The following is a 72,089-nucleotide window of genomic DNA, read 5'->3' on the forward strand; positions in this document are numbered from 1 at the left end:
GCTTTGACCTCTCTCTGACAAACTTCACAACGTGACCCACCTCCATCTTTCAATGGATAACCAGCTTCCTGACAGACAGGCAGCATCTAGTGAGCATGGGCCAACCACATCCAGGATCACCATCAGCACTGGCACCCCCCAGGGATGTGTCTCTCCCCACTGCTCTTCTCTCTCTACACGAATTGACTGCAATTCAAACAGGACCCCTCTGTTCAAGCTCCTGAAAGTTCCAGATGACAATACATTCATCATCAGCCTCATTTGGATGGAGACGAGAGTCTGGCTTACAGACCAAGAGGTTGAGCAGCTGGACTGTCTGGTGCACGGTCTTAACAAACCTGGGAGCCTGAACAACTCACTCAAAACAGTGGAAGATGATAGGGACTTCAGGATAACACCCCCCCTGCACTTGCCCCCCACTCACCATCATGAACAGCACTGTGACTGCAGTGGAGTCATTCAGGTTTCTGGGCACCACCATCTCTGCAGAACCTGAAGTGGGACCTCACATAGACTCCATTGCAAAAATGATGCCATTCTTCTAACGATGTAGCAAGTACATCGGGTGTTATGGAAAGTGTGCCCATTCTGGGTTTACCTACTAATGAATGCAGCCTAAAATCCTTTAATAGATTTTGATATTAGAATCATATAGTGTGTTATGTGTAAGCCAGGTTAAAGAGATAGGTCTTTAATCTAGATTTAAACTGCAGTGTGTGTCTCCGTCCCGAACAATGTAGGTAGTTATCCAGAGTTTAGGCGTAAAGAGAAAAGGATCTGCCGCCCGCAGTGACTTTGTTATTCTTTTGTATTATCAAATTGCCATAGTGTTTACAAAATCAGCAGAATGTAGAGGACTATAATGTACAAGACTGTTCAATACGAGGTGCTAAACCATTCAGGCTTTATAACTAATGAAGGAGGATTTTAAAATCTTACTTTTTAATAGGTACCAGTGCCAATGTTGACAGAACAGGCTCCTATGGTCAACTTCCTGGTTTTAAGTAAGAATCTAGCTGCTGCAATTTTGGACCAGCTGGAGTTGGTTTATTAAGCATGCAGACAACCACCATAAACATTACACTAATCTAACCTTGAGGTCATAGAACGCATGTATTACCATTTCTGCATTGACATTGAGAGGCCATGGTCGTAATTTAGATATATTTTTGAGATGGAAAAAAATGGCAGTGTACAAATGCTACAACTGGCTTTCTAAGGAAAGATTGCTATGATATGTACCAAGGGTAACATGTAAAGCATGAAGAGTAACAGCCCTGGTACTGAGCCTTGAGGTACTCCATACTGCAACTTGTGATCAATATGATACCTCCCATTCACTGCTCCAAATTTTAGTGTATCCTTTTGGACTCGGAATGCTGGAGCCACTTTCCACTTTGAAAAAGGGTTTTTGGGGAGCTTGATCAGCGTTTTTTAGGCTTGTGGGTTGGTACCACAATTTATTGATCATTTTTGCTGATTGGCTTGGCTGCCCCCATTGGAATCGTCTGACGAGGGAAGATGGTGGCGTGGGACTGGTCAGAGGAATGTCAGCAGAGCTTTTGATCAGATGAAGAGAGCTCTGGTGAACGCACCTATCCTCATGCAGCCCTGACCCCACCCTACCCTTTGAAATCCACACAGACGCTAGTGATGTGGGTTGGGGGCTGTATTGGTGCAGAAAACAGCCGAAGGCGAGAAAGTGATCGCGTATTGCCTCCAGAGGGGTGCGTGGGGCAGAGGGCAATTACTCTACTTCTGAAAAGGAGTGTCTTGCCGTCGGTTTGGGTCGGTTGAAAAGTGGAAGCACTATCTTGAGGGGGCTGATTTCACCATATACACTGATCATGCTGCCCTGACCTGGGCCTTCAATTGTCCGAAGACATCCTCTCGCCTGACTCGCTGGATCCTGCGGCTTCAACAGTTTCAGTTTAGAGTCCAGTATAGGAAAGGACTCCGTAACATCGTGCCTGATGTCCTGTCTCGAGCAGTCACCCCTCCTTTTTAGCTGCCGTTTATGCTGATGTTTCTTCTGATCTGCTTCCTCTCTGTCTGAAATAAGGGAAGTTCAGGAGAAGATTCAGAGGTCAGCGATCTGGCCCAAGGGGCGGACCGCTCGGAGTTATGCCTGACCGAATAGGATTCACAAAGCTGCAAGGCCTTCTGTATCGACGGTCACCTGTGAAAGAAGGAGGGGACAAATATCAGCTGGTCGTTCCAAAGTCTCTTTGTGCCGGTCTTTCTGACCTACTTTCACGATCATCCTCTGAGCGGGCATCTGGGTAGGCTGAAAACACTCTTGAGGATCCTTGAGGTCGCCTGGTGGCCATCCATTCGAAAGGATGTTTGGAATCACGTTAAGGTTTGTGCCATCTGCCAGGTATACAAGGCTGGAAATCAAAAGCCAGTTGGCGTCATGCAGGCTACTCCTGTGAAAGAGCCCTGGGAAAAGCTAGGGATTGATCTCATGGGGCCTATTCCCCGGAGTAAAAAAGGCAAACACCGTCCTTTTCTTGTCCTTGTGGATTACTTCACAAAGTGGGTGGAGATGTTTCCGTTAAAAGATGGCAAGTCACAACCGCATTGGGTCAATTCTGAAGGATGAAATCTTCACCCGCTTTGGTGTTCCACGGGAGTTGGTGTCTGACCGGGGGCCGCAGTTTACATGGCCATGAAATGACTAACCTCTGTAAGACCTGGGGATTAACGCAGAAATTTACCACCAGTTATCACCCCCAAGCCAACCTCACTGAGCGGTCCAATCGCTCCATCAAGACAATGGATTGCATCGTACGTGGGGACCATCATAAGAATTGGGACCAGTGGATCAGGGAATTCGGTTTGCCAATCAATGCTGCCTATCATGAAAACCACGGGCCAAACGCCTGCAGGAACTAGCACTCGGAAGGTCCCTGAAAGGCCCACTGGAAAGCTCATTAGTTCCCCTCCTACTCCACAACGTCACCATACACTCCTACTGGAAAGACAGAAAAACAAACTGAATGATCAGGTCAAGAAGAGAGTGCAGATGTGTCAGTCCAGACAAGCCAGGTATTACAATACCCCACAGGAGAGGTGTACAACTCCTGCCGGGAGACCTGGTCTGGGTCCGCACTCACCCACTCTCTAAAGCCTCTGAAAATTTCTCATCGAAGCTTGCGCCCAAGGGTCGGGTCCAAGCCACTGTGATGAGAAAACTAGGCCCCATTAATTACCAGGTACAGTGGAATGACCAAAACAAAAAGATGGACACGATTAATGTGGTCAATCTGAAGCCCTACTTCAGGGTTCAGCCTCCGGTACCTCCTCCAGCGGGGGGGGGGGGGGATCTGTGACACAGTCACATTAAAATTAAGTGTTCTTTTGACACAGTAATGCTTATGATTGCTCAGGAGGTAATATATTTGTTCATATAATGTTGATGTATTATGCAATGATACTCCTGTGTGGATTTCTGTGTGATGTACTATAGGGTCCACTGTGTATTTTGGTAAGAGGGGAATGTCTCTTTAAGGCTCGGCCGCCCGCATTCACTATGAGGGCGTGCCTAAGCTTATATAAGAAAAAAACAAAAGTGAACCAAGGGGGGGAGAAGGGGTTGGTTTGAATTCATGGCGCCAGCAATGTTTGCTGCAGCTATAAGAGATTTAAAGCTTGTTTCCTTATGGTTTGATAGTATTTTCAAACGATACTTTAAGAGACTGCTTTAATGGTGGAGAGAGGAGAGAAAATTATTTAACCCACGTCTGGATTGTTCACTTGTGTACACATCTCTTGTAAAAGGGATTATTCTCACGGACTAACTTTTCCCTTTTTTGGTGTGTGGATTAAATATTTTTGCCCTCGGTCCGATCGAGGATCATTCGCCTGGACTAATGGGACTAAATGTTTTCCCGGTTGGAAGGGACTGTAGCGAGCTCATGGAGGCAGCCTGGACATTTTTTGTTTACTTATGTTCCTGTAAGGGGTGTTTGAAGGTGGTGAGTGCACTGGATAATTGTCTCATTATAATATACTGCGCTCTGCGCGTCATTCAATTGAGTTGTTTTGAGTGTTTTATGTTTATGGTGTTCTACTTCCGCGCCGTCGGAATATTATTGTTATTTTTTTTATATACTGTGTGACTTATTCACTATCATACATCTGCTTAAGAAAGCATTGATGTATGTGATAATAATGAAGCTTTAGTGATATTCGCCATTTTTGCATTCATTCCAAAGAATTTCATTGTGCGTTTATAGTAACACTGCTGTTTAAAAAGAATATTTGAGGGCGGATTGTTACACTATTATCGATCCAGTTTAAGTACCCTTTAGTTATAAGTTGCCATTTTTTTAAAACATAAATGTTCATAAACCTGCAGGAGCTCTGAAATATCCGTCTTCACTCTATCTTGGGCTCACTAGTGCCCCCCAATAAATTAGATTTTAACATATATTAAAATAGAAAAACATTATTTTACATCATAATAAATATTTCACAATATTAAACTTTTTCCTGTACAGTATTTTTGATCAAATAAATGCAACCTTGATGAACATAAAAAACTCCTGTAAAAAAACATAAAAAATCACTCTGATCACAAAATTTTGACCGGTAGTGTATATACTGTATATATATATATATATTTTCTTTTTATGTAAAGAACTTTATCAAAGGAGACATACAGTCATGGGCAAAAATATGGGCACCCTTGGTAAATATGATCAAAGGAGGCTGTGAAAATTAATCTGCATTGTTAATCCTTTTGATCTCTTTATTTGAAAAATCACAAAAAAACTAACCTTTCATTGGATAATAAGAATTTAAAATGGGGGAAAACATCATTATGAAATAAATGTTTTTCTAAAAAATACACGTTAGACACAATTTATTGGCACCCCTACAAAGTTCTTATGAATAAAATATCTCTGAAGTATATTCCCATTCATATTCACAATTTTGAGCACTCCAGGGTGATTATGAACATGAAATTATACATCCAAGGCTTCCTGTTTTCACAGAAATATAAATGGGAGGGAAAACAAAGCCCAAATGCCCTTAATCATCCATCACAATGACAAAAAACCAAAGAATATATTTCTGATGTGCAGCAAAAGATAATTGAGCTTCACAAATTAGTGAACTGACTTTAAGAAAAGAGCTGTGATAATTCCCATTTTCACCATCAGGGTAATAATTAAGAATTTCCAATCAACAGAAAATGTTACAAAACTGCCTGGAAGAGGATGTGTGTCTATGTTGTCCTAATGCATGGTGAGGAGGTCAGTTTGAGTGTAGACTCTCCAAGGACCACAGCTGGAGAATCGCAGAAAATAGTTGAGTCTCGGGGTCAGAAAAACCTTTAAAAAAACAATTGTCAAACAGCACCTACATCACCACATGTTGTTTAGGAGGGTTTCAAGAAAAATTACCCTAGCTCATCCAAAAACAAAACTCCAGCATATTCATTTATCAGACACGACTGGAACTTCAAATGGGACTGGCTTCTATGGTCAGATGAAACTAAAAAAATAGCTTTTTAGCAGCAAATACTCAAGATGGGTTTGGTGAAAACAGGAATAAAAAGTACCCCATGTGTACAATGAAATATACTGCTGTATTTTTGATGTTCTGGGCCTATATTTTCTGCTGGAGGTCCTGGACATCTTGTTTAGATACATGGCATATTTGATTCTATCAAATACCAACAGATAAAAAAATCAAAAAGTGACTGACTCTGTTAGAAATCTTATAATGGACCATGTTTGGATCATCCAACCGTACAATAATCCAAACACAAACCTCAAAAACAACACATAAATGGGTCACTGGGCACAAAACCAAGCTTCTGCTATGGCCATTCCAGTCCTCTGACCTGCACCCTATAGAAAATGAGTGTGGTGAACTGAAGAGCAGCACCACCAACATGGAGCTGGGAATCTAAATGGTCTGAAGTGATTCTGGATGAAGGAATGGTCTCTGATCTCTTGTTAGGTGTTCTCTATCCTCATCAGGCATTATAGGAGAAAATTTAGAGCTGTTAAACTGGCAAATGGAGGTTTAAAAAATAATTAAATAAAAGGGTGCCGTTAATTGTGGTCAATGTGTATTAGAGGAAACCATTTATTGCATAATGATATTTGTTATACATAAAATATAGTGCAATCAGTTCGGAGGACTGGTGTGTGATATGCTCAGATTTTCTGGTTCTAGTCAGAATTCTGGCAGCGGTGTTTCTGGATGAGCTGCAGCTGTCTAATGGTCTTCTTGGGAAGGCCAGGGAGAAGACCATTACAATAGTACCAAGGCATGAACAAATCTTGACTAGAAACAAAACATCTAATTCTCTGTACTCTCCTGTTGATTTTCTCAGAGCTGATTTCTTCCTGCCAGTCTTCTTGCTGGCTTTCACAGGAGCAATGTCACCAATAAAATTTGTAACTTTTGAAGGAATCAAGGAGAAGATCACCAGAGTCTGCAGAAATGCTTGGTGTTAGCGATATAGCCTCCATAAATAGCACACTAGTGTTTTTCGTTAATGCATCTCTTTCTGACAGAGACAGATCTAGATTCGGTGGTAGCAGAGATCAGTATATCAAAGAAAACAAAAGTGATCAGATAGTGCTACGTCCTTAATAACAACGGATAAAATGATTAGACCTCTACTGATGATTAAATCTACAGTATGTCCACGATTGTGTGTGGGTCCATGCACATGCTGAATCAGGTCAAAAGTGTTTAAAAAAGGTTATAATTAGTTTTGTAGTTTTGTTTTCTGCATTATCTATGTGAATATCAAAACCCCTTGCAATAGCAAAACAGGTCAAACTCTGAGGAAATCATTGATAGTATTTCTGTGAAATCTTCAACAAAGAGTGGAGAGTAATTTGGAGACCTGTAAATAATGATGAACAGAATGCATGGAGCACCTTTCAACACAATTCCTAGATATTTAAAAGACAAGTACTGACCAATTGACACTTGCTTGCATTGATAAACATCTTTAAATAAAGCAGCTAAACCTCCACCTCCTAACGTTCCTGCAGACACTCATGAAAGTAAAGTTAGGAGGGGCTGTTTCATTGAGGACCGTTGCACTGCAGCTGTCTTCTAGCCATGTTTCGTTTAGAAACACAACATCCAGGTTGTTTGTGGTTATTAAGTCATTGATTAGAAATTATTTATTTTTTAGTGAGCGAATGTTTAAAAATGCTAACTTGATGGCATTGTATTTTGTCTCAACAGCATTATTAGTTTGATGCATAACAGGCCGCAGATTAGATGTGCACATTGTGGGGAAGAACATGAGTATGGAAAATGTGGAAGGAATGTGGAAGCAAAACGTTGTAATTGTGGTGGGGGCCCATAATGTGGCATATGGAGGATGTGAATTTAGAAAGAGGGCAGTAGAAATTCAAAAGGAAAGAGATGGAAATTAGCTGTCATATGTGGAAGCAGTTAAAAAAGTGCACTCAAGGAAAAAGAAAGAGAGTGAGGAGAAGGAGAAGGAGGAATGGAGAGATCAAACCAGAAATTAGGAAAAAAGAAGCAATATATCGAATGACACAATGATAGTAAGTAAAAAGAGTTTTGGGTTATTCATGGCAGAGGTCATAAATTGTTCAGCGCAAACTGAAAGAAGAACAGAAAAGATACAGATAATGTTTAATTGGATTAGTGACTTCCTTTAAAGAGTAATAAGAGTGAGAACCTCCTTTTCTTTCCAAGATACTAGAAAAGGTAGTATCCTCACAATTATATTCCTTCACTGTAAAACCCGACAAGTAACTTAACTCAAACCGTTTGAGTAAACAGATATCCTTAAAAACCTGACAAGTTAGGTTTACTCAAACCGTTTGAGGAAACCGATTGCCTTAAACCATTTAAGTTTTAAAACTAACACACTGTAAAACCCGACAAGTAACGTAACTCAAACCTTTTGTGTAAACAAATATCCTTAAAACATGACAAGTTGGGTTTACTCAAACCGTTTGAGGAAACCGATTGCCTTAAACCATTTAAGTTTTAAAACTTAACAGTTATGAGTACTCTGAACTTAATTCAGTTGAGTTCACTGAAAGAAGATATACATTGCAATTAAATAATTAAGTGATTAATTGAGTGATAATTGTGAATTAGTGATGAACAGCTGCTGTTAACAAACAGAATTACTGAAGAAAAGAGAAACACAAGAACTACAACTGACTTCAGACACAGCCTTAGATGACATCAACTGAAATAAAATACATTAAATCTCTCAAGATCTGATTAAACAACCCCACAAACAGCATCACCAGCTCCACTTATTAATAACCAGACTGACTTTATTTCTGTCAGACGTCTACAGAAGATCTGATTAAGAATTAACTAAGGTTTAGATGTTGATTTATGTGTTTCATTTGAAGTAACCATGTTAGAGATCAGTGTTTGCTTTAGTTGGGCTCTTGACCCTTGATTTCTGTCTTAGTTTTTTCTTTGGCTGTTGTAACCATTTGTTGTAACTCAAAAGCCCAGAGAAAATATCATCAGGTGTTATACACACACTCACACTCTTAGAAGCTGCTTTTATTCAAAGCAACTTACAGTGCATTCAGGTTAGCATTATTGTTTTTTATCTAACCTGTACCTAAATGTTGGTTGTTATACTGTATATTGGAGATGATAATCATTGATTATTGAGCTGTTTGGAATCTAATCTCTGATGAAATAGATGTTGTGTAATTAGTTGGATTGATTACAGTAAAAGTGATTCTAAAAGCCAGTGGTTCTGTGATAATCAGTTAATATAAATAACTTTCCAAACAGTTTGGTTTTCTGTGGTGTCACTTAGTCACACACAGACATCAATAATCAGCATATGAACCTCAACAATGGTGATCATCAAAAAAAAACACAATGCAGCAGAGCATGCTGGGAGCCATGGATGAGTTTTGTACTACAATAGTACCCAGCATGCATTGCAGCATGTTTTTTTTTTTTTTTTTTTTTTTTTTGTAACCATTGTTGAGGTTCATATTCTGATTATTGATGTCTGTGTGTGACTAATTGACACCATAGAAGACCAAACTGTTTGGAAAGTCCTTTATATTAACTGATTACGAAAGAACCACTGACTTTTTGAATGGCTTTCATTGTAATCAACTGAACTAACTATAGAACACCTATTTAGAAAGATTTTGAACTCTGAACAGCTCCATAATTGATGATTATCATCACCAATATGCTGTATAACAACCAATACTGGATCATATTTTCTCTGGGTTTTTTGAGTTATAACAAAAAAAAAAAATAATCTAAGACAGAAATCAAGGGTCAAGAGCCCAACTAAAGCAAACACTTATCTCTAACATGGTTACTTCAAATGAAACAATAAATCAACATCTAAACCTTAGTTAATTCTCAATAAGATCTTCTGTAGACGTCTGACAGAAATAAAGTCAGTCTGGTTACTAATAAGTGGAGCTGGTGATGCTGTTTGTTAACAGCAGCTGTTCATCACTAAAGCTCAATCAGCACTTAATTAATCACTTGATTACATAATTGCAAAGTTTTAAAACTTACATGGTTTAAGTAAAGGCAATCTGTTTACTCAAATGGTTTGAGTTACTGTGACTTGTCAGGTTTTACAGTGTTCTTAGAGAAAAATGGCATCCGTGAGGATTTCCAGTCAGGATTTAGACCGTATCATAGTACTGAGACTGCTCTCCTTAGAGTTACAAATGAACCTGCTCTTATCATCTGATCGTGGTTGTATCTCTCTATTAGTGCTATTGGATCTTAGTGCTGCGTTCGACACTATTGACCACACTATTCTTTTGCATAGACTACAACACTTTGTTGGCATTAATGGAAGTGCATTAGCATGGTTTAAATCGTACTTATATGACCGCCATTAGTTCGTAGCAGTGAATGAAGAGGTATCATATCGATCACAAGTGCAGTATGGAGTACCGCAAGGCTCAGTACTAGGGCCGTTACTCTGCACGCTTTACATGTTACCCTTGGGAGATATCATCAGGAAACACGGTGTTAGTTTTCACTGTTATGCTGATGATACTCAGCTCTATATTTCTTCGTGGCCCGGCGAAACTTACCAATTTGAAAAAATAACGGAATGCATAGTCGATATAAAAAAACTGGATGACAAGTAATTCCTTACTGCTAAATTCTGAAAAAACAGAGGTGTTAATTATAGGACCTAAAAGCTCTGCATGTAATGACCTAGAAAGCTGGTCTAAGCCTTGATGGCTGCTCTGTCAATTCTTCGTCATCAGTTAGGAACCTAGGTGTGCTATTTGATAGCAACCTTTCCTTAGAAAGCCACGTTTCTAGTATTTGTAAAACTGCATTTTTCCATCTCAAAAATATATCTAAATTACGGCCTATGCTCTCAATGTCAAATGCAGAAATGTTAATCCATGCGTTTATGACCTCAAGGTTAGACTATTGTAATGCTCTATTGGGTGGTTGTTCTGCACGCTTCGTAAACAAACTCCAGTTAGTCCAAAATGCAGCAGCTAGAGTTCTTACTAGAACCAGGAATTATGATCATATTAGCCCGGTCCTGTCAACACTGCACTGGCTCCCTATCAAACATCGTATAGATTTTAAAATCTTGCTTATTACTTATAAAGCCCTGAATGGTTTAGCACCTCAGTATTTGAATGAGCTCTTGTTACATTATAGTCCTCTACGTCCCGCTCCGTTCTCAAAACTCTGGCGATTTGATAATACCTAGAATATCAAAATCAACTGCGGGCGGCAGATCCTTCTCCTATTTAGCGCCCAAACTCTGGAATAACCTACCTAACATTGTTCAGGAGGCAGACACACTCTTGCAGTTTAAATCTTGATTAAAGACCCATCTCTTTAACCTGGCTTACACATAACATACTAATACATTTCTAATATCCAAATCCTTTAAAGGATTTTTAGGCTGCATTAATTAGGTAAACCGGAACTGGGAACACTTCCCATAACACCCGATGTACTTGCTACATTGTTAGAAGAATGGCATCTACGCTCATATTAGTCTGTTTCTCTCTTATTCCGAGGTCACCGTAGCCACCAGATCCAGTCTGTATCCAAGTCAGAGGGTCACTGCAGTCACCCGGATCCAGTATGTATCCAGCCCAGATGGTGGATCAGCACCTAGAAAGGACCTCTACAGCCCTGAAAGACAGCGGAGACCAGGACTAGAGCCCCAGATACAGATCCCCTGTAAAGACCTTGTCTCAGACAACTACCGGGACAAGACCACAGGAAACAGATGATTCTTCTGCACAATCTGACTTTGCTGCAGCCTGGAATTGAACTGCTGGTTTCGTCTGGTCAGAGGAGAACTGGCCCCCCAACTGAGCCTGGTTTCTCCCAAGGTTTTTTTCTCCATTATGTCACAGATGGAGTTTTGGTTCCTTGCCGCTGTCACCTCTGGCCTGCTTAGCTGGGGACACTTCATTTACAGCGATATTGTCTACTTGATTGCAAAGATACTATTTAAACTGAACTGAGCTGCATGATGACATCACTGAATTCAATGAGGAACTGCCTTTAACTGTCATTTTGCATTATTGACACTGTTTTCCTAATTAATGTGGTTCAGTTGCTTTGACGCAATCTTTTGTTTAAAGCGCTATTAAATGTGACTTGACTTCTTTGGGATGGCAGTTCAAGCTTCACTGACACAATCTCGGTTTTGGTTTAAGGAGCGGAGACGCCATCGGTGAACGAAAATGATGACTTGACTTCTTGACCGACTGGGGATGGTTACAATCAACGCGCCACGTCGGTGACCGACTGAAGGGACGCAAGCTTCTAGAGGGCACATAAGTCTGAAGTAATGAATTTAGGTAAAGGGGTGCAGAGCCAGTTGTGGTTTTGTATGCAAACATCAATGCCTTGAATTTTATGCGAGCAGCTATTTGTAGCCAGTGCAAATTTATAAACAGAGGTGTGATGTGCATTCTTTCCAGCTCATTAAACATTAATCTTGCTGCCGCATTCTGGATTAATTGTAAAGGTTTGATAGAACTGGCTGGAAGACCTGCCAAGAGAACGTTGCAATAGTCTAGCCTGGACAGAACAAGAGCTTGAACAAGGAGTTGTGCAGCATGTTCCGAAAGAAAGGGCCTGATCTTCTCAATGTTGAATAAAGCAAATCTGCAGGACCGGGCAGTTATAGCAATGTGGTCTGAGAAAGTTAGCTGATCATCAATCATAACTCCAAGGTTTCTGGCTGTTTTTGAATGAGTTATGGTTGATGTGCCTAACTTGATAGTGAAATTGTGATGAAACGATGGGTTTGCTGGAACCACAAGCAGTTCTGTCTTGGTTCCTCAGGGATCAGTCTTAGGAGCAATGCTTTTTAAATCTATATATGTAACCTCTCGGTCACATCATCAGGACACATGCTATCTCTTTTCAAAGCTATGCTGATGACACACAGTTGTATGTAGCCGTGTCTCCTGATGACCCTGTGCAAATTGATACGCTTGCAAATTGCATCCAAGACATAAATGTTTGGATGTCACAAAACTTCTTACAACCCAACCCAACCAAGATAAAACTGAAGTACTGATTATTGGATCAAAAGTGCAGAGAGAGAAATTGACCCCTAAACCAAATATACTCGGATCACACCCAAGCCATGTGACAAAAAACTTAGGAGATGTCTTTGATTCTGATTTTAACTTTAAAGCTTATGTACGTATGTTATCAAAACAGCATTTTATCATTTGAAGAACATTGCAAAAGTAAGACCATTTCTTTCTCCGAGCAGCACAGAAAAATTAATGCATGCATTTATAACTAGCAGGCTTGACTACTGTAATACCCTTCTTTCTGGTCTACCAAAGAATACGATTAACCAGTTGCAATTAATCCAAAATACTGCTGCTCGAATGAACAAAATCTAAAAATAGAGATCATATTACACCAGTATTAAAGTCATTACACTGGTTACCTGTTAGTTTTTTGTATTGATTTTACAAATATTTTATTAGTTTATAAGGCATTGCACGGACTTGCTCCAGACTATCTTTCAAAAATACTTATATGAACCTTATATGAACCTGTATATGAACCTAGACAGACTCTTAGGTCCTCTGATTATTTTCTTTTAACTGCACCTCATAGCAGAAACTAAATAAAAATGGCGATGCTGCTTTTAGCTGTTATGCTCCTCGCCTCTGGAACAACCTTCCAGAGAGCATAAGATGTGCTGAATACATTAATAGGTTTTAATTTAAATTAAAAACATATCTTTTTAGTCTGGCCTTTCTGTAAAGACTAATAAAACCTCTGTATATTTCATGTGGTTTGTTTTGCCTCATTTTTAAATTATTTATTTAATATTTTATATTTTAATCTTTTTATAAACTTTATTCTTATTTCATGTATTTCAATGGTTCTATTTTATTTTGATTTAATTCTGTTTAGTAAAATTTTTATTAATTGCTATATCATTTTGGTTCTCTCATGTTTGTAAAGCACTTTGAATCGCATTCACTTGTTTAGAAAAGCACTATATAAATTTGTTTGCGTGCTTGCTTGCTTACGCTCAGTAGAGCCTAATGAAAAAGGTTTATGTTACCCTACCCAGAATCCATGCCATTCCACAGCTAAAATCATTAAGTTCAAAATCAGCTGACATCTCAAAAAAAATATGTTTTGGCCAAAAGTGGGGTGTGAAAGGGTGTGAAAAAGTATGAATGATGATGTTGTATGGAGTGAAAAGAGGGTGTCTGACAAGATGCTGAGGAAAATCAATCATTTTGCAAAAACAGCTGTATGCAAATTTTAATATGTGGGCCCACAGGGCAAATTATGCCCAGTAAAATAATGACAATGGATGAATTTGGTTAAGTTTCCTGGTCAGTACCTAGGTTATTGTTGTGGTAGAAAGAAAAGCAGTGCAAAGCAAAGCAAGCTTGCTCTGTCTACCCCACATCTAACTTTCTTTTCAGCATATCATAATGAAGCTGATTCTGTGTCAAAAGGATAAAATATTGTCTTTCTGACTGTTAACATAAAGTGGGTTGAGTGTTTTCCAGGTCAAAAGGCCTATTTCACTGAGCAAGATAGGCCTAGGAAATTATCCAGTGATATACAGTAGTGCAACTCATTATATAAAACAAAGAGATGGGTATAATCCTTTTGCTCATTGTAATAACAGCACTGGATTTGTGAGAGCTCAAAAAGGGGCCAGGACAGCCCTCAACCCACATGAAATTTCCACAGGTCACACCAAGAATGATGACAAGCAAGATGAGCAAATGAGCATGCTTGATATCACTAAAAGAAAACTCTGAAGGTTTCCATTTACAGGTGACAGCAGTGCTCTCAAGCCCAAGGAACGCTTTGCTCCATCAAAGAGAACCAGTGAGTGTGCAGTTGTGATCTCAAGGGAAAGCCTTGCATTAATCAGCAAAACAGTTACAGAGTGACACCTGAGTTCACATCTCTCACCTTAAAATACGCCAACCAGCTTCAACAACTCCACACAGCATAAGGTCAGGGATGAAGAGCGTGCTAGTAACGACCCTGCCTTGCCAACGAGGGAAAGACCATTGCAACAACTTGCAAAGAGTCACCCTGGTGAAGATTAAATAAGTGATGGGACTGCTAACGAGATCATCAAAATACTTAGGGGCAGATGTGGGCCAACAAATGGAAAAGAGGAAGTGGAAAGAAAAGAAAACAGACAAACAGACAACTCAAGAGCAAGTGATGAGGAGAGACAGTGACACAAGATGAAGTGCAAACTGATGACAACTCAAAAAAGAAATGCACAAGAAGCTCACATTCTTCTGTCAGAGAAGCAGAAAAGTGAAAAGAATGAGTCTGACAACATATCTGATGATCATCACATGCCTAATGCATCTAATTCTACAAGCTCAAGCTGTAACCAATAGCAACCAGACTTCCCTAGAATTGACTTTTCAACCCTCATCTGAATCTGGCAGTGTCTTTTACTTAATCCAAGTTGAATAAGAATTGGACGAGAAGCAAAAAATATCTAGATAAAACAGACAAAGTGTAAATGATAACCATAATATCAGTTATAAGGCAATTAGCAATTGAAATGTTTTATGGGAAAAGGTAGAAGAAAATAATTGTGAAAAAATGGGAAAACTGCAGGTAACACTTTATTTCGATAGTCCACTTTAAACAGAACTTTTACTGTTCTACTAACAGTAAGTAACTTTGCAACTACATGTGAACTAGCAGATAGTAGAGTATTAGTAGACTGTCTGCTTGATATCTTCTAACACTTTCTTTGTCAACTTATTGTCAACTTATACTAACCCTAATCCTACCCTTAACACTAACCCTAAACCTACCCTAACAGTCTACACTGAGAGTTAGTAGACATGCACAAAACCGATTCCAAAAAAGTTGGGACACTGTACAAATTGTGAGTAAAAAAGGAATGTAATAATTTACAAATCTCAGAAACTTAGATTTTATTCACAGTAGAATATAGATAACATTTCAAATGTTGAAAGTGAGACACTTTGAAATGTCATGCCAAATATTGGCTCATTTTGGATTTCATGAGAGCTACACATTCCAAAAAAGTTGGGACAGGTAGCAATAAGAGGCCCGAAAAGTTAAATGTACATATAAGGAACAGCTGGAGGACCAATTTGCAACTTATTAGGTCAATTGGCAACATGATTGGGTATAAAAAGAGCCTCTCAGAGTGGCAGTGTCTCTCAGAAGTCAAGATGGGCAGAGGATCACCAATTCCCCCAATGCTGTGGTGAAAAATAGTGGAGCAATATCAGAAAGGAGTTTCTCAGAGAAAAATTGCAAAGAGTTTGAAGTTATCACCATCTACAGTGCATAATATCATCCAAAGATTCAGAGAATCTGGAACAATCTCTGTGTGTAAGGGTACGGTGGCTGAGAGAGCTCAATGCGCTGCAACGTAAGAAAACACATGCATATTGAAAAAAACACCAGCAAATGAAGAAAACATCTTCATCAGTTTGACAACACAAGTGTGGCAAATCCTTACAACACTTGCAAATTAAGAAACGCACTGCAAATCCTCACAAAGCATGCAAATTAAGAAACGCTGCAAATCCTCACAACACATGCAAATTAAGAAACGCGCTGCAAATCCTCACAACACATGCAAATTAAGAAACGCTGCAAATCCTCACAACACATGCAAATTAACAAACGCTGCAAATCCTCACAACACATGCAAATTAAGAAACAAGCTGCAAATCCTCACAACACATGCAAATTAAGAAACGTTGCAAATCCTTACAACACATGCAAATTAAGAATCGTGCTGCAAATCCTCACAACACATGCAAATTAAGAAACGAGCTGCAAATAGCACTGACCACAATGTAAATGTTTCAAGGGGACCCAAAAAAGTGTTGGACACGGCTGGGATTTGCTTATTGTGCAGTGGCTACTGGCCAGTGGAGCTGTTGGTGAACTGAAAGGTGAGTTTTTTTTTAAACACCCTTTTTTTAAACCACCCTGATGGCATGATTCCTTTGTCTTTTGGATATTATTAGCCTAAATAAGCTGAATAACACGATTAACTGTGAAAAAATACTATATAAGATGGCTAACTTTAATATCCTCAACTAAATATAATTTCAAGGTTAATGAAAATAAATTTGCAATGCTTTATTAATTGTTTCTTAATTTGCATGTGTTGTGAGGATTTGCAGCACGTTTCTTAATTTGCATGTGTTGTGAGGATTTGCAGCACGTTTCTTAATTTGCATGTGTTGTGAGGATTTGCAGCACGTTTCTTAATTTGCATGTGTTGTGAGGATTTGCAGGGCGTTTCTTAATTTGCATGTGTTATGAGGATTTGCAGCATTTCTTAATTTGCATGCTTTGTGAGGATTTGCAGCGCGTTTGTTAATTTGCATGTGTTGTGAGGATTTGCAGTGCGTTTCTTAATTTGCATGTGTTGTGAGTATTTGCAACACTTGTGTTGTCAAACTGATGAAGATGTTTTCTTCGTTTGCTGGTGTTTTTTCAATTTGCATGTGTTTTCTTAAGTTGCAGCGCGTTGAGCTCTCGGCCACCGTATAAGGGTCAAGGCCGGAAAACCATACTGGATGCCCGTGATCTTCGGGCCCTTAGACAGCACTGCATCACATACAGGAATGCTACTGTAATGGAAACACAATCCACCGTGCCATTCGCCATCGCCGGCTAAAACTCTATAGGTCAAAAAAGAAGCCATATCTAAACATGATCCAGAAGCTCAGGCGTTTTCTCTGGGCCAATGCTCATTTAAAATGGACTGTTGCAAAGTGGAAAACTGTTCTGTGGTCAGACGAATCAATATTTGAATTTCTTTTTGGAAAACTGGGACGCCATGTCATCCGGACTAAAGGGGACAAGGACAACCCAAGTTGTTATCAGTGCTCAGTTCAGAAGCCTGCATCTCTGATGATATGGGGTTGCATGAGTGTGTGTGGCATGGGCAGCTTACACATCTGGAGAGGCACCATCAATGCTGAAAGGTATATCCAAGTTCTAGAACAACATATGCTCCCATCCAGACATCGTCTCTTTCAGGGAAGACCTTGCATTTTCCAACATTACAATGCCAGACCACATACTGCATCAATTACAACATCATGGCTGCGTAGAAGAAGGATCCAGGTACTGAAATGGCCAGCCTGCAGTCCAGATCTTTCACCCATAGAAAACATTTGGCGCATCATAAAGAGTAAGGTGTGACAAAGAAGACCTAAGACAGTTGAGCAACTAGAAGCCTGTATTTGACAGGAATGGGACAACATTCCTATTCCTAAACTTGAGCAACTTGTCTCCTCAGTCCCCAGACATTTGCAGACTGTTATAAAACGAAGAGGGGATGCCACACAGTGGCACTTTTTTTTCACATGGCCTTGTCCCAACTTTTTTGAGATGTGTTGATGCCATGAAATTTAAAATCAATTTATTTTTCCCTTAAAATTATACATTTTCTCAGTTTAAACATTTGATATGTCATCTATGTTGTATTGTGAATAAAATATTGAAATTTGAAACTTCCACATCATTGCATTCTGTTTTATTCATAATTTGTACAGTGTCCCAACTTTTTTGTAATCGGGTTTGTAGTTGCAAAATAATGAGAATTAGTTGACATGTAGTTACAAAATTACTTATAATTAGTAGAATGTCTAAAGTGGACTATCGAAATAAAATGTAACCAAACTGCATAGTTTGCTTTGAAGCAAGACCAGTCTTATATATTGCACCAATACTCATACACAGTTGTATAATATTTCATGATGAATGGTTTAAGACAGGGGTTCTCAAACTTTTCCATTCCATGACCCACCTAATTATAATCTATTTCATGACCCACCAACAACAACAACAACAACAAAAAACAATTGAAATTCATAATCTAAAAAACCAAGATGACAAATTCATTTCAGCCAGAAATTTACTTTTGCAATGATTAAATAAATGTCCAGGAGTATCTAGTTAAAATGGGATTAGATGTAATAAAACTGGGAGGTAAATGCTTAATAGAAAGAGGTAGCGAAATAAATACCTTTAGAAACTGTACCCAAAAAATGGCATTTTGCCAGTTTCTCCAGTCTACAACAAACTACAGAGCAACTGAATTACAAATGCATACGAACCAGTAAATGGCCAATAGTACAGAAAAAAAAATACAACAACCATAGGGAAAAATAAAAGTAATGGCAGATCAAGAATTTTAATATTATAAAAAGAAGGGAACTACTGACATATGAAAATTAAAGGAAATGCAGCAAATTTTTGAAAATACCACAATGTAAAGATGATTAGTAAGTGAAAAAAGAAGGCCCACCACCTATATGTGATGAAATTGATATTGCATTGGCAGACATATAATGTATAGGTAGATTAGAATAAGGCCTCTTGAAAACTGGTCAGGATTATGTACTAGGGTTATGCTGACACATAAAAGGTCATATCTCTCTAGAAGAGGAAACAACAAATGGAGAAAAAAAAATTGAATCAAAAGAGCAGATGAAAAAGACCCTGCAGATTATATAAATTCAATTGGTCAACCTAAAGGCACACCTAACAAATTTAATACAAGAGATGAAGTTAAATTAAATTACTATTTTACTGTGTACTTCCTCCATTTAGGTCACTAGTTATCAAAGCCACAGATAAGCAAAATTCTAAGATGTCAAGATGATGGGAATATGATTTTTGAAGGTAACCAAAATGGCCCTCTGCAATGCACAAAAGATCTGGACTGAAGACCAACTATGCTATTTTTGTGATGTTACATTTTTAATATTTTGATGTTTATTCCTTTTTGATTCTACATAACTGTAACAGCCACAGGCAAGTGCTGAACCAATTGCACGTTATAACATTGTTTTATCTTAAATGAGGGATTAAGGAGACCGGGATCTTTTATTTCCTAGTCAAGTGTGGAGGAAGAGGTTTGGTCCTGCAGATCCGCCAGACAAGTAAAGGTGAGAGTAAAGGTAAAGTTAAGGTGAGACTTAGTAAGTCTCAAAGAGGGGAATGTGGAATTGGTCAAAATTGGTCAAAATATGAACTAATCAAGTATAATCAATGTGAATCTAGCAATTTATGTATCAAGTTATTCTACTGTTATAATCACTTTTGGTTTGCTCACTGGGGGGCTTTAGGAAATTAAGGCACAATTTTCTATAAATCTGATTAGGAAATAGATTGTGGAAAGAATTATAAAACAAAAAGAAATGAAAATAAACCAAAAATGTTACCAGTTTTGTAAACCCTAAAATTCTAATGAAAAAGTTTCAAGCACTGACCTGTTGTGTTCGCAATGATTCCAGTTCTCTCTCCAGGCGAGTACGCAGACGTTGTTCCAGCTGCTCACGTTTCTCACATGCGACCTGGAGTTGTGCTAGTGCCTTCTGCAACCGCTCCACCTGCTCCACATACTTCTGCTTTTTACTCAACTACAGCACACAGACAGATAGAAGAGAGATTTACTTGAGATGACTGACACTGTTTAGTGGGTGTTTTATATCAGGTCACTCATTAATCCAAATGTTTAACATAAATTAATAATAATTATTCAATTAATTAAATTAATAAATATTTAATAATCCTTATTAAAGTATTTGGCTGGATTGTAAATATAGGAGATAAAAATTTAATTGATCTATTGCTACAGGCCCATTAAATATAATATAACACAAACTTTATGTCTAGGAATAACAAACAAATACTGGTTCTTGCCCGTAGCCTAAAAGGCCAGGTATTGTAAAATCCTGTGGATTTCTGTCCAAGTCCAGGATGTAATTTTATTTGTGTAGCACAAGACACACAAAGATGAGTTGCAGAATTTATGACGTGAACAGTGTGACAGGCCAGTCTCACTTTATATTTTTCCTATTCATTCTCAGTTACATTCCACCAAACCCATGCCACATATAAGTGGTTTATTTAAAACTTACTGGGCTCATGGGAGACAAGAGAAATGCTGCTTCCTTGTAAAACTTTAACCACTGGTGTTACTGTTGAACAGGGTTTTTTTTTTTTTTTCAAATTAATGATTTATACACTGTTTGATGTCACATTTCATAAGATTTGCTGTGTTTTACTTTAGTACTGTGGATTAATTTCTCAGTAACTATTCTCTAAAATAGAAAGATGAGTTTTAAGGGATAAAATAAGTGACCGTAGGGGGACTTCAATCCTTCAAATAACACAAGGCTCATATTTTCAATCCGTAAGTTACCGAAACCACACATTTGCTAGATATGTGTACAGTATGTGTAGTGTAGAGTCTTTCTCACATTGCATGATGTGACAGACAACTAAGATGAATTTGTTGGTCCTGAAAATTTACAGTACGTGTGTTCGCAACCATATAAAGGACTCAAATATCCCACTGAGCTGCCATTTCTAATTATTTTAATCACAACGCTGGTATCGGTAGTATAATTTAATTCAGTTTATGTAAAGATGGTGAAAGCAATGCCAAAGTTTGTATTTATTTAAAACTGTACAAACAATATATTAGGGTAATCAAAAAGACTCACCTCTTCCTCTAGCTTAAGGATTTTACTCTGAGCATTATTTAAAGCCTGCTCTAAGATCTCAATGTGTCGTAGCTGATCCTCATTGGCTGATTGGAGATTGGCTGCCTCCATCTCTAATTTTTCAAGACCTTTCGGGCTTTCGCTTCCTGAGGAAAAAAAAAACAGATAATAAAAAGGTGTTTTAGAGAACTTAAAGGGTGTACTGTGATTTATTTATTCATTGTTTGTTTGTTTGTTTTGGATGTAGCTGCCAACTTGGCAGTGGCTACCAAGGTAAGTTTAAGTTTAGGTCGAGAAAACTTTTTTTATTATTATTAATATTTTTCTTTTCTTTTTCTTTTCTTTTTTTATGTCAATTTTTAATCATCAGAAGAGTTGCTGCAGATTCAGGTGCATCACTTCATAGTTAAACATAAACTCTGAATCAATCCCCAAGTAAAGAGAATGTTTATTGCAAGCATTGTGATCCTGCTAAACCTAATCCAAATTAGGTTGGAATTGCTGGTTATGTCAACTTTATATTCTGCCTTCAACTAGCTTTGTGTGACAGGCCACAGTTGTACATATAATTGCTCTACGGTGAAAATCTGATGGTTTATGTGTAGTGTTTGGACCAATCAGACACAAATTTATTTGTTATATTCAACAAATAATTCCTAACACACCTCCCCACACCAACAAGCCAACTATGAGGGTCCATGGACCCTTTCCCCGAAATGCTACGAACACCTCAAAAGGAGGAACAGACCTCTAGTTCCATGGCACCCAAAGACAAATCGTCTGATAACACTGGTTTTATTGCTCAGAGGAATGCGGGCAGAGCAATAATTAATTCATAGAAAAACCTTTCTGTGAATGAACACACATCCTCAGGTCATTGTGTGTATTATTACTTTTCTTATATATTGTATTTTGTATTGTATACTGTTTCATGCATGCATTATGCCGTTATCCACCCTACAAGAATAATATACATCCAGAGTGAGGAAAAGGGCTCAAAAAATCACTCTGGATCCCTCACATCCAAGTTACCCCATCTTTGAACTTTTGCCATCTGGCCGGCATTTCAGAGCTGCAAATACCAGGACAGTCAGGCACAAGAACCCTTCCATCCTAGTACATCCCTGCATCTTACTCAATTCTATTCCATTATCATCTATAGTACAACTGTTTATACAATTAATTTATTTGCAAGGATTTTTATTTTTTTTTGTCTGTGTGTTGTTGTCTCTGTGTACTGGAAGCTTATGTCACTAAAACAAATTCCTTGTATGCGCAAGCATACTTGGCAATAAAGCTCTTTCTGATTCTGATTCTGATGATAGATCACTTGTTAATGAAACCTCACCTATATCATGTTTGGTATTTATGAGTTTGTATTTTGATGATCTAAATGAGAGTATATAATATATGTTGATACTCATGCAACACGTTAGTGTTCAAAGAATCTTTAATAGTTTTTGTATCAGCACTCAATCCAGTTACATATACAAAATATCTAGACATCTAGTCCAGCTGGGAGAAAACTCTCCCAACCACCACCGAGTCAGAATAACATCTTTGGAGTTCATCAACCTATAAACCTGGAAGAATTTGATCATGATTCCAACACCACCGAACCTGCAAACCATCAAGACTTTCATCCGAGACTGCATTCGAATGCTCGTTCAATGGCCAAGTCAATGCAAGTATCGTACATTTAACTAAACAAAATGAAAGGTTTAGTATAAGCTGTAGACACCGTTGTAAAACAGGGCTGATTGTTTGACTCAGGTGGTTCAACTGACTCCTTTTCATAGCTTCATTCCCTGTTTCTCTAATGGTTTAATTCATTCAGTCTCATTTGCCCTTCCCCATGTATGAGTGACTGTATGCTTGTTTGTTTGTTTGTTTGTTTGTTAGACTAGTTTGTGTTAGTGTTTAGTTAATAAATCTTGTGTGCAAAAATTACATCAGTTTCTGATTCTGTTACTGCTTGTAAATCAATGTTCTTGTTACATGCTCTTATGCAATAATACTGTATGAAAGTATTTTCTGTGGCCACGAAAATAAAATTTCTTAGAGTTGATACAAAACTACAATGAATGTTCGCTGGATGAACAGATTGGTTGATTGTAATATGAATTATTTTTCAGTGCTATAATGATTTAATTTAATTTATTTACCTTTGTTTAACTTGAATGTACAAATTCAGCTAAGTTGATTTTAATTAAATCTGAAATTAAATCAATTTGTTTATTTACTTTTCCTTTTAGTTTCCTAAAGCTATTAGGGAATTTTCATTTTACATTTACCTTATTTTAGTTAATTTGACCATCACAATTTTCCAGAAACTGTTGTTTCCTTAATGAGCCTTACAGATTATTAGTAGCCCTAATTGCCATCTCTTCTAGCATGCAAGATTGCGAGCCAATTTTATTTAAATAGCACTTTTCTAAAGAAGTTAATGCAATTCAAAATGCTTTACAGACAAGAAGGAACCAAAATGATACAGCAATTAATAAAAATTAAAATGACCAGAATTAAAACAAAAATAAAATAGACCCATTAAAATACACAAATAAGAATAAAGTTTACAAAGATAAAAATATGAAATATAAAATGAAACATTAAAAATGAGGCAAAACAAAACACATGAAATATACAGAGGTTTTAGGTTGTTCCAGAGGCAAGGACCAAAACGGCTAAAAGCAGCATCACCAATTTGTTTTATTTCTGCTATAAGGTTCTGTTAAAAGAAAAGAATCAGATGATCTAAGAGTCCTTCTAGGTACATATACATTTTTGAAAGATAGTCTGGAGCAAGTCTGTGCAATGCCTTATAAACTAATAAAAGATTTTTAAAATCAATATGAAAACTAACAGGTTTCGATTTTCTCTACCCCTCCTTACTCTTCAGCCCCAGGCCTATTACATGAGGTACAGTTACCATGCTGTAGGCCCTAGAGAAGATTAGAAACACTTCCTTTTTGTTTTGTTTATTTACCCTGAGGTGTTTGATGTGTCCCTGCTAGCTTAGCTGCAGTCTCGCTAGGTTTTAGGACCCTGCTGCTGCAGCATTACATTGAACAAGTGACAACTGCTTAAGCATACAGTAGGTGGACAACCAGAATGGGTACCGGCAGGGCCGCGGCTTTAACTGTAAGCCAGTCGTGTGTTAAAATCATTTGCGAAACTTCCGCCAGGTGGCGCAAAGGGACGGATTGCAAACGGAGATGAAAGGATGAAGTAAAACGACAATAACATTATAAAATAACATTGTAACATCCTTAAAATCCATTAGAAAATTTGCAGTGAGTTAATTTCAAGACGTGGGATAGTCTTAGGCTACAGTCTACGCATCATAAATTAAAAGAAAGACCTTTACACAAAGGCTCTTATGCATGTTATTGTTATTTAACAGTCATTACATATATAGGCCTATGTAAAAATAGGCCTATATATGCCTATAAATACACACACACACATGGATTAAAAGCTTAATGTTTTCGGTTCGTTCTTGGTAAAAAACAAAAATAATAATAAAATAAAATCCTTCAGGGTCCAGGATTTAGAAATAATTCTTATTAACTCTGCTATTATTCTTGATTTTTCAAACTGCTAACACTTTGCAGTTTTGAATTATGCCTTTGCTGTGTGACCAAAAATGTATTTTCTGTTTCAGCTGTTTGATCACGCTGGTGCCTCATATTCATTGGAAACAGCGCAGCTGTTCACCGTGCCATTCGGCGTGAGCAGTGGTCCACTTTGACATATTTTTGCTAATTATGATTTTTTCTGTCGATACTGAAACACACGTGAACTACAAAGTCTATTTTACCTAATGAATAATAGTTAAGCTTCAAATGGGCAACATCACGAATATGGAAATGTTTGGATTTGTCCTGAATGAGAGAAGGTAAGTCCAACCTTACCTTATATTTCGCTTTAAATTATTATAATAATTTTTTTATTTTATTTTTAGCTAAGCCTATATTATTATTATATACTGCAATTATACGTATCCATTAGAATTATATATTTTTAATTCTTGTTCTTTTCTGATAGTTAAATTAAAAGGATTTGTTGTAAAGTGATGGGAACTAAAAATATCCTGTTGGTACATTGTAACATTATTAGGCCTGCCGTTATTATTTCTGAATGTAATAAAATGCGACTTATACAAGACATATATTTTTTCCTCTCAAAAACTTTATTTATTTTTAGCATGGTTCTAAAAAACATGCAGCAAACGAAAATAGGCAATTAATCGGTTAAAATGTGTTACTGTGGGTTAACAAATTTACATTATAGTATACTTAGCAACAGAGTCTGGGCCTAATATAGGCTAAGTTGTTAACTATTTACAAGTTTTGTGTATGTTTTTATCCAGTTTTTTTTCCATTGCATCTGAAAATTACTTTAAGAAACAAAAAAGCCTCCTCCCCCCTAAAAACGGATAGATAAAAAGATACCCCTCCAATAGGGTTGCCAATTAACTTCAGAAATGGAAAATAATGGCTAATTGTGATTCTTTCTCTTTTATTCTTTAAGAAAATAGTGTTTATTATAAAAAAAAAAAGTAATACAAAAAATGCTATCGGCCTGGGTAAATTTTACCATTATAGAACTGACTTTACAAGGGTAGTTTTTTTTTTTACTCTCTATTTAACAGCATTAACTTACAATGAAATACGTCTTCCTTCAGGTAGACTGAATGGTTTCCTGCCTTGCTAAACGTTGGGCTCATGATAAATAAATTGCATTCGCCCAAACTGATTTTGTAAAATCAAAACTTGGGGCAGATGGCAGAGGATTCCGCTTGGTCTTAAAGCCTGCCTCAAAGGCCTACGTTCACAAATAACAATGATTTTCGTAAAAAGAATGATTAATTATCAATTGAGAATTTGTTATTATTATGGCCTGGTGAAAATAATAATATGGGCTGCAAAAAAATTATGAATAAAAAGAGTAGGGCTGCTGTGAGTGCAGGCAGCATATTTCAACCCAGTAACATGACAACACAGCGTTTCTCGCAGCCAAAAACAGACCGAATTCAGTTCAGCTGGAGGGGGTTGGGTTTTTTTGGTGTAGTCCTGTATAGCTTGTGGGGGTTGAAATAAAGGTTTGAATCTCTTGCTCTTTATATGGGCAGTGTCATATGAGGGTTTCAAACTTGCAGAGCAGGTTTAGGCAAAGTAGGACAAAGGCCTCATTTGGTTTGTCTTTTGTCATTATTGCAACTGCATACAGAGCATTACATACATTACAATATAAAACAAATGTTTTCTTTTCCTCAGCAAAAATAAATCAACTCTGATAAATATAAAAACAAAATGGTGAAAGAGACGCGCATCTGCCAGAGACAAAAACATTTGTTCTTAATGTATTTGTTTGACTTTAACAGAGATGTCTAGAGGGTATTTAATAGGTCTGCCCCCCACGTAAGATTTTTCTAGTTACTAGTAGCCTAGTCGTTCATTTAAGTCATTATTCATCTAATCGCATGTTTATATTAAATTAACATCTATAATCCATAATGAGCCTTAATATATTCCGCGCTCAAGCACATGCATTAAGTTTGCCACAAAGCACAGGCAGAAGTAGCCTAATAATTGTGAAAAAGTAGACATTTTATTACACAGTAATAAACGAATGTTTTCTTGTCGGCTGCAAGATGAAATTCATGGTGCTGACTCTCATCTCCACAGGATGTGCATAATCAGGGAGTATTTGCTTTCATTTTGAATTGGTTAGTTTAAAAGTAGACATTTCAAACTTTCTGTAGATATATTTCTCATGTATGTGAGGCACCCTAACTTTAAGTTATTTCATAATCAGAAAAAAAGTCAAGTGATTGAGAGGGCACCTCCCTGTCATGCATGCGCATTAATAATTTTCACACAAACACTTGAATATTAATAATAAAAGAGCACATTTCTTTTCGGTTACAGTACGGGATCCACATTTAAAAGTAATCCTCATAAGTCTACATACCGAGATAGATGCAGTTATAACCTGTAAATTGAAGGCTATTTGACGATTTAAAATGATCTGAGGGCTGATGTCTCTCGTTGATCATTCGTTGTTCCTGATCAAAATTAAACGGATGCATGACTCTTATAAACTTGTTTTAATAAATCTCTTTTGCATTAAATAATAAAGATATAAAGCAGGTTAAGTTAAATATTATTGTACAAATAATTATAAAATGCTATAGACTGCGAATAAGATGGAAGTTTCACATTTTGCATGTGCAAAGTAAATCATTTTTTACATGCAATTATCCAAAATAAAACTAAACAAGATTTGTAATGAAGATAAAATATGTAGACAAATAAGAATAAATGCTGCGCGTCGCACTCAGCATCATGCGCGCCACTCAAATCTTGCACTCTGATATTTTAAGGAATGATACACACCTGCATTTAAATGCGGCTGCATTTAAAATTGTATGAAAGCAAGTAAAGAAGGCTCCCTTTAAAATCATTGAAGTTGTCAATTAATGAAGCTCTTTTTTACATTGTGTGCATTTTGTTGATTATAATGAGAGAACTTGAGAGAACGTTTTATTAATCCATCCACTCTTTAGAGTTTTAAGGATTTAGCTAAATCGTGCAGGTTTAATTTATTCGTTTCTTGTTTTAATTAGGCCTAAATAATGGGATAGAAATTATACAGTGCATTATACAGTTAACGTTTTACTAAAATAAAGAAAATAATTTATAAAACACACAACAATTTCTTAATCAGTGTACAGACATATATCTTGTTCCCAAGAAGTTATCTGTCAAAATAAAGGACAGGTAACAAATAAAGTAGTGCGTGACAAAAATGCATGCCGTTTTATTAAATGAATTTTAAAATATAAATCAAAAATGTATTTGTGACAAATATAGGCCTAATATGTGACAATATTGACATTTTGCATATAAATCCATGTAGCCTAGCTCACTAAAATAGGCTACCACTTTTAATGCTCCAAACCACCATTTCTGAAGGATAATATAACACATAATTCATATTATATAAATAATACTGCACACCTATTAAATGTTTCATATCTAAAATATGGTGTAATACTGTCTAGCTTACAGAAAATATAAGCACAGGCTCATAGGCTTGACATTTATCCTGCTTGAATTCGTTCTAAGAAACGCACATAAGAAAATGTGCACTAAACTTTCATCAATAATTTATTTACAGTGTTTTTCTACAGTTTTTCTACAGTTTTTCTACACTTCTTACAGTTCATTTTCCCTGACTGCAGCAGTCAAATGTAACACACGGCTATTTGAGAAAATGTGCTTTAATGCACTTGTTTGATAACTTGTGGTAAAGCGCCACTCAGCGGTCAAAAGCTGCAAATGCACTAGCTGCCCCTCACCAGCTATATAGAACCATTCCCCATACAGATATATAACCACCTCTGTCCGTACTTGGATTTGCCTTCTGCCTCTCTCTCAAGTTCCCACAAGTGAGCCAGCATGTCTCAGACATCCAGCTCTGCCAACCAACAGGACCACTTAGTGACCCGGCAGAGCACTATGATGGACATCCTTCAGCCCAAAGCAGCCAACAACCTGCAACAGCAGAGAAAGGAGACAGTGAGACTGTGACACCCAGTGTACACTTGACACCCAGCCTGAATCGCCAGCAGCTGACCTACATTATCATCTCCTTGGGCCACACCCTCAAGGGCCTCAGACAGGAGGTAAATAAACTCAAGCTACATGTCACCGAGTTCCAAAGGGAACTGACAACCACTCAGCGAGAGATGGCACTGGACAGATACAAGGACCCTGACAGAATGGCGCAACAGAAGGAAATCATCAGTCTTCAGGAGGCTGGATACAGAGCACAGCTAGAAAAATCCATCAGACAGGACTTGGGAAGAGAACTGTTTCACACAAAGTCACTGTTAAAAACAGCATATGTGGAACTTAGTGAGAGAGGCACTAGAGCTGAGACCTTAGAAGGCCATATGCATGCAGCCAGAGCTGAAGTCCAAACCCTTAATCAGCAATTCTGCAACATTAAAGAAGACAGACAGTGCATGGACTCAAGTAAAAGACACCCTGCTGCACGATACACAGTCATCAGTGTAAACCACCTCACCCCTGTACACAGATACAAAGGGGGGAGCCAAAGCCTTCTGCTTGACAATTCACGTCAATTTCCTGAAAACATCTGTAGATGCAGAAGGAAAAGGATTCATTCAAGCATCCCCTGAAACAGCACACAGAGTAACTTTCAAAGACCTCAACAGAATGGCCAGAAACATCCCAACCTTCACACCAGAAACCAAATAGCCAGAAACATCCCAACCTTCACACCAGATCCTGCAGGAGACTACGACATCCACACCTACCTGCAAGACATTGACTTTCACCTGCAGTCTTGAACCAGTGTGAACCACCAAGAACCTATCTGCTCTAGCCCAGAGGTGTACATAGGAAACATCCAATTGAGGCTGGCACGAAACTCCCCATGCTTATTTCCACAGACTTTGACGAGCTTACTTCAGAGCTCACAATGAATCTGGGATTTACGAGGACACCAGCTTCAAGAGCCTTTTCCTCGAAAACCTCCATCCTATTATAAGTCACCATTTAGGCATTATGGCCTGCGCCCACACAATGCCTATTTAGCAAAAGCATGATCTGACACAGAAGGCCTTTTACAAGCACAGGGCCTCCATCAAAGGTGTTTGTAAGACCCCACTGATTCTGAACTGCACAACCCAGGATCCAAAACGAGTCCCAGAAAGCACCCAACATTGTCAGAGTCCAGAGCAGAGTCCAGCCCGGGGTCGTCACATGTGGTTGCCGGAAGCCCGCTGGCTGCTCCTTCGTCAAATCCGCCTACCGTGCTGTTCTCAAGTCCACCGGCCGTTCCTCACTCAATCCCGCAATGTGTGGCATTGTGTGACCCATTTTATGGAGGACAGTTTTCTGAACCTGCAGAGTAGCCTACAATGGGTCTGTGCTTCAAAGGCTGTTCTATAAAGTGAGGCAGTTTCAACTTTGTAAGGAAAGGATGAAGTGCTTTGAGAGGTTAGTCAAGCACAACATCAAAACCAACCTGCCCAACAAACTCGATCCGCTCCAGTTTGCATACCGTCCAAACCGCTCTACAGACAATGCAAGTTCCTCCACCCTCCACCTGGCTCTTACCCATCTAAAAAATAAAGACTTCTATTTTAGAATGCTGTTCATCAACTTCAGCTCAGCATTCAACACAATAATACCACAACAGCTCATTAAAAAACTAAACCTGCTGGGCCTTTCCTCTGTAACTGGATCCTGGACTTCCTAACCGGAAGACCTCAGTCAGTCCATGTCGGCCACAACACCTTGAGCACTACCACACTGAGCACAGGTGCCCCACAAGGCTGTTTGCTCAGCCCGCTGCTCTTAACGCTGCTGACCCACGACTGCACTGCCAAGTTCAGCTCCAACCACATCATCAAGTTCAAGGATGACACAATGGTGGTAGGTCTCATCAGCAACAGCAATGAAACGCACTACAGAGAGGAAGTGGCAAAGCTGGCTGAATGGTGTGGCACTAACAACTTGTCCCTCAATATAAGTAAGACAAAGGAGGTTGTGATATGGACTTCAGGAGAAACTCCGTTGACCACCCCCCACTGACCATCGACAGCTCGACTGTGGAGAGAGTCAGCAGCACTAAATTCCTGGGGGTGCACATCACAGAGGATCTCACCTGGACCATCAACACTATGTCACTCTCCAAGAAGGCACAACAGCAGCTACACTTTCTCCACCGGCTGAAAAGAGCAAGTCTCCCCCCACCCATCCTCACCACATTCTACAGGGGAACCATTGAGATCATGCTGAACAGCTGCATCACTGTCTTGTATAGGAACTGTAGTGCAGCAGACCGCAAGACCCTCCAGTGGACAGTGAACACAGCTGAAAAGATCATCGGTGCCCCTCTACCCTCCATCCTGGATATTTTCCTCACACGATGCTCCAGCAAAGCCAACAGTATCGTGAAGGACCCCACCCATCCCTCCCACAGTCTCTTCCAGCTGCTACCATCAGGAAGACGGTACCGGAGCATCAGAGCCCGCTCCACCAGACTGCTCAACAGCTTTTCCCCCCAGGCTGGGAGAGCCCTGAACTTAAATAACCCCACCCTCCTCTGAAACCCACACAAACCCCCTACCTCCAGAAACATGGACCATCTCACCTCCTCCACCCCCAAACACCCCCCAACCTTACCACATCACAGAAAAAGTATTATTTTTTTTTTTGTGCAATTCAAATTTTCTATGCGAACTAGACACTTTTCACACACACTGCTGTATGTACATAATCCCACAAAAGACTCAATAATATGTGTGTTTACATGCTCATGCACTACAAATCATCTTGGAGTGTTCCCCAGCCAGCTTCTTGACTTATGATGTTTCTCTTTGCACAGAGGTTTACATTTACATTTATGCATTTATCAGACGCTTTTATCCAAAGGGACTTACAGTGCATTTAAGCAATTTTTTTTTTTTACCTAACGAGTATATATATATATATATATATATATATATATATATATATCTATATATATATATATATAATCAAAATATTCAAAATATAAAATATAAAATATATTATATATATATATATATATATATTTATAGTCAAAATCTGTCATTAGGTTAGTTGTGTATAGGTTATACGACTGTTTTACTTCATTGTTGTATGTCTGTATTTATGTAGCACCGTGGTCCTGTGAGGCACGACATTTTGTCTGAATCACAGCCTGTAAGAATGGTTTTTATATTTAAAGAATTTGCCACTGATTATTCCAACGCGAGTTTTATGCAGTGTAGAGTAGTGCTTGTTGTTTGTCGTTTCTCTGATCACAAATGCAGACATGGTTTTATGCTTACATGGTGCGTTACGCAACGTAAAGCGTAAAAACACAGTGTAAAGCCTTACTCAGATGAAACTAGTTTCACAGGGGGTCGTTAGAGAAATTTGTGTTTCACAGACATACTTGGTGATTTTAATCCCATCCAAATCTGCCACATATGTGTTTTTCTCACACAACCTCTGTAATAAATCCAGAGCAAATTACCTACTGTTTTTCAGCAAACTCAGTGATCCTCTGAGAAAACTAATCCTGTCCAAATACGAATGTCTGTGACTGCTGGCGATATATATATATATATATATATATATATATATATATACTTAATATGAGTTTTTTCATATTAATTTACATAAAATCATGCGCTTTTATGGTATTTTGACTATCATTCTCATATATTTAAGTCAATCCGACAATTGAACTCCATCCCATGTCCCCACCCGTAATTTGTCCTCTGTAATACTGCACTACTTCAGTACTGTATAATGTATATACTGTGCATAGCTGTACATGTGTCATATAGTGTATTCACATATATTTATATTTGTATGAATGTACTGTATATATTGTACTGTACACTGGCAATGACAATAAAGTTAATCTAATCTAACCTAATATTTTAACATGACAGATGAAATGTAACGGAAACACTGAGCACTCTTAATACAATGAAATGTATTTATATTTATTTGCTTCAACACTGATACTGAAATTTAAAAAAAAAACTTTCAAATTTAAAAAAAAAACAGGAATTACAATCTGTGGTGAAAAAAAAATCTCAGCAAGAAAACACCACCATAAAACAAAATGGCCATATAAAATTTCTAATAATTTAAGCAGAACTTGCATAATATACTATATCAAAGAATGGCCACGGTATAACATAGATGAGTCTGAGTTACTCTTTCCACATCATTTCTAATCTCTTGTACTTGCTCAACATTTCTAAACAAAAGTCCAACATCTGACCTTTTCAGCTGCAAATCATTAATCAAATCTTTGAAGTCGAGCTCTCTAGCCAACTCGCTCTCAATGGAAAGCATAGCAAGACTGCAAAGCCTTTCTTGAGACATTGTAGACCTCAAGTAGTTTTTTATCAGTTTTAATTTGCTGAATGCCCTCTCCCCACCAGCAACAGTCACTGCTGGTTCATTTGACTCTGTTTGGAACGAGGCATGATTTTGACAAAGTGCGTTTGACTGCATTGAACGTTTAACTAAAACTGTGTTTTGTTATTTTTTCCAGCGTTTTCTGACCTAACATGGGGAGAAAATTGAGTTCCCTTATCATGCACTTTTAAACTAGAACGGCCACCAGCAGTCATTTTAACCGCAACATTTAAACTTATGGTAATTATCTTTAACACTAGAATGAACAAGGCATCATTTTGACAGTTTTGAAATTTGCATAGTCAATAACTTTGTCTAAATAAATCACAAAGCCTTGCTGCTCCCTGACTTTCCCTAAAACTAGATGAATTTTCATTAAAACTAGTTTAAATATTTATTGTGTGAATAAAAACAGAAATATAATCATTTCTACCTATAACGTCCACAGGCAGCCATTTTGCGCTGTTTAAATTGAGTTTTGCCGACGGTCTGGATCAGATAATGTGAAAGTATCATGTGAAGATGGTTGGCAGAGATGAATCATGCTGTATTTGACAATATAGGGGACATTGTAGTAATACAACTCCACATCATCTTCAAGAGATGCACTGAAACCTCACAAACAGCTGATAGTAGTTTGTACAGTAGCTGGCAGAGGATTTTTTATCAGAGTTCAGGAAGTTAGACTGCTTGCAAGACAGGTGCAACAGCGTGGACCGCAGCAGGGGTGCTGAAAGTGGGCGCCGCACTCGTACAAATGCCGCCGACACCGGCTGCATGTGAGGCAAAGCCGTGCACCCGCTGCACCCTGCTCTATCAAAACCTGCTAACTTATCGAAAAATGCTACCGTAGAGACCTAGGGCCTCATGTACAAAGCGTGCGTACGCACAGAAAAGTGCCGTAGGCTACGATCATTGTCACGGGCGGTCCACAGTACAATTTAGGCCTACTTACAAACCCACCTTTTCTTGTGAAATATTGGGTAACATACTGTCGACCCTTTGCCTCTTTCACTTCTCTTATTTTTTTCTCTTTCCGTTTTTGACTTCCAGATTTTTGAGGCATTTTCACATCCTCTGTCAAGTTGAATCTGCAGGCGCTATAAGTGAAGTCAAGCTGTTTGTGTTGCCTTGGTTACTGGATACAATTTGGGCGGACTGAACCATTTTATGATAATCGAGAGGGGGAGAGGGGCCCACGGACGTTTGTGTTTCCTAAACAAATAAAAAAATTTGACACCAGGAAACAGCAAATAGAATAATTTAAAGTTAATAATTTTTACTATCAATTTTTTTTTAAGCACCACAATTTTATTGGGGGCTTCTCTGGGCCCCCTCTTAGTCATGGGCCCCGAGAATCGTCATCGTTTACCCCCCCTTTACAGCGCCCCAGTATATATGTATATATATTTTTTTTTACAACACATTTCCTTGTGTGTTTTTGCCAACGTGAATTACCGTAGATGTTCTTTCTGTGTGCATGTTTGATATATTTGATAAATTTCTTGCTGCCAACAGTTGGCGCTATGATTGTAACTAATTATTGGCATGTAGAATATCTTCAGGCCAGGACTCTTACCAAACATGTGAAGTTTGGGGCAGATCGGACATTGCATGTTTTAAGTTAGTGTAAAACAAGTAATTTCATGTTGCCAGCAGGTGGCGCTATGACTATAAGTCAATATTGGCCTTAAGATGAATTCAGGCCAGGACTCTTATCAAACGTGAAGTTTGGGGCAGATCGGACATTGTATGTTGAAGTTAGTTTAAAACAAGTCATTTCCTGTTGCCAGCAGGTGGCGGTATGATTATAACTGAAATATTGGCGTTAAGATATCTTCAGGCCATGACTCTTATCAAACATGTGAAGTTTAGGGCAGATCAGACAGTGCATGTTTAAGTTAGCGTGAAACAAGACATTTCCTGTTGCCAGCAGGTGGCGCTATAATTATAATTGAATTTTGGCATGTAGATGTCTTCAGGCCAGGACTCTTACCAAACATGTGAAGTTTGGGGCAGATCGGACATTGCATGCATGAGTTACAACAACTTCCTGTTTCATAGTATTAATAGCATGCTTTTACACTTAGTAAATGTTGCTAGCATGTTTGAGAATATTTCTAGCATGTTTTACACACAATGGCATATTTTACTGTGTTGCTAACAGTGCATAACAGTGTAAAACATCACTTCCTGTTTCCAGTAGGTGGTGCTATAACTATAACCAAATATGAGCATGCAGATGTCTTCAGGCCAGGACTCAAATCAAACATGTGAAGTTTGAGGCAGATTGGACATTGTATGCATGAGTTACAGTAATATTCTGTATCACTGCATTAATAGCATGTTTTAACACTTTTAGCATGCTTCTAGAATGTTGCCAACCTATTTAACACTTGTTAATGCTTTTTATTATGTTGCTAGGAGTCCATAACAGTGTTAAACATGTCACTTCCAGTTGCCAGCAGGTGGCGCTATGACTATAATTGAATACGGACATGTAGGTGTGTTCAGGACAGCACTCTTATCAAACTTGTTAAATTTGGTGCAGATTGGACACTGCATGCCTGAGTTACAGTAACTTCCTGTTTCACTTTATTAATAGCATGCTTTAGCACTTAGCTAAGTCCTGCTAGCATGTTTTAATATGTTTCTAGCATGTTGCCAGTGAGTTTAGCACTTCCTGACACTTTTTAATATGTTGCTAGGAGTCCATAACAGTGTTAAACATGAAACCTCCTGTTGCCAGCAGGTGGCGGATGACTATAACCGAATACGAGCATGTTGATGTGTTCCGGACAGTACTCTTATCAAATTTGTAAAATTTCGGGCAGATTGGATATTGCTTGCCTGAGTTACAGCAACTTCCTGTTCCCTTATCAAAAGCTACACTCGATGCTGCGCTCAATAGCGCTAATGAGAACATTCTTTGTTCGACAGGTTGTGAAGCATGTGTGTCAAACACGCCAAGAATTGGCTTAAATAACCTCGGTAGGTGACGTCATTGATTACGTGCACCTGCAGGTTATAAATAGACGTGAAACGGACACATCTTCAGGTTTCTTTGTCTTCAGAGACCGCATTGTGTGTGTGTGTGTGTCGTGTCACGCTGCTGAAAAGCATTATAGTTTAAAAGGAAGCATGTGCTGATAAAAAAAAAAAAAAAAAAAAAAAAAAAAAAAGAAGAAAAGTTTTAAACAACTTATTTTTCTTGCTGATTCTATAAGAGATGCGTGCCTCACTCTCTATGGCCGATCTCTGAGGAGAAATCCCATGTTTATTGTTTGGAAGAAAGCAGGGCTGCTGTCGCGTTCTAGAGTGGCAGATGTGAGCACCGCGGTTCAACTTCCTATCCGCGCTAGGCTCTTTTCTCTCACGAGGAACGAGCTGCTTCCCGCTCATTAAGATCGCGCTTTGATCTGGCTGAGGATTAAAGTACCGGGCAAAACCCCCTCTCTCATGTTCTCGCCAGTCAGATCGGAAGGTTCTCGCGGCCCCACCTCCAAGCGTGCCCAGGCACTTCTTCTTCTGATTGGGCAGAGGCTGCTGTAGCTCTTGCTTTTGTTGTAATGGACATTGAGAGTGCACTCTCCTAGCGCTCCTCTCGCGATTATAAGCACATGAGGAGTTACTAGGTGGTGACTCGTGTAGTGACCAGATAAAAGCCTTAAAATGAGGTTTTGTACATATTGATTTCCTAGGTGAGAGAGACGCTAACAGGCTATCTCTCCCCTATAGGAGCAACATCGGTTAAAAAATAAAAATGAATTAAATAAATAAAAATATATATAAAATATATATACAAAGACAGCAATTGCTCCCTGCCAAGCTATGTAGCAACATCTACACTTGGATGGAACGCATTTTCATGCTGTGGGTCAGACTAGTGCTGCCCTGCACACCAAGGGTTCTGCAGGCGCATCAGGCTGATCTTCTTAAAGATCTGAGCGCTAGAAGGAGACTTTTAATACGTTTCTCACTCACTGTGCTCAAGTGTCAGGGCTGTCAAGAAAAAAAAAAAAACAGTCTCGACCCGATCCGGCTCCTCTGGGGCAGGAGGCTCAAAGAAAGAGTGTGGCGAGTTGTGCGCCCCCTCGTAAGACTGGGGAGCAGCTTGTAGCACTTGGCAGCCACAGATGGAGCTGGACCAAAGTACCGTCATTACGACCAAAGCAAGGGCCTTAGGCTGTGCCCAGGACAAAGGGTGTGTCCCCTCAGGGAGGGCCATGGAAAATTCCAACAGAAGTGTAGGGCTCCTTCCTGGCACCCTTAGGGGATCACTGAACAACCTCCGCCACCACCGGTGTTTCGGAGGGCAGTGGCCTCCAGTGAAGTGTTACATGCTCTGTTGTCTCCTGCCACGTACCAGGACACCAGACATCTAACCCCCACCAACAAACAAAGTGTCAAAATTAGTGCCCCTTTCGGAGAAGCTGGCAGCGTGGAAGCTACTGCCAAATATCTCCCCATGAGTGGAAAGGACTGTAGCGAAAGGTTACAGGATTCAGTTTGCATATCGTCCAACGGCGTGGTCTCTACTTCTGTGAAACCGGAACGTGCATATCTGTTGACACAGGAATTGCAGACTCTGTTGGTCAAAGGGGCCATAGAATGTGTTCCCCTGCCAGACAGAGAGTCAGGCTATTAAAGTCGGTATTTCTTGGTTACCAACAAAGACGGGGGCTGCGTCCAATTTTAGATCTTCGCGGGTTGAACCGCTACCAACAAAAAACAAACAAAATAAACAGGCTAACAATCAAGATTATTGTTTCTCAGATCCAATCAGAGGATTGGTTTGTGACAATTGATCTGTGAGGACACGCATTTTTCATATAAAAATATTGCCACAATATTCGCTTTTTGAATATTTAGGTTTGCTTTTGGGGGCGAAGCTTACCAGTATCAGGTTTCTTCCATTCGGCCTAGCCTTGTCATCCCGCACTTACACAAAATCCATGGATGTACCTCTGGCTCCTCTATGACTCCAGAGCATCCACATTTTAAATTATATAAACGACTGGCTGATTCTGACCCAGTCTCAAGAGCTTGCGCTTCGACATTGGGATGTCGTCCTAGCTCATCTCGAATCTCTGGGGTTGAGAATTAATGCCAAGAAAAGTATTCTCTCTCCTGTCCAGAGGACAACATATGTGGGGGTTGTATAGGATTCGATCACGATGCTGGCATAGATGTCTCCTGCACATGTCGAATCCATTCTGAACACCCTAAAGAAACATCAAGCTAGGCCAGAAAGTCACTGTTCATTCATCACTTTCAGAAAGTTTTAGGTCTCATGGCAGCTGCATCCACGGTGATACCTTTGGGCCTCCTGCACATGAGATTGTTTCAGTTGTGGCTCAGAGCCAGGGGATTTCATCCAAGGGCCAATCCCCAGAGGGCAAATAAGGGTTACGCGCCAGGGGGCTTCGTACCTATCTATGTGGTTTCAGACCCCGGTTTTCTGACTTTGGGTCCACTCTAGGTCCGTGTTGTCATCGCAAGATGCTTATGACAGATGCTTCCCTCATGGGCTGGGGAGCGTCTTAGATGGCCGTCCAGCCCAGGGGATCTGGAGAGGTCATCTTCTCAAATTGGCACATCAATTGCCTCGAAATGAAGACTGTATTTCTGGCCCTGAAATACTTCCTCCAGTAGTTAAGAGGCTACCATGTCCTAGTGCGGGTGGACAACACATCTGTAGTCTCTTACATAGATCGCCAGGGCAGACTGCGGTAGCGCCGCTTGAATGAGTTAGCGCAGCAGGTTCTGCTTTGAGCACAGGACAAGTTCCTGTCCCTCAGGGCGATTTACATTCCTGGGCATATGAATGTGGGAGCAGACTTGCTGTCCGACAAGCCGACTGTGAAACCGGGGAATGGAATCTCCACCCCAAGTAGTCCAGTCAAATCTGGAAAGATTTTAAGTAGCAGAGGTGGACCTCTTTACGTCACAGGAGAGAGGCACTATGTCCCCTCACTACTTCTCGTCTGACTCTATGCAGCTCCCCGGTTCTGGATGCCGATGGCCCATGCATGGCACAGACTGTGTCTTTAAAGCACATATCCTCCGATTGCTCTGCTCCCGGGAGGCAGTCCTGGCCAAGGTCCGTCGACAGGGGGTCTCAACCTCTTACTGATAGCGCCCCGTGGCCGACCAGAGTATGGTTCTCAGATCTAATACTCTTCCTCGATGCGCTCTCGATGGGCAATTCCAGTTATGGCCATTACCCCCTCTCTAGAGAGAATTGGGGATTTACAGGCTTTGTCAGTCCTGCCATCCTGCTTAGGTTTTGCCCTGGGCGAGTCAAAGTTATTTTGGCATCCTCACCCTAATTATCCTCCGAAGGTACCTTTTCTCGACCATAACATCGTGGTCATTCTCGAAGCCTTCTGTCCTCCGCCATTCACGACGCGGAGCAGGAAAAGACTTCACTTACTGTGTCCAGTACGTGCTCTTCAAATTACGTCCACCGCACTATCCAGTGGGCCGTAAGTCAGAGCCAACTTTTCACATGCCTGGGGGCCGCAACCGGGGGGCAGCTGCCACCAGGCAAACAATTTCACATTGGGTGAGGGATGCTATTGCCCCTAGCCTACGAGGGCGCGTGTTCAAACTTCGCCTCTAGAGTTAGTGCCATTCAACCAGGGGGGTTGCATCTTCAATGGCTTTGGCAAGAGGTGTGCCTTGCAGTAAAAACAATTGTGATGCGGCAGGTTGGTCCTCTCCCGTACACATTTGTCAATTCCTAAAGCTTGGATGTCCATGCCACTCCGGGCTCGCATGTCCTTTAGGTCGACATCCCAGAGTCCTGTCTGAGACTCTTCACTGTTGTGCGCACACACTACACAACCCTGGGGGTCCGACACTTTACCGTGCGGCGGCGCGTTGGTATCTCGTTCCCATAAGCGCTATTGAGCGCAGGCATCGAGTGTGCTTTTGTATAAGGGAATGTCCTCGGGTGACTTGACTGTAACCCTGTTACCTGAAAAAAAAAAGCGGGAACGAGATGCCTGCGCCTCAACGCTGCACTTTTGACGTGCCTGGACGTCTCCTTCAGACAAAGGGGGAACCTGAAGATGTGTCCGTTTCACGTCTATTTTATAACCTGCAGTTGCACGTAATTCAATTACGTCACCTACCGAGGTTATTAAACACCAATTCTTGCCAGTGTTTGACACACATGCTTCACAACCGGTCGAACAAAGAATGAAGTCTCAGTAGCGCTATTTGAGCGCAGATTCTCGTTCCCCCCCGCTTTTTCAGGGAACAAGGGTTACAGTCCAGTAAACCGAGACTTGTCACGAATTAGTAGTGTAGTGAACACCAGACAAACTCGTATTTCCTCAAGACCAGTTACATGGCCAGGGCCCTCTAACTCTACTGCGGGTGGAGGGAGATGTGCCCCACTGTGATTGAATTCCTGGTGTAGAACATAAACAATTGTTTCAGAACCATCAGATAAGATTCAAGACCACTGCCGACACCTCTAGGCAGGACAGGAAGGGAGACCTTCTGCCCCCCAGACGACCACTAAGACAGGACGTCTCAGTTGGACTATGGGTTGACCCTCACCCAGCACAACCCTCCAAGGTTTAGGAAATGACTGCCCATAAAAATTCCTCCAAATCTCTGTATTTGCAACAATAGGTGACCGCAAAACAAAGAGAGGCCACAAAGAATCTATCCAAATCATTCATCCCCATGTTTGGATGACCTTAATACAGATGCAAACTGCAAGGGATTCAGTTCATCCTCAGATGAAGTACCAGAGTCGGTTGAATGACCAGTGACCCTCTTAACACAACCTACTTCACAGGAGCTGACTGTAACATTCTGGTATGTATAGGAATAGTTCAACAGGTTCCCTATCAAGTTGGGACTTATTTTGTTCCCCCTGATGTTTGGTATCATTTTGAAATAGTTTTGGTAAAGAAATACTGCATGGGGTGAAATGTTTAAACGACACTTGTTACCTTTGTACGTGCCAATGTATGCACATGAGTCTCCCACACTAGTGCGGGCAACACCATGGCCCATCTTGGACACAGGTGGGCCAATCACATTCCTGGAATGGAGAGGCGCCCGATTCCATCCTCCTCTATCAGAAACGATAAAAAGGTCTCCTGCCCACAGACACTACTCCCGGTTCTGAGTCCTGTACCGGGAAGACTAGCAAACAGAAACACTCCCGGTGTTCTGGGTCTTTCGTCCAGAAAGACACTAACAAGAAACACTAAAGTTCTGAGGTCTCCAGTACTTCCAGAGAGACAGTAGTCAGATAACAGCCTTCTGAGTTTTTGGCCTTGACCCGGGAGGAAAGCAGACTTCAACACGATTATAGTTTCAACTCACTCCTGAGTGTAATAAAACCCTTCGTATTGATTTGGCTGCCCTTAAGTTGCAAAGGACCCCGCAGTGACGGACCCAGTCTGAGTCTTGCCCACTCTCCAAAAGTCAGTGCAGGCCCAGTCCCCAAAGGGACCTCCACAGTGGCAGACACGTCCTGAAATCACGGCCATCCTCAACTACGCAGCCAGGTCTGGCAAGGACCCCATGAAGACCCATCCTGACCCGAGCTGCCAGGCCATTTTCTAAGGACCCCCCGTGGCACCAAAAGAAGTTTCAGCTTTCTCCAGGTCAGCGCCAAAAATATCAACGGCTTCCCGGGAAACTAACTCTGCTGTGCCCTCCCCCCTGCACGCAGTGTGCATCACCAGGGGAAAGACGTCTCTTACCACTGGAACGATCCCTCGCTGTTGGAACCGTAATTATCCACTTACCCAACCGGGTCTTTCATAAAGACCTTAGCTTTAGTGTTATACTGGCAGCCTATGTTTTTCAAACATGTTACAGATAACATTTACTTGGAGGTCAGCATTACAACTAATGTATATTAGAATAGTATAATAGGTTATTATTATCGTATACATAATATATTATGTGTTCAGAGATAATAAATTAAGCAGTTTATTTTCAGTAATTCCGCACCAGAGCCCTTAAGTGGTTTCCCCATTAGCAACAATGCCAATTGAATCTCATTCCATTGCCACATTCAAGCCCAAAACAGCATCACATTCAGCCATTCTGTGTTCATTCCATTGTTATTTGAGTCTTGGTATTATATTGGTCATCTATTTCTCATGAGCCGAGTGCATATCATTTATTGATATCATTGACTAGTTGTTGTCTTTACTCTTGCATACTACTATTGCTTTACATGTAATCTTATTAAAATTGTGTCTTCTTTCTTTGTGTTATAATCCAAGGCTCTTTACTAGCTAGCAGAACGCCACCAACCTTTCAGACCATCTCCCTCCAGTGTGGTGAATTCAAATTGTTTGACAGACGCTTGTGGGAAATACGCCCACATTGCCCAATTGAACAGTCTTTGACTGCGTGCACTAAACTAAGTGAGGAGGTGGGCATTGGTCAGGTCTGATATACTCATACCCGCACCTTGAGTGACGTTGTGATCTCAAAAATCTCAAGACGTAAGACTCACTTACGACAGTAGCATGCTTTAGCACTAAGCTAAATGTTGCTAGCATGTTTTTTAGTATATTTCTCGAGGATGTTGCCAGCCTATTTAACACTTGTTCGATGCTTTTTAATATGTTCCTAGGAAGTCCAATTACAGTGTTAACCATGTCACTTCCGTGTTGCCAGCACAGGTGGTGCTATGATTATAAACTAGAATTTGGGCATGGGGTTTTGTGTTAGGACAGAACACCTATCAAACGTGTGAAGTTTGGGCAGAGATCGGACATTGCTTGCCTGAGTACAGCAACTTGCTGTTTCAATGCGCAACATCAAACTTTGTCAGGCCACCAGGGACATTGCCCTGGTTCTTCTAGATCTTCGCAATTTAATTTCACAACTTTCTTATGATGACCCTCACCAAATTTGAAGATAATCCGATTAAAACTAGTTTGTCAAAGGACGAGGCATGGAAATGAATGGCAAAAACTACACAAAAATCGTACAGGAAATTCAAAATAACATACTTCCTGTTGGGTTTTGGATTTTGTATCAAGATACTTTTTTGTAGGCAATGGTGTGTTTGCCCACACCCACTTCAGATGTAAATCAGATGTAAATTTTTGCCAGTTCTGATGTGTGTCAAAGTTTTTGTGCGTTTTGGAGTAATGTTTAGGCCCTCAAAAATGAGAGAAGGAGAAGGAGAAGGAGAAGAAGAAGAAGAAGAAGAAGAAGGAGAAGGAGAAGGAGAAGGAGAAGGAGGAAACAGAGCAAGAGAAGATGAAGGAGACAAAGAAAGAAGAAACAAGCAATTCCTAATCCGGGCCTTAATAACAATAATAAAATCAAGAGCCAGATCACGTAAACTAACTATTGTAATATCAGCGTCAGGTAAGATTACTCATGTTCATTTATGCACTCAATTACGTAATGTTTTAATTACAGATGTACCTTTTTGAAACTTAAACAAGGGTTTACTAACAAATAAATAATAATAATAAATATAGATGCAAGCAGCGATGTGGCGGGCGCCAGCCCATCAGTGCAAACTCCACCTCCGGTGGCATCAGGAAAAACTGTTCCCAGCAGCAAAATGCATTTACAGTAACCCTTTCTGGCAGTCTGGGTTTAAGGGATTACGACAATTAAAGGGGTAATTAACCCCATCAAGACTGGTGAAAGGGGACACAAATAGAACAATATAGTAAACTGTAGTAAAAATTATTAATAAGGTTTCAGGGTTTATTAACATTAATGTATTAATTGAAAACAGAAAAACAATATTATATAGCATTTCCTTAATGTCAGTTAATATTCCTAAAACTTAAACAGTTAATACAATTGTTTTAATCTCTTAACAGTAGTTAATTCACTGTGAACTTACATCAACAAACTTAATTATTCTGTGAAAATATATTGTTCATTGTTCGTTCATGTTAGTTAATGCAGTTACTAAGTTCAACAAATTAGGAAAAGTGGTCTACCAAAACCTTTCATGATTTACACTGCGTACATAGTTAATAGGCACGTTAGGCAACCTTTGTTCCAAGGCACATTTTGACACGTTCCAAACCACATCAATCTTTATAACTAACTATTAATGTTGTATTTAAATCATTTAGGAGGGATAGATAAGTGGTTATGGAGGGCTGGAAGAGAAAATCTCCTTAATTCAGTGTGCAGAATTATTAGGCACTTTTCTTTTAACAGATGAAAATAAGCCAAACAAAAAAAAAACAAAAACAACGCGGTTTAACAAAAAATTGTAAATCCCCATGAGAAAGAGTCCAAACTAATGCAATACAGAAATTGCAAGGTAAGGGCATGAACATTGCGACAAAAAATGCGTCACAATGACAGCTTGGATAAGAAAATAAACATGGTAACCTGCAAAGGAAATGACGACTTATGTCGCACAGACTTAATTTTTAGTCAATTACTGCAAGACCCCGTTTCAAGGATAGGAGATGGACTTAAAATGCGCTCCTAAAATTTACTGCCATATTCTGGAAGATAAAATGCTTCAAACAAGAGGATGTGGTTTGCTGGGCCTTCAGAGTCACTTCACAATTATGCGTCCATAAAGACTATAAAAATGATATACAGCTTAATATACAGTCTTTCACAATACTTCAGCATGGTTATTCGAATTAAGTGAGGGTCTATTTTTTAGGATTTTTTATTACCCAAGCAAAGTCCTCCTCAGAACCTGACACCTTGTAATTCTGGAGACTCTCGGAAAGTTGCAGTTCTGGAAAATGGTGGTGCTGGAGACTAAATGCTTCCGACGGGTTTCACTCCTAATTCTTCACAATAATTCTTATAATTCACCAATAATTCTCTAATAATTAGTTTGCAGTTAACGTTTTGTGCTTTTCTGTCTTCCATATTTTTGGGGGGTTTTTTTATCTGACCCCGCTGACCCAGGTGAGTCATTTTTTTTGCTGTTCAGAGTTGTAATGTCTTAACTTGTGCAATTTCTGTTTGGGCAACTTCGTTTTTTAAAGTTTCATGGGGATTTACTAATTTTTGACTTTTCAGTCTGATTTAACTCTCTTTTTGTTAGCTCATTTTATCAGTTAAAGAAAACATGTCCTAATAATTCAGCACACGCGGACGTATATGGATTTTTAAACTTCCAGCCGGGCATTAGCCAATTATTCTCACTCATAAATGATTACATACAAAATGAATAGCAGTTATTAAGATTAATGTGGTTTGGGATTGGTTAAAATGTGCCTTGGAAAAAAAAACATGCTTGACTGTGTGAATACTTTCCGGTACCCACTGTATATTGGTGCCATCATTAGAACATTGCACAGTGGGCACATTACATTAACAGTAACCCTCCTGGCCAGGCTGGTTTGCTAGGATACAGCAATTAAGGGTGTTTTACATCCAAACATCAAGATTCACACACCAATATATAAAAACTTTGGGTAACACTTTACAATCAGGTTTCAGTTATTCGGTTAAACTATATTAATTAACACGAAAACATAATTAATAGCATTTATTACTATTACTTTATACTATTGAGTTTTATCTGTTGACCATTCGTTAATACAATGTGACTTAACATGAAAATTTTATTAACTACCAATCAACAACCAATTATAAGCTGCTGTAAAATCAAATGTTTCATGTCATTTAGTTTTTGTCAGTTAAGCACTTACTACTGTTTAACAAATGATACATTATGAAAGCAGTTCTATTAAAACCGTAAATGATTTAAAGCATTTTAATTATAATGATTTTTGATTTATAACATTTGTGACCATTTTTTGCCTATGCATTACAGATTAGTCTTAATCTGGCTGTACCCTGAACTGTTTTACTGTTACTGTTTAAACCATCAAAACGTTTAAAACAGACACCCGCCCCCACCCCACCCACCCACACTTAGCCCACACACAAATCAACAAAACCTCACCGCATCTCCTCACACAACACAAAACACACACACACAATCCAAAACAAATAAACATACAACCTATCTTTACTAAAGGAGACTGTCACTCTACAACTGACCCAAGAGGGGACCATCGTTTTGGTCATTTTGGGAGAAACACCAAGGACATACAAATTTTTATTTTAAGAAACTTTTCTATGTACTGGAAGGAATGAAAAAAATAAAAAAAACATGCCAAAAGTGGGTGGCCTGACGTTCTTTGAGCGACATCTACCTATCCAACAGCCGGGACCTCCACAGCACGCAATGCAACTGTGTGTGGAAACCACAAGGGGCATTGTTACCGAAGTGTTTATTCACAATCTATAACTTTATTAAATGCAACTCTAACACATAAAAACATTCACGACTTTATCACCATTGAAAAATTTTAAAAATTATTCCTGATAGACATCCAAAATGCTTAATAAATTAGTGATAACCCGCAGATATTTGTCCCCTGGCTTGACACAATACAAATACACATCTCACCGTATTTTGCATCAAAAAAACACATTAATGGGAAGCTCCTATCGAGATGATACTTTTATCAGACAGACAGACAGACAGACAGATAGACAGACAGATAGACAGACAGATAGATAGATAGGTATATAATAGTATGATAGATAGATAGAGTAAGATAGATAGATAGATCGATAGATAGAGATAGATAGCTAGATAGATAGAAGATAGATAGATCGAAGCGATTGGAATAGTGCTAATTTTACTTCACAATAAAGGATAGATAGAATAGTGCTAACGTTCTGCAAAACACTGTATGTGTCCCCCTGTTAGATGTAAACTGCGAAGTGGTCTTTGGTTGCTTGACATTTCTTGACAATTTCAGTTGATTTGAAAACGTTTAATTGAATTAGTTACTAAATTAATTGTTACCAATCACATATTTTGTAACATTGTATTATCCCATTGCCATTGCATCAGAGAATAGTGAAATGTGAAAAAGTTGTTAAATGTAAAGTTAACCAAACTGGCATCGCACTTCACCATCGAACATGGTGACCAGTGTGGCTTTAGTTTAGTGAATCACTACTCATGCCAGACCTTTGGTTTTGCTGGGTACGACTAGCATGTACAGTTTAGCCTGGTGTGGACATGGCAATGCAATCGTGAACAACGTGGGTGCCTAAACATGGAAACATCTAAATGAACTGATTTTGTTCAAGTGAAAAAATATTATTTAACATCACTGAACCTAACTTACACACAGTGTAAGTTAGTGTAAGGATTAGTGCACAATTTTTTGTTACTCTAAATTTTCTTGAGCGCGAACAACAAAAACCCTCATTGGCCCATAAGAAACATCAGAGGAGGATTTAATAGGTTTTGTAGTTGTCTATAGCTCTGCATCTTGCTTTAAAAAAGTAAAAAATTGGTGTCTATTTGGCACGTTGAATATAGAGAGAGCACTTACTGTTGCAGTTACTTACACAACTATGTTTCTGTTATTTATGTTGTGTTTTATTTCTTTTCAATTGGTTGTGAAAGTTGTGGCCGAAATGGTCAGAGAGGTTTGACTCCTAAACCTAAGGTTGTGTGTTTGAGTCTCGTGCTCTGGCATCCGTGGTAGAGTTTTAGCCGACGCGGTGCCCTTGATGCAAGGTGCACCGTGTGACCCCCCAACTGCTCCCTGAGGCAACGCCACGCATAAAATCGGCTTGCCCACGCGCAAAGGTGTCTCTGTGTGTGTTTCACTGGCTTTGGATGTGGTTACAATGCAGATAGCAAACAAAAAAAATCAGTCTGAGTATGGGGTTTTTTTCACCATAGACTTGCAATGAAGCAGTTTAAATTTACAGTTAGCATATTCTGACTATTTCTGAATTTAATGGCACTGGTTGATAATAATGGAGCCTCTACATTAAGAGCTTGCATTGAAAAATGTTTCAATGTATTAAACGACTCAGTGTTATTATGTACAAATTAACGACTAAAGTGTTTATGTATTTTTTAACAAATTAAAATCTTCCACTGTTAAAAGGTTAAATTGACGCTGCAGTTGTTACCTTAAAGAGCTGTTTCTGGCTTGTTTTGCTGGTGTAAACTGAAGTGTGTAATTTTTGGTTCAGTGAGGTTAAATACTTAAATGCCCGTATTTTACGTGAGTAGTGGCTTTATCCTAAGCCTGTCTGTTAAACCAGGCCTAAGTGTTTTTTAACGACTAAAGTGCCAATGTTACAAAGTAAAATTTTATACATGCAATTTTCCTTTTGCCTTCACAGTTTCCCACTGTTGTGTCCGCTCAAATAACTAGCTAAAGGTGCTCTTAATAAAGTGCACTTAAAACCGTTTATATGTTGAATTTTTATTAAAAATATACACTGTTTGTGTTGCTTTCCTTTCCCCATAGATAGCACCAATTAATAATTATATCGATATATATATATATATATAATATATATATATGTGTGTGCGTGTGTAGATGTACTAAAATTTGTCCTAAGTATTTTAGCATTTAGAGTGAAATCCTAAAGGCGATAATAATTCAGACATTATTTTGCCTCATTGTCATCCGGGTATTCCTCCTGGATGTTTTGAGCATAGGTAGGTTTTAAGATTTAGAGGAGTTTTAAAAGACCTGTGTTTAATGTATTCAATCTCCCTCTAAAAGCATCAGAGCCGCTCTGGAACAGCAGGCATTCAGACAACGGAGAGTGTGAACAACATGTGGTAATTGGACCCTTACAGTTTCCTGCTCCGCTACAGGGGCGCTGCTATAGAATTGGATTACAAGCACACCACATGTCCCAGGTCCCACACGTGGGCAAATTAATAAAAACTTCACCATAGCTTTTTTTTAACTTGATTTTAGCCATGATTCAAAAGGCATGCCGCAAAAATCCATATTCAAGATCACAATAGCTGACCTTGTTCCTGTTGCAGTCGTAGCTGATTACTGTTAATTAAAGAAGTTGGTTCCGTCTTGATAAAAACAGTTTTTTACCGAGTCTGTAGCTAAAACTACCCTCAAGTTTTTTACAAAAGGTTGGTGGCTATAGAGTTGCCTCCTCCATCCACGCTCTTTATGAGCCTTTTGCCAGTGTCTAGCCTATCATTAATACTGATATGTGTTTTGAGTTTCAATGAAATTCTTAGCATGTTACCTCTGCCTCTAAATCCACCAAAAAGAATGTTCAAGTTTTGACATGTTGCCATAGGCAAACAAATAAATTATAGCATATAAATATCCCCGTCAACAGTTTTATATCGTAACCGCAGTTTGACATTATTCTGAGGATGTTTGAAGCAAATAGAGTAAAAAATAAGATGCTGAATTCAAAGCATTTGAAACACACTGTACACCGTTCCTGCTGCCAGTTGGTGGCACTATAACTTTGGCTCCTAAAGGCAAATCTTGCCATCGGCATCATACATACGAATCGATATACCCTGACTTTTTGATCGAAAATCAGAAAATGTATTGGACATTAATAGACCCTTCCTGTTATTTCTCATTTCTCGCCATAACATGCATCGCCTTGCCAAACGGGCAAACCATTTGAGATATCAATATAATCCTCTTCGCAATTTTAGCATCCCCAATGTCTTTGAGAATCCATGTTCACCGGCGTTTGTGTGGTGAACGGTGTGAACTCCTCAAGAAGTAGATCGACATATTCAGAGGCATGCCTTTTTAAACAGCCTAAATAGCCACGGTCCTTTTTGGGCGGAGCCTATGACATGACTCGTTGGAAAGTTGTTCGGCTCAATGAGATCTTTTTGTTTAACCACGTGTATAAAATTAAGCTCAAAGGTAAATGTATATAAATAATTCCAATTAATATTATGATTATACATATTATATACTGAGATTGTGCAGTAGTAAATTGTAGCAGAATTTAAAGTGCCATCAAACTAATCTTTTCGTCCCAGCGGAACCCTTACGCAATTTCAGTATCAAACTCTAAGAAAGGATATTTCCGTGGCCACAGAAATACGTTCATACAGTATTACTGCATTAGTCAAATACGAATTCGTAAAGGGACATTGATTTTTGCCAGGCAGGATCATTAACTCATGTAATGGTGTGCACAAGATTGTTTATTAACGAAGCACACCTTATAATGCAAGACGATCTAATAAACAGAACAAACATACATACATACAATCACTCATACAGTGGAAAGGGCAAAATGAGATTTGATGGATGATACCATCAGGAAAACCGAGAATGCAGCTAATGAACAGAGTCAGATTTAACCACCTGGAGTAAAATACATCAGCGCCGCCGTTTATGTGTTTAAACGAGGTCTATAGCTTATACTAACCTCTGTTTCATTAAGTTACAATGTATGATACTTGCATTTACCTGGCCTGGAATGAGCGTCTGGATGCAAAAGTCTTGAGTGGGTTTGCGAGGTTCGGTGGGTGTAGGAGTCGCCATTCCCGACATTCATTCTAGTTTTGAGATAACAGATGAATTCCAAAGTTTGTCCCCTGACTCGTTGGTGATTGGGAGTTTCTTTCCCAGTGGAAAGTGACAAGTAGCTAAAAGAGACATCAGCCTGAGATCCTAAGATCTTTGTGGTGTATGGAAAAATTCCAAGCACGAGGCCCATGTTCGTAGACTTGGGCTCCAAGAAGAATTCTAGCTCACATACCTCTCACAGAAGAAAGGAAAAGCATATCGTAGAAAAGGGCTGAACTGCGTGTGGGCCTTGTTTTTAAGTCTAAGATGGTTCAAAGCGGGATGTTTGGAAATACTGGTGGAGTTATACAACCCTTTTTGTGAAAACACTGGTAATTTGCATATGGAACTGGATCCATGAAGTTGATATACAAACTAGACTAGGATATCTTAGAACACTAATTGTTGCATAGGTATCACATACTGTATAATATCCACTCTCGTTTAGATCATCAGAAGCATGAATTAATAGATACTAAAACATGTAAGATTACATGCAACGAGTGGTTCATAAAACCAGCATAAGCCAGCAAGCACCAGCAAGCGTGGCATAAAGTGACGTTGACGTTGACATTCCGCCAAGTTGGTGACCCATACTCAGAATTCGTGCTCTGCATTATAACCCTCCGAAGTGCAGCACTACACAATGCAGTGAACACACACACCACACCGTGTTGACACACACCCCGGAGCAGTGGGGCAGGCCCATTTTATGCTGCGGCGCCCGGGGAGCAGTTTGGGGGTTCGATGCCTCTTGCTCAAGGCACCTAAGGTCATAGTTATTGAAGGTGGAGAGAGAACTGTACAATGCACTCACCCTCACCACAATTCCCTGCGGCCCGAGACTGTCGAACTCACAACCCTTTCGATTGGGAGTCCGACTCTCTAACCATTTAGGCCATGACTTTTCCCACTTTTAATCTTTTAAAAACAGGATACAAGACAAAAATACAATATACAGAACAGTAACACACACCCACATGAACCTGAAATATAATGTGTTCATTCAAAGAAAAAGGTTTTTTCTATGATTAATTAGAGAAGAGTCCATTTTTTTATAGGCAGATACTGTTTCAAGAGAGAACTAGTAGTAGGAGGAAGATCCTCCGCCCACATATTTTTAGGCTGTAAAAGTTATATGGGTCCGGCTGAGTTGTCCATGGTTGCCATGGTAACCATAGGGTCTGGGAGTTCATCGCGCAGACATCCTGGCACCTATATGTTTATTGGCTGAAGGGGTCTCTGCTCATTTGTTGATCTCATGGAATTATTGATTTGTTAAATCAACTGAAAAATGTGTGTATCCTGTATTGGTCCCAGACACTACACGAGTTTTCATATAGAATAGACTGCAAGTTGTGTGTGAGCTATACACCACGTTTTTCAGACTGTGTTTCCAGTGGATGCCTGTAGCGCCCCTGTGCCACACCCAGGTCCGCAGCCTCTGTGGTGTTCCCTAATTGTGCCACAGATTCCAACATGTGTGCCATTTTTCAAGAGTGTTTTTTGAGCATGTTAAAGGCCCCCACAAAAGCCCCATATAGGTAGTAAAAGAACAAAGAGATCCTAAGAAATCAATAGGTCTCCTGCGCCTCTAGTGGCTTGGGCCCATAATAACCCATAGTTACCACACATTAACAGTGGTTTTTGCTATACTTAGCCATTTAGCTTCACCATGGTATTTGTGTGATGCGATACTTCAATGGTAATCATCCGAGATGACTGCTAAGCAATGGCAACGTCATGCAGATATGCGTGATCTCTGTTATAGCCCAGATGTACAAAACATGACCCTCCTACCCTCTGTAATAAACACAGAAGATGTGAGTCCACGGCTGAATTGCTACATGAACATCGCAGACGGTCAGGGTGTGTAAGAATCAAACTCAAACGTAGTTTAGAAACACTTAGGCCTGACCGAAATTGGGACTTAAGTCATGTATAATAAGTAAGGAATATCCCCACTGGATGCATCACAATGCCCGTTGTTGTAATGGTTGTTATATTGGTTTTTTGTCTCGCCATGCTGGGAGACGGCATGACAGTATGTTTAGGGGCGTAACATTTTCCATCACAATGCACTGAGGATAGCTGGCCAATCAGCGTACACCTAGCTTTTCAGAATGATGAAACTTTCGAAAAAATCGATTGCGTTCCAGAAAGTGCGGGCATAGCACGGAAGCAGACAAATAATGTACCATTTGTTGAAATAATGTGGTGTTTTTAAACCTGAACCACATAACACACATTGCATTACAACCAAATACAACAACAATAATGTTCTTTTTAAGCAACGCCATATGAGCCCTTTATAGAACCTCAACCCATTCCATGTTTTTGGTATCTATCAGTTCGTTTTTGGATGATACTAAATGAGCGTATATATTATATGTTGATACCGCATGCAACAGTGAGTGGTTCTTAGATCTTTAATAGTTTTTTTTGCATCGAGCAACCCATCCGGTTTACATATACAAACAATACCATGCTTGAAGTCATAAACGTTGACTCCCCGGAGGTGTGATCTCAATAAAAAACAAATCAAAATAACATAACCTTCACAGAAGTTAAAAGGCCTCTCATCAGTGACCCCCCTTTCATGTTGCTTTTTGACTCTGTCTCTTCTCTCATCAACTTCCCATCTTCCGCGCTTCTTGGTCCCGAGGCAAGGCCAGCCAAGCCTGGGTCAGGTCTCGACTACAGCATGTCTTCACTTTCCAGTTTGAGTTTCTGATCTGTCACTGCTTGTAAATCAATGTCCCATTTACGATCCTGTCTTGTTACAATGCTCTCATGCATTATACTGTAAGAAATTATTTTCTGTGGCCCATGAAAATAAATTTTCTTAGAGCTGATATGCAACTACACTGAATTTTTGCTGGACGAACAGATTGGGTTGATTTGTAATATGAATTCTGGTACAGTACTAATGGCGGCTGATATAAAACAATTACAATTAATTTTAATTAATTTTAATTAATTGTAGCTATTTATATACATTTCCCTTTTGAGCTAATTTGCTACATATGGTACAGTGCTTGCCTGTGAGCACATCTGTCATTCTACATCAAGACTGGCAGAAAAAATAAAAAGTCCTACAAGGCATACTATATCTGACATGTATAAACAAACAACAGAGCGAATTATATTAACTTGAAATTTGTAAAATAATAAATCATTACAGTAGGCTTACACTAGTGAATTGGAGTAAGGCAAGAACACAGTTTTGAAAAGCTGTTTTTATCTAGACGCAATATGGAATTTTCATTATAGCCAGAGAGACAGAGAGAGATTTGAGTGCAAGAGAGGAAGGTACAGGACATTAAGGAAGGGAAGCAGGAAATGGTTTGAGTTTTGAGTTGAGCAGCTAGACACATATTTTTATCGTAATAGTAACCCCAGATTCAGCAAAATGTGTATCAAGCATATTTGTGGGGATGGCGACGTAAGCATATTTTTGTGATGCGCAATAAGAAGTAAAATCTCACTCTGTGAAAGATACAAGTGTCCATCCATCTTGGTCCCTTCGTCTCCTGACTGGCTAGCTGTTGATTTGGCTGTTTCCAAACGATCTGAAAAAACACATGAATAACAAAGATCTGCCACAGGACCCAAGAAACAGCTAAAATAAACTGAATCAACAAACAAACAAATAAATCACCACAAAAATGCACCTATATTATGCTAGAACTTCCAACTCACAAAGTTCAGCGATAAAAATTTGATCCATTTTGAATAAAATGCAGTTTCTTAAAGCATGGCATTTTAAAACAACCTCACCTCTCAAGTCTCGGTTTAAAATCATGAAGACGCCTGATCTCTGCCTCTAGTTTATTCCTCATGGTTTTTTTCCCAGAGCATCCCCTTTTGGATGAGCTCTTCCACTAAACTCTCATATGTCTCTGACAGGTGCACAGTCTCCGCCTCCAACTGGATATACAGCATAAAATCCACACAATAGTATTAGAGCATGCCAGTGTTCTCCTGTCATTGTGCTGTATTGCAATCATACTGGGTCAATCATATTAGTTTGTATTATAAGAGCACTTTAGACAGTAAATAGCCTGTAATAATTAGAAGTTTTGATGATCAGAAACACAAATTCTGTTTTCTTCTTTGCTTTCTAATATTATAAATAGACAGACAGATGGACACACAAACAAAGTACCCGCTGTAATTTGCTGGCCTTCTCATTTTGCTTGTGAAGTTCTTGTCTAAGAAGTCTTTGGTTCTCTTCTTTTCGGATCTCCAGCATCTGCTTGCCATGGCTTACCATGGCAAATGTTTCCCCCGGGAAGAGGCTGTCCAAAAGGCCCCACACAAGAAAACAGCCCCTGAGTCACCAGATCCAGTCTGAGCTGGGGGAAATACCAGGGACTGAGATAGGGATATTGCCTGATACTGTGGCTGAGAAGCCTGTGAGGGCAGGATACAAGTCTCAGAAGTCATGGGACTGGTCTGTGTTTGGTGCTGTGATGTAGTCAAAGGGCACTGTCTAAAATACAGAAAGACAGTGAGTGAAACAGGTGAAAAGTGTAAATTTTTTTAATTTAAAACAGTTCAATAGACAGGAGTTAATTTAATGCAGAGACAACTATAAATAAGTCACTGGTATGTTGGCTTACAGCATAAACACTGAGCCACCATAAAAACATTGTTTGTTTTAATGGCCCAACATGTTAGTGTTTGGCTCAGCCAATGACGTAATAATCCTGTACCCGTAATAACCTGTTTAGGGGAATTTGGAAAGCATTATTTTTGTAGTTCCAATTGGGTGCTGCTAATAGTACAGGTATTACACATTTAACCTTTGAGTTTTCTGTTTACCATTACCTTGCTATACTTCTAAGTGGCAAACTGTCTCTAACATGGCTGCCGTCAAGGTATCACTGTTGAAGTGACCATGTTCCAGAGAGTCCGAGTTGGAGTGTATTGTGGGCGAAAGCATAGTCTGTACCTTGAACTTAGAGGGATATTCTGGGGGAGGACCTATATGATCCAATGTCCACTGTGGCGGGTTTAAGGGTGGTGGTGGAAGTTGTAGAATACTCATGGAGGTCTTACTAGTTAGTGAGAGAGAATCTGCTGTATTATCAGCCCCACAAAGAGTAATGTCTCCTGTGCAAGGTGAATTGGATGGTCCTACACATTGCTTAGCTTCACTGCATTCTAGACTGAGTTGCATGATCCTTTCACTTAGAGAGTGAACATGACCCTGTTTTCAACTCTGCCAGAACCTTCATCACAAATAAATGTACCCCACCAGTGCCTCCTTGCTGGACCGAAGATTGACCCTCCAAAAGGGCCTTCATGGGAACTGCTGAGAGAGAGGTGTAAGAAGATGAAAGAGAAGGAGGGTAAGAGAGTGAGTGTGTGTTAGAAAGTGATGGTAGACAGGAATGTGAGCTTGCGGGACTGTCAGACATTGTAGACTGCTGTATCTGCTGAACCTGGTTTTGTTGCTGCTGAGTTTGGTGGGCAATATTTTTATGGCCCTCCTTGTGAAAGTCCTGGTCCTGATTTTGTTGAAAATTGTTTAAAAGGTCATCTGGATTTTGAAGACTCTGGTGGTTGTGGCCAGGAATTTGGGACTGAGGGTCCATCGGACTTTGCTGTCCTCTGTAAAGCTGAGACTGGATTTTAGCCTCCTCTCGTACGATGGAAGTTCCAGGGTGTCAAACCCAGACAAAATCTGGGCCGCTTGGACTGCTCTACCTGCACCTTGGCTCATACCACCAGCTTTTTCCATGGAGCTGCTGTCCACTTGATGCTCCTGACCTTGAGGTTCCTGTCGGGACTGCGACTGCAGGGGCATAAGCCGATATGAATGGGCTACTTGACCCTCCTTTTGAAAGAGTAGGGTTTTCTGTAGACGTGAGTTTGTTTGGCATCTGAGAACTGTCATTTTCTACCCCTCCTCTGATTCCAGCTGTTCCATATTTGAGATGTTTTTGCTTAAACCTATGAAGCACGGTTCCAGATGTACTCTCCTCAGAACCATGCATGTCTGCTGCTGCAGTGGTAGGCAAAAGGTAGCCAGGATATGTTCAGATGAATTGGATTATGTTATCTGCAAAAGGAATAGAGACAAATTACTCTTCCAATACTGCTACAAAAAAAAAAAAAAAAAAAAAAAATCAAGATTAAAATGTGACAAATGATCAAGATTTACTTCTAAGATAATATATTTAAAAGAAATTGATCGTGCTTGTAGACAGGGACATGACTAGGCCCTGGCAACTGTGCTATAGTCCTGCATGTTTTTTTTTAAATACAACTTTCAAAACATTTTCAAACAATTTCAAATTTCAAAACATTTTAGTATGCAGCAGTTCATTGTACTGGTATTATATATAATATACTGTTTTTTTTTGTTTGTTTGTTTGTTTGTTTTTGCACATATCAAGGTTTCCATTTAGATCCATATCATCCTGAAGATCCCTTTTGTGCTGAAATAGTTCTTTCTGTTAGTGTTTAGAGTTTTTTAATCCCACCTTTTTGTTTTTCAAATCTACAACTGTCAAAGCCATCTTATTACTGATTTTCTAGAGCTCAACCATCCAACTACACAGACTGTCAGCACACACTCAGCAGGTAAATTATTTAATTCTCAAATGTTTGTAAATTTTAACTTTCGAATTGTAACTGACCAGTCGTGTCTTTTTCTCTTATTTTAATAAAACACAACCCCACAACCCTGATTATCTACAGAAGAGCTGTCACTTAAAATATACACATAATGATGGAAATGAAGATCATAGAGGATTGTGAAGATTTTTCAGTGATCTCTCTTTCACTGTCATTGCATCTTTTTTTTGTTTCTGTTTATGTATTTATTCATGTTCAATGCCAGTTATCATGTATTCAGCTAATAACTGTTGTTTTAGGGCACTGTCATTTGTGCTACAATTTCAATAAAATGTCAATAAAAATAAAAGTACCAAATTGACCATGGCTTGCTATTTTTTATGCAATAACCCTAATAGAGGCTACAATATACTATAAGACAAAGCAAACAGAGGGGTACAAACAATAATAATAAAAATAATAATAATGAAAATGTTATGCATGTTAGAGATTTAATTTAAAATGATTAGAGCTTAATTAGATACTTCTTTAAGAACTTACATACATCTGTGCTTATTTGACACAGGATATGGATTTGTCACCCAATGATGACATCAACACCTGCATTCTATATATATATATTTCCATTGCCACAAGACCTACCTACCATATTGTTAGAGGAGTAGAAACAAAGTGATAGCTTCTTTGAGGTTTTGTGTTTTTGAACATCTGTGCAATGTTATCATTATTATTTTTGGCTATTTCACAGAACCAATTCATTGTGTATTTGAAGACAGCCAGCAAGTGGTGTGTGGAACATTCAAAATGTGCTTGTTTCCGTTCAGCTCCCCAAAATACTGTGCATGAATGGAAGAAAGCAGAACAAGACCAAGCCCAAGTTACTGAAGGCTGGATTACAGGAATGATGCTCTGGAACCCTCCAGTTTGTGTTTTTTACTCAGATACAAACATGGGTTGCTGAATATTAAACATACAATTTAAAAAAGAGATTTTACATTTAGCAGACACTTTTATCCAAAAGTGACTTACAGTGCATTCAGGCTAACATTTTTTACCTAATATGCTTTCCCTGGGAATTGAACCCACATCCTTTTGGGCTGCTAACGCAATGCTCTACCACTGAGCCACAGATTTCGAATTATTGAATTATTAAAATATTAAACAGTAATTTTCGCTCTTTTGTTTCTGGAAATAATCCGTAATGTTTGTAAATACAGTTAGAACTGTTTGGGAAGGAAGTGTTTATAACATTTTTATTGTTATTCTTTTTTTCATATTATTATTATTATTATTCTTATTATTATTATTAATTATTATTATTATTATTGAATCCTGTCGTCATGATTCACCTTGAATGTCCTAAGTATGGAGCCCGAGAAGTCACCTGTAGGAAAAAAAAAAATCAATCCGTGTCGACGGTTTTTGCCAATCCGTCCCCTCAGTTTACAAACCGTACTCACAAATTCTTAAACTGTTCCTTGGTTTAACAAATCGTGTCCACGGATTAACAATCCGTACCCACGAATTTCCAATCCTTGCACTCAGATTTTGTAAACCATACCTTCAGTTTTTGAATCCGTACCCACACAAATTATAATCTGTGCACACGCAGATTATAAATTTGTGATTATAAATCTGAGTGCACGGATTGGAAATTTGTGGGTACGGTTTGCTAATCCGTGGGCAGGATTTGTTAAACCGAGGGAACAGTTTAAGAATTTGTGAGCACGGTTTATAAACTGAGGGCACGGATTGCAAAACTGTCGCCACGGAATGTATTTTTTCTCCTACAGGTGACGGTCCCGGGCTCCGTACTACGGGGTAAGTAAATTAGCAAATTTTCATTTTTGTCTGAACTAACCCTTTAAGCATTTAAAGCAGCAGAAAACATAACTCCAGTGCAGTTATAATACACAGTATCTTTACAGTTTTCGTTCTTAGAGTGAACAGGCTTTTAAGCACATTTATTAAACATTAAACACAACCAGATATTTTAGAATGTAATGTGTGCTTTAGATCGCTTTAAATCTTTATATTTTTTGTCTTAACAACAAAAAAAAAAAAAAAAAAAATAAAACAGTGTTGTCTTAACATCTAAAGAGTGTGTTGTCTTAACATCTAAACAAATTAAGTGGTATTATTATAATATTATCTTTATTACTTTTTTTTATTACAGCATTTAATTTAACTAAATTATCTTGAATACATTTGCTTACATCAACAAAATATTCAGGTCAGATAGAAATACCTGACATCTGCACATTTTTCACAGTATATTCATAGCATCAAAAAATAAAAATAAAAAAAATAAATAAATAAAAACCTTATGAATATGAATAATCAACAACACAACACACGCGAAAGGACTAGAGGAACAGGGAAACTTACCCGAGAAACCAAAAATAGAACCACCAGATGAATTTACGCATTACGTAGATGGCTATCAGCCCTCATTTAGAATCATATATAACATATATAGAAGTTAATGCAAATAGTTTATGCTGTCAGACATGAAAAGCTTTAAACTGATACTTTATTAAGTTATCCTTTTCATTTGAAAAATAAACGTTCAGTAAAGAAACCCTGGTTGGCACATGTAGATTTTTAAAACTCCCAGCTGAAAGCTGGTAAACATGAGTCATGCACGTTACATTGATTACATCATCCGATACATTTGAATCCATTATGGAAATGGCGCGAAAAACACGAGAATGACGTTAGCAGAGTTATACATGCCATATTTTACCCAGCGAGATCCTGACACTGATCAGTCTGTCAGAGGGGGAAGTTTTGTAAGTGAATTTCCCGGGACTCTCTTTAGCTGATTGGAACTCTGCTTAACACGGTTGACTGACTCGCAACAAACATTTCCATTCACTGTGGTATGGCAGGAATGTGTGTGCCAGGACCGCTAGGCAACATGCGCTCCTGGGTCCTAGCACCAGTTTGGGGTCTGTGGAGACGCGCGGACATGAATATTTTTACTACGGAGCCCTGCACGTCACCTGTAGGAGAAAAAAAATCAATCCGTGGCGACGGTTTTGCAATCCGTCCCCTCAGTTTATAAACCGTGCTCACAAATTCTTAAATGTTCCCTCGGTTTAACAAAGCGTGCCCACGGATTAATAAACCGTACCCACGAATTTCCAATCCGTGCGCTCAGATTTTGTAAACCGTACCTTCGGTTTTTGAATCTGTACCCACGACTTCATACTCCGTGTGCACGCTTTTGCGCTCTTTGGCAATCCTTTCCCTCGGATTTGAAAACTCACGGATCTTGTGGCTCCACCCCCACCGGCAGATTCAATTCTGTTTATTAAACATTATTTTTCATAGTATCCTATGAGACCATGATCCACACTGACAAAATAATCTTCTTTTTAGCGTTTATTTTACATTAATCACCAATAGGATAAGACACCGCTGTCTGTGTTTTATAGCCTAATATAAACGCTAAAAAGAAGAATAGGAAATTCCCTGAATTTTCTAAAAAAATAAAATAAAGAAACAAAATAAAAAGCAATGTTATAATAGGCCTAATTATTTAATAATAAAAATTAACAGTGAAGCGTGCATCTAACTCCTGGGGGAAAAGCTACGTATAATAAAATCACCAAAATAAGTCTTCATGTTAAGAAAGAATACAAACACATTTCCAAAACTTTAAAAGCTTATTTAAAAAATAAAGCATTCATTAATTATTTTATGACAAACATTTTTACTGTCTTAAGTGCACTCAATTTATTTAGCCTATAAATTAAAAAATACTAAGAAAAAATAACTATTTTTTTTATTATTATTATTAACACATATTGTTATACAGGTTATGCATAAGAAACTTTTATCCAAAACGACTTACAAAAGAAGAACAAATTACTCCAGAGTCAGTCACAATGCCAGGTTTATTATCACATAATAATCAACTGCTAAGATTACTCACAAAATTAAACAAGATTTTGATGCACATCTTTCTTATTAAATTTGCTGTAGGCCTATTCCACATAATAATATTCTATAAAACTGTATGTTAACACGAAGGCTACCTAGGAGCTTGCTGCATGAATCCGTGAGTACGTTTACAAAAATCCGAGGGAACGGATTGCAAAAGCGTGCGCACGGATTTTATGAATTTGTGGGTACGGATTCAAAAACCGAAGCTACGGTTTATAAAATCTGAGTGCACGGATTGGAAATTTTGTGGGTATGATTTGTTAAACCGAGGGAACAGTTTAAGAATTCGTGAGCACGGTTTATAAACTGAGGGGACGGATTGCAAAACCGTCGCCACGGATTGATTTTTTTTTCTCCTACAGGTGACGTGCCGGGCTCCGTAGTACGGAAAACCCGCCTCAGAGGAAAAAAAATAAATAAAAAAATATATAAATCAGTGCGGTCAAACTATTAATTGCATCCAAAATAAAAGTTTTTGTTTTCATAAAATATGTGTGTCTACTGTATATATGTATTATTTATCTATAAATACACACACATGCATGTATATATTTAAGAAAAAATATGATTGCTTATATATGAAATATTACTGTTTATATATTTGTAAAATATTTACATGTATGTTTGTGTATTTATATATACATAATAAATAAACATTGCACACATATTATGTATATATACAGTACAGGTCAAAAGTTTGGAAACATTACTATTTTTAATGTTTTTGAAAGAAGTCTCTTCTGCTCATCAAGCCTGCATTTATTTGATCAAAAATACCAGAAAAAACAGTAATATTGTGAAATATTATTACAACTTAAAATAATAGTTTTCTATTTGAATATACTTTTAAAAAAAATAATTTATTCCTGTGATGCAAAGCTGAATTTTCAGCATCATTACTCCAGCCTTCAGTGTCACATGTAACATCCAGTCTAATCACATGATCATTTAGAATATCATTCTGATATTCTGATTTATTATGAGTGTTGGAAACAGTTCTGCTGTCTAATATATTTGATGAATAAAAGGTTAAAAAGAACTGCATTTATTCAAAAAATAAAAATAATTCTAATAATATATATTCTAATAATATATTTTTCTTTACTATCACTTTTTTATCAATTTAACACATCCTTGCTGAAAAAAAGTATTGCTTTTATTTAAAAAAACAGAAAGAAAAAAAATTACTGACCCCAAATTACTGACCAGTAGTGTATATTGTTATTACAAAATATTTATATTTTAAAAACATAGCTTCTTTTTTTTTTTAACTTTTTATTTCAGCAAAGTATCCTAAAAAAGTATCACGTTCTGAAAAAATATTAAGCAGCAGAACTGTTTCCAACTTGATAATGAATCATCATATTAGAATGATTTCTAAAGGATCATGTGATAATGATCCTAAAAATTCAGCTTTGCATCACAGAAATAAATTGATAATTTAAAGTATAATAAATTTAAAAACAATTATTTTAAATGTAATAATATATCACAATATTACATTTTTTTCTGTATTTTTGTGATCAAATAAATGCTGGCTTGATGAGCAGAAGAAACTTCTTTCAAAAACTTAAAAATAGTAATGTTTCCAAACTTTTGTCCTGTACTGTATATATATATATATATATATATAGATATATATAGGGTGTGATTAATCATTTGACAACACTAATATAAATACATAAATATATATTTTTTTTAATTTAAACATCATGGTTTTAATATTTTAAATGTTTTCAGCATCCACTTAACATTTCAACAATAATCAAATATAACTGTTGAGTCTAACCATTTTATTTATAATTGTTTTTTCAATCGTATTGTGTTGACTTTTATTATGATTTTCCTTTTTTATTATGATGGCTCAGCATCTGCCAGGACTCTCATTTTCTCTTATAATCCTTTTATTTTTCCCAGAGAGCACATTTTGTCTCCATGCTAGTTATTGTGCTTATCCTTCCTCTCTCCTCACAGATCACTCCACCCACACTACCAGGCCCCAGAAAGTCCCTCAACAGCATTTAGAGCTTCTGTCACCCATCAGCAGAGACAAATAAAGCAGATCTGTCATATTTACATGCCCCCATCCTGCTCTTCAGGTAAGAGGTTAATTCAACAGAGACACCAGCTAAGGGCCATCATCAATCATAATTGTAGGAATTCCTATGAGAAAAGTCCAGAGTCAACAATGTCAACAATGACATGGGAGATCACAAAGCCAGTGGTAGACACTTTAGGTAATTTCAAATGCAGATCACGAGACACACCACTTAGAAGGAGTTGGTGGTGAAGAATCCTGTGAATCCTACTGCAGTTGTTGCCAGGAATAAGAAGTTCACAAAGCAGGCTGGGCAGTCAATGATCAATACCTCAGTTTCTCTATATATGCCTGACCACCACACCAGGCTACAGCAGAGCTGTTTGAACTTTATTATGCCAATGTTTAACCCAGTTGGATGCAGCTAATTTCTACGGTACCCTTGTTGGTCCATGCTATATCTTGTGTTAATCCTTTCACTCATCAGCACAGACTTGTGTTCTGTGTGTGGGATCTAGTGATAAAGTGGACCTCTCAACTGGTTTTACCTTCCACTGAAGCTCACATCAGGTGCACAGAGTTAAAGACTCCATGTGTGTCAGAGAAGACAACGTTGTATTATGGCTATTTGCTTTACTGATAGCTATTAATAAGGTTATTAATATTACAATTTTTATTAGCATTAATAGTATTTATTAGGCCTTAACCGAATTGGGCCTCCAATGTCACTGTTATAGTAGCTACATTCACATTAAGTGTTTTAGAATGTCCCAAAACCATGTCTTAAACTATAGGCAAAGCTGACTGTAGCCTAGTTTAACTTGAGTCCAAGTTTAAAATAAAACTCTTTCTTTCTATAAGGGTAGGCCTACGCTTAAAGTGCAGTTTTACCAGGTTACGTTCATATTCTGGGCTATTCTGCTTGTCTGTCTACTTTAATAATATGGTGTGTAATCCGTGTACTGAATTTAGTCATCCAGTGTGTAACAAACGTTATAGTCACAGGAAGAATGAGGCGGGAACCGGCGAACATTCAAACAAAACCGTTAATAATAAAATATACCTAAAAGACCGCGACAGCCCCTACTCGTGGACGACTGTCGCACACAAACAGAACCAAAACACAAAATAAAGTCCGAGCCTGGTCCTCTATCGTCCAACACTGTCATCAGTCCCTCCTTCAGTTCTCCTTCGCGGGACTCGTTACCGGTGAATGGCGCAGGTGCTCCACCGGCCTCGCTCCGTTCCCACGGCTCTCACACAGTGTTTTACATTGAGCGTTTTAGTATGTCCCAAAACCGTGCCGTAATAAGCATGCACTGACTATTTCTCCAAGTTCAAAACAAAACTCTATGAACCGCTCCATTGTGAACTTATGGAGCTGTATAAACCACTACAAGCTGTAAAGTAACAGGAAGTGTTTGTCCGAACTCAGCTGGTTTTGCGAGGGAACGCAAATAATTTTGCGAGAGAACGCAAATGTTTTGCGAGGGAACGCAAATAATTTTGCGAGAGAACACAAAAGTTTTGCGAGGGAACGCATCTTTGCGAGAGAACGCAAAAGTTTTGCGAGAGAACGCAAAAGTTTTGCGAGGGAACGCAAAGTTTCTCGAGGTGTAAACGCATGAGTAAATCATTTACAAAGCTATCTGCATCCCCTAATCTAAAGTGGTAAATTTACAAACTGCAGTTTGTACATAATTTATAAAGATCTGCAAATGATATGTAATACATTTACAAGTCATAAATAGTTTACACTTTAGATTAGAGGATGCAGAAAGTCTTATAAATGACTTGTATACATATACAAATAATTTCTAACAGGTAAGAAAGGTCTACAAATAATATGTAACACATTTACAAGTGATGAATAGTTTTCACTTTAAATTAGGGGATGCAGAAAATGTTATAAATGACTTGTTTGCATATACAAATAATTTGTAATAGGTAAGAAAGGTCTACAAATTATATGTAACACATTTACAAGTGATGAATAGACCTGTAAAAAATTTCCTGTAGAATTTACAGTAACTTACTGGCAGCAGTTTGCCAGTAAGTTACTGTAAATTAAACTTACAGTAAAGATACTGTATTCATATTTACAGCACCACTTAACTTGCTGTAAATTTATTTACAATATAATATATTTTTACTGTAAAACACAATGTTATGTTCTTTTCCTCCATTTATATATTTTAATACAATAAAAATATTACTTTTACACTGTGAAATTGACTGTAATTTGTTGTCCACTTTTACTATTTATTGTAAAACTGTACAAATTATTGTATTTCAACAGGTCTCAGTAGTAAAAACTATAAAAAGAAACAAAATACTGTTTAACTTCTTTTATTGATTTAATTGTTCAATTGTAATACTTGAAATAACATTTTAATATTCTTGCAGATTGTACTTTCAGTTTTCCAAAAACTTGAAAACATTTCATTTATACATAAAAGTTTCATATTAAGAGCATTTTAAAACAACAGACATGAACAGATTCAGTCATAAGAACAATCTTTAAAGTGTACAAATTCAGAAAAACTCCTGTGTAGAACGTATTTGCTCATAGTAGCTTAATAGTTTTGCCAGCTGAAATCCAGAAACCTCCTTAATAAAGGAGGATACATGAGGGTTCAGGCCAGAGTTCTTCCTTTGCACCATGCATCTTCCCACTTCTTTTGCTGACCTGGAACTTTGAGGAGCACTTGCTGTTGTCAGGGTTAATCCTCACAATGAACCTTTACATAACAGAAAAAAAATTGTTAGATCATTTGATGTGTAAAAATGTCTAACAACACAACCAAATACTCACAACACAACCAATACAGAAAGCGCTGCAAATGGCACAGAACACAACAAAAATATTTCCAGGGGACCCCAATAAGTGACGAACCTGGATGGGGCATGCTTTTTTTTCTTGTAAAACATACAGAGATGACATGTTTATGACATACAACTTTGTATACAATATACAAAATTTAAAAAGAACAGAGGGTAAGATTAATCTATATATCAGTAACATTGTAAAATAATAATAATAATAATGTTATGTTTAAATAAGTTTCATAGGTAAGAAATGTAAGGTAATGTAGGGTCCAAAAGATGAAACAGCAATTTTTTTAAAGTTGAGACACTCACACACAGAATAAATAAAGCATATTATGAAAACTTTTTTGTATAAAATGTATTTATTTGCAACAGTTCTGTTAACAGCAATAATAATACTTAGATGTTCACAAAAACTGGCGAATTTGGTCGACACGAATGTTACTTGCAGCCTTCAACACTGCATCTAGAATTCAGATCATGCTGTTCTAATCTGTTCGGGTTTTTTTGCGGCCTTTCTGTGTTTGCGGTAAATGTGAGACTGAAGGGCGGAGAGGCTTTGGAAAGTGCATGGGCTTTCAGGAACTGCACACGAAAACCTGCCGTGTTTTTATGCCCTTTGGGCATGATTAATAAAGGCGTATAATGTCTCCACAGAGACGCCACAGTGTTTGCACACGGACATTGCGGGTCTTACTCCAGTACTATATGCATGACGTGCATTTATATGAGGTAATCAGTTAACGCAAGCAATAATAGCGGGGAAAAAAAACGACTGACTTTAAACTAAATCCACAAAAAGCTTTGGTTGTTGTTCGGCCAACAGTTCACGTGAACACTCACCAGCTCCTGACGGTGGTCAAACCCAAGGCAGAGACCCGTTAATGTCCATATTTTGACGGTGAAACGTTCAGAAAAGGGAAAGAAAGGAAAGAAATATGAATGTTTGCACAGTGTCACCACAACTCTCTCTCTAGTTCTCTACACAGCATAAATGCTGCGCGCTGGTTAAGTGGCAGCGTTTATTTTTTATTTTTTAGTTTTAAACCAAAGATATAATATATGTAAAGTAAAAGGAGGAATATTTGTACACACCTTTGCATCTGACTGGTTCTCCTCGCATCTGTGTGTCTTCATTTTCTTCTTTCTCCAAGCGGGAAATAAAAGCTTTTCTGTGATTGGTCAGGTTTCGCGCTCTTTTTTTTAAATTTTTTTTTTTACTGTATTTAGATTTACAGTAAATCAAAAATACTGTATTTTAGTGGCGCCAAGGGGATATTTCCCAAAACGTAACTTTAAAATACAGTAACATACTAATGCATTTGAGATGTTATGTCTTCCTCAGTGCATAACATAAACAACACATGTATCATCTTCAACTCAAAAAATTATAAGTTTACATTTTAGATTAGGGGATGCAGAAAGCTTTGTAAATGATTTATTCATGCCTTTATATCATCTATTACAGGTGTTTAACACTTTGTAGTGTGTACTAAGTACTGACTGGTGAGGGTATAGACAGCTGTCTTCTCTGACACACATGGAGTCTTTAACTCTGTGCACCTGATGTGAGCTTCAGTGGAAGGTAAAACCGGTTGAGAGGTTCACTTTATCTCTAGATCCCACACACAGAACACAAGTCTGTGCTGATGAGTGAAAGGATTTAACACCAAGCCACTGGAATCACCTGACTAAGGCATTTATAAATGTTTATCCACTTCAAACAACAAATAAATTACTCTCCTTAAAAATAGTGCTTTAGCATACCTGCATGTTTATGCTTTTTGAACACAGACCAGCTTACAACTTCGTCAATAAACTCATAAACTGATTCATTTATTTAATGGTTTATTTCATCATTTGGTCATGATTAACAATTGTTTATTGAGATAATTATACAAAACAATTTTGACATACTTCAGTGATTTATAAGTGATAAATAATGTATCAACTAAAAACTTATAAACCATCTACTATTGATCAGTTTGATTTATTTCATGATTTGAACTTTTTTTAAAGACAACTTACAACACATGTTCATCATTAACTAATAACTTATAACTTTTCTTTCTCTCTCTCTCTCTCTCGCTCCGTTTTTTCACAAGTTCATCAAACTGTGGTAAGAATCATTCATCAATCACAGTGAGTAATGGCTTCTTCTCCTGCTATTGTTGTTTGCACCGCTTGCCACATGTATAGTTTATCTCTCTCGGGTTGGTGATGAGGGATTCACATGTGATAAATGCAGGGAAATAGTTAGGCTGACAGAGAAGATTTCAGAATTAGAGAGACGCGCATCCAAACTTTAATTGAGGACAGTAACGAATGTGAGGGCTGTAGATACGGCTTTGGATGCGACTAGCTCAGGGAGTCCTGTACATTGTTCAATTCTGGTTACAATGCCTCTGCAGCAGGGTGACTGGGTGACTGTGAGGCGACATAGTGGTGGGTCAAAATACTGCTCTTCCATTCCAATCGAAACATTAAACAGGGGACTTCCGGTTGGCATATGTGGGGAGTAGCTGCATCTCGCCCAAGCACCCACAGTTTTCATTATAAAGTTTATTTTTTGGCCCATCAACTACTTACAAAACAAGTATATTAGTCTGTCTACTACTTTGAAACGTTCTGGGTGATAATGGCTTCGAAATCTAAACACAACACCACGAAAGAAGAAGTTAAGAAAGATGAAGCAGAGGCTAGCGGGAGCTTATCAGATATCGCTGCTTTGATGATGCTATTGGAAGAACACAAAGCGGCATTGTCTTCCTAATTTAAATCGGCGTTTTCCACGTTGGAAGCGAAGCTGGACACACTACATACAACTGTGAATGATCATGAACAGTGACTTCTCTCACTTGAAACAAATGCAGACGCGAGCGGGCATGAGTGTCTGAACACTGGAGTCAAAATACGCAAACTTTAGCTGATGAGCATGCTAAACTCAAAGCCAAAGTTATGGATCTAGAAGGAAGGAGCCGGAGAAACAATATACGAATCTTCATCCTAGCTGAGACAATTGAAGGCCCTCATCCATCCACTTTCTTTTCAGGGCTCTTAGTGGAAGTTTTCGGCACGAGCCTCTTCACCTCTCCTCCCAAGTTGGATCGTGCTCATCGTGCCCTCACTGCGAAACCAAAGCCGGGTGAGAGACCTAGATATATAGAATATTGAGCTGCGATGAAGGACCTATACATGCTGGGTCTGAGACTATCTCTTCACTACCCATCCAAGCTTTTCATCATGACATCGGACGGTAAGAAGAAGCGGTTGTCCTCCGTCCATGAGGCCAGCGAGTTTCTTAAAGTCCATCGAGGTGAGATGACAATGTGAGCAGTACTTATTTTGACTACTTGAGTCTTCATTAACCCAATGCTGTGTTTTGGACCTAACTTGTTAATCTGACATACAGTAATCAGGACACTTCAGTTCTAATTATGCTATATGAGGTTGGTGAATTATTATCGTTTAATCTATGCAAGCGTTCTTAGGCGCTTATTTCTGTTCAGATGCCTTGTTTGTTTACTCCTGCACTTCTGTAAGCCAAAGGATGTCTATGGCACGACGTTTTATGAACACAGGGTCTTACTGAATCTCACTTGGTACTGGCCGTTTTTTTTCTTTCTCACCCATCTTACCTCCGGGTGATCTTAAGACTGACAAATTCAAACATTATACCTACCACTGCCTAGAAGTAGTGCTATGTAGACTGGTAACTTTTATATGTAATGATGCTTTTGTTGCTGATCGTTTGTTCTTGATCAGTTTTTTTGCTTTTTTTATTAAGGGCCTAAATTGCATAGTTTTGTGGAGCCGGGGTCCTTTATGCAATCTGATAGTAAATAAGAATATTTTGTGAAATTACATTGAGATGTTCTGCTTAGCAGGTTCTCTGCTTGGTTTTGTAATAATAAGTTAGGAATGGTGTTTGGGATCTGGAATTGGGCTTTTATTCGTTTTTTCTTTATTGGTTGCTATGGTTTTCAACCTTGCTCTTTTGTGTTTCATCTTATTCTTTTTGAAGTATTTCTTTTTTGTCTTATCTTTCTGTATTTTGCTCAGATATAAAACTGTCTTATGGCAGATTGACAATGGCTAAGACTAAAGAGAGTTCCAGCACTTGTTTTATATCATGGAACGTTGAAGGGTGAATAATAATGTCAAAATTAGCCGCGTTCTGTCTCATCTTCAACACCTTAGGGTGTGCTGTTTTTTTCTCCAAGAGACCCATCTTAAGACAAGTGATATCCAACAGCTTAAAATAGCATGGGGTGGGCCATCTGTATCACTCAAAGTTTAGTGCACGAGCAGGTTTTATGATTGGAAGACATTCTTTCTATAATACGAGGAAACCTATCAATATTCTCAATATACCCAATGTGCCAGAAATGGTTTTGGCTCTCGATGCTGAAAAGGCATTCGATAGAGTGGAATGATACCTGTTTCGTGTAATGGAAAGTTTCGGTTTTGATGATGGGTTCATTTCCTGGGTCCAAACTATTGTACGTCTCTCCGCAGGCATCCGTGTTAACTAATGGTGTGTTTTCATATCCATTTTTGCTTCAGAGGGGCACTAGGCAGGGCTGTCCTTTGTCGCCTTTACTTTTTGCCATTTCCATTGAGCCCTTAGCTACAGTATCTGGCTTCGGGAGGATGTACATTTTAAAGATATCAAACGGGTAGACAGAGAGTATAAAATATCCTTATATGCTGATGATCTTTTACTTTTTATTTCTGACCCAGTGGTTTCTGTCCCTATTATTTTGAGAATTCTAAATCATTTTGCTAAAATTTCAGGGTATAAAATTAACTTTCATAAGAGTGAATTGTTCCCTGTAAATTCTTTGGCAAATAACCTTACACATTCACTTTTCCCTTTTAGATGGGCAGCCAATGGATTTGAGTACTTGGGTATTTTGTGACCAAATCTTTAACTGGAATGTATGTCTCTAATTTTGTCCCCTTACTTAAAAATTGTGAATCTGACATGGAACGCTGGGCTAACCTCCCTTTTTCTCTTGCTGGGCGTATAAGACTGTTCTTCCCAAGTTTTTGTACTCATTTCAACATATTCCAATTTACCTTAAGTCATGGAATGGATTTATTAATTTGGACAAACGTATTACTTCCTTTTTTTATGGGGAAATGGCCCAGCTAGTATTAAGAAAGCAAGTTTGCAGCTCTTTAAAAATAAAGGCGGTCTTGCACTCCCAAATTTTTTACACTATTATTGGGCTTGCAATATCCAAAGAAAATTCTATATTGGAGGAACAATATAAAATTCTGAACTCCCTTGTTGGGCTTACCTAGAACAGTCCTCAGCACGCCTCTCTCTGAACTCTGTTATATCTTCTCAATTACCTTTACCTGCAAATTTTAGTTTAAATTTAGTAGTATCCCACTCAGTTAAGATATGGACTCAATGGAGGAAGCACACTGGTTTGCATAGGTCTTCTCCGATTTTTTCACGGCCCTTCTCCTTTTTTAAAAAAACCACTGTTTTGTGCCATTTATTATGGATGAGGCATTCCAAATATGGTTCAATAAGGGCATAAAGACCATTGATGATCTCTATGAAAGCGGTATTTTTCATTCTTTAATAATCTTTCTAAGAGATTCGATCTACCTAACTCCCACTTATTTTGTTTCTTTCAAGTCAGGCACTTTGTGCAAAAACTATTCCCATTTTCCAAATCGTCCCCCTAAAAATCTCCATTGGATGAATTCTTAAAGCTTGAACCACACTCAAAACATTGTATTTCTGTCATTTATAATCTGACCCACAATATTAATTCAGGCTCTGCAAATTAGGCCAGAGGTGCTTAGAAGAGAGTTTGGGATTTGAGTTATCTGATGAACACTGGGAGCGTATTCTTGAGCTCACTCACACCTCTTCTATGTGCGCAAGACATGGGCTCATTAAATATAAGTGTCAGACACAAACGTGAACACATAGGTAGGTGAATGTATTAGCAGTATTTATTGTAACAGAGGTTTCAGACACAGGTGAAGGAATAATCTTGACATGAGGAAGGTTGTAACTTAGCTCTGGTCGTGATGTATCTTGATGACAGGATCGGAAGAATGCACAGAGGAACTGACGAGGAATAGCGACAATGGGTATCCAGGGGAACAACACACGTAGCGAGAGTACAGGTAAGTTCATGTAAGTCGATGCAAGATCAGACGAGGAGTGAGGGGAAGTGATAGTCCTTTTATGCGAGCCTGGTGATGGTGAACAGGTGCTCAGAATTCTGTGATTGTGAACGAGTAGGCGTGGCATGTGGAGAGGGTGTAGGCTGTGACTCTGTGACAGTAA

At 38.6% G+C, this 72,089-nt stretch overlaps 1 protein-coding gene and 1 long non-coding RNA gene across 2 annotated transcripts; both read right to left on the reverse strand.

The window, feature by feature from the left end:
• Positions 1-19,635: 19,635 nt before the first annotated feature.
• LOC122146547 (angiomotin-like protein 1) lies at positions 19,636-54,169 on the reverse strand. Its single transcript, XM_042765763.1, has 4 exons — positions 54,145-54,169; positions 53,853-53,936; positions 21,024-21,169; positions 19,636-19,934 (listed from the first exon to the last, which is right to left on the reverse strand). The coding sequence occupies exons 1-4, from the start codon at positions 54,167-54,169 to the stop codon at positions 19,773-19,775; spliced, it is 417 nt and encodes a 138-aa protein (XP_042621697.1). The 3' UTR covers positions 19,636-19,772.
• Positions 54,170-65,554: 11,385 nt separating this feature from the next.
• LOC122146704 lies at positions 65,555-67,065 on the reverse strand. The gene is made up of 3 exons (XR_006161220.1): positions 66,866-67,065; positions 66,614-66,619; positions 65,555-65,682 (listed from the first exon to the last, which is right to left on the reverse strand). It is a non-coding gene; the product is annotated as an uncharacterized LOC122146704 (long non-coding RNA).
• Positions 67,066-72,089: the final 5,024 nt, after the last annotated feature.

This window comes from Cyprinus carpio, chromosome A11, assembly GCF_018340385.1.
Source record: "Cyprinus carpio isolate SPL01 chromosome A11, ASM1834038v1, whole genome shotgun sequence".
In the NCBI taxonomy this organism is placed as follows: Eukaryota; Metazoa; Chordata; class Actinopteri; order Cypriniformes; family Cyprinidae; genus Cyprinus; species Cyprinus carpio.

Bases quoted from the DNA above. Each gene is read 5' to 3' on its own strand.
- LOC122146547 (XM_042765763.1), bottom strand. From the start codon at position 54,169: ATGATTTTAAACCGAGACTTGAGAG. The intron at 21,170-53,852 runs GTGAGATTTTAC...TTTTTTCCTCAG, and splicing joins ACACTTGTATCTTTCACAGA to GAAGCGAAAGCCCGAAAGGT. The intron at 19,935-21,023 runs GTGAGTCTTTTT...TGTGTGCTGTAG, and splicing joins TCCTTAAGCTAGAGGAAGAG to TTGAGTAAAAAGCAGAAGTA.